At 49.5% G+C, this 69,913-nt stretch overlaps 1 protein-coding gene and 4 long non-coding RNA genes across 16 annotated transcripts in view; 2 read left to right on the top strand and 3 right to left on the bottom strand.

The window, feature by feature from the left end:
* LOC120884875 (uncharacterized) overlaps positions 1–3,821 on the bottom strand; it is a 20,173-nt gene extending 16,352 nt beyond the window's left edge. The window contains exon 1 of the long non-coding RNA XR_005727268.2: positions 1–3,821. This exon is cut by the window's left edge and continues 5,163 nt beyond it. This is a non-coding gene — a long non-coding RNA (uncharacterized LOC120884875).
* A 14,352-nt stretch (positions 3,822–18,173) lies between these two features.
* LOC110598074 (uncharacterized) lies at positions 18,174–26,454 on the bottom strand. 10 transcript variants are annotated; one of them, XR_013429001.1, is made up of 6 exons: positions 25,851–26,454; positions 22,343–22,534; positions 21,855–21,927; positions 20,267–21,571; positions 20,066–20,168; positions 18,174–19,100 (listed from the first exon to the last, which is right to left on the bottom strand). It is a non-coding gene; the product is annotated as an uncharacterized LOC110598074 (long non-coding RNA). The 10 variants fall into 10 exon arrangements; XR_002483866.3 differs by having other exon boundaries at positions 20,066–20,366; positions 20,754–21,571; XR_002483871.3 differs by having other exon boundaries at positions 20,066–20,781; positions 21,315–21,571; positions 25,851–26,449.
* Positions 20,841–33,144, top strand: Six3 (SIX homeobox 3). Of its 3 annotated transcripts, none has more exons than XM_021725892.3 (4): positions 20,841–20,976; positions 29,033–29,852; positions 31,309–31,479; positions 31,650–33,144. In XM_021725892.3, exons 1-4 carry the CDS (start codon positions 20,895–20,897, stop codon positions 31,840–31,842), a joined length of 1,266 nt encoding a protein of 421 aa, XP_021581567.3. In that variant the 5' UTR covers positions 20,841–20,894; the 3' UTR covers positions 31,843–33,144. The 3 variants fall into 3 exon arrangements, with proteins under 3 accessions (XP_021581567.3, XP_077885398.1, XP_077885397.1); XM_078029271.1 differs by lacking the exon at positions 20,841–20,976 and adding an exon at positions 21,099–21,377; XM_078029272.1 differs by lacking the exon at positions 31,309–31,479 and having other exon boundaries at positions 20,850–20,976.
* On the bottom strand, positions 27,163–28,915 carry LOC110598075 (uncharacterized). Its single transcript, XR_002483881.3, has 2 exons — positions 28,645–28,915; positions 27,163–27,791 (listed from the first exon to the last, which is right to left on the bottom strand). It is a non-coding gene; the product is annotated as an uncharacterized LOC110598075 (long non-coding RNA).
* Positions 33,145–45,179: 12,035 nt separating the features above from the next.
* LOC144369386 (uncharacterized) lies at positions 45,180–67,225 on the top strand. The gene is made up of 2 exons (XR_013428996.1): positions 45,180–46,251; positions 64,392–67,225. It is a non-coding gene; the product is annotated as an uncharacterized LOC144369386 (long non-coding RNA).
* Positions 67,226–69,913: the final 2,688 nt, after the last annotated feature.

The raw sequence follows: 69,913 nt of genomic DNA, 5'->3' as shown, positions 1-69,913 counted from the left end.
TTCCTGCCACAGACATGATTTAGTTCTTCTTTATGGCTGAATAATATTCCATTGTATGTATGTACCATAATTTCTTTATTCATTCATCCCTTCCTGGGCTCACTTGGCCATCATGAATAGTGACTTAAAAAACATGGATATACAAGTATCTCTATTTCATGCTAACTTTGATTCCTTGCAGTATACATCTAGAAGTGGCAGCTCAATCTTGATGCAGATTGACTCTGTGATCTTCAAAAAAATTGCAGCACTTCTCTGAGACTTCCAATCTCAATCTGGCTGATGCTGTGACTATATATAGCTCCGTTGGAAATGGGCTTTGGTGGGAAGGGGTTATGAATACAAGATGTCGATTATTACCGAAAGCTAGCCTCCTTTGGGAGCCTGGTAGAAGCCTCTGTTCTTTGCTGGCATCTATGGAAAGTCCCCTCCCATTGGAGTCAATGGTACGACCCAACCATTTAGGTAAAACTTGGGAAATTTTAATTATGTGTGGTCTCAATAATTCACATCTGAGTCTCTGAGTTGTTCTCTCTCTCTCTCTCTCTCTCTCTCTCTCTCTCTCTCTCTCTCTCTCTCTCCCCCTTTCTTCTCTCTCAAAATTAAAGGGTTTGCATAAGAAGAATGATTCTTTATTTTTGGGGGTACTGGGGATTGAACTCAGGGGCACTCCACCACTGAGCCACATTTCCAACCCTATTTTGTATTTTATTTAGAAACAGGATCTCACTGGTTTGCTTAGTGCCTTGCCATTGCTGAGGCTGGCTTTGAACTCACAATCCTCCTGCCTCAGCCTCCCGAGCTGCTGGGATTACAGGCGTGCACCACCGTGCCCCGGCTAAAGAAACAATTCTTAACCTTAGCTTTATGTAGAGTCATCTGGAAGACATTAATATGTATTGTTACCTGGGTCTTTCCAGGACTGGTTGGATGGGAATCCCTGGGAGTAGGATCCCACCTCAGCACTTTGTATAAACTCCTAAGAGGCTCTGGATGCACAGCAAGGGCTTGAACCCCCAGACACGATTGTGGCTTTTGCCCTGTTCAGCTCTCTGATTCTGCAGCCTCCAGATCTTCAGTTCTACAGCTGTGGCCCTTGGGATGGCGCACACATGAGCTGTGTGGCTCATACCATGAATACTCAGAACATAGTACCCTGACCTTGGCCAATGCTCTATGTGGATCATTATCCCAGAGCTCTACAAAATGGATGCCCCAATTCAGAGTCAGAATCTTGGCCTATAGGACCATTCTAATATGTTCAGGCAGAGGAAACTTAGACCTGAACCAATAACTGAGCAACTACTATGCGCCAGGCACATACCTACACAACTGCTAATTCTCACACCTTTCGAGGCAGGATGTATTGTTTCCATTAAAAAAAAAAAAAAGACTAGAGATTAAACCGCTTGACTAAAGTGTAGCTGATAAGCAGGTGGAGCTGAGATTCAAGATCGAATTCTGCATCCAAACCCTACATTCTTCCCATTGCACCTCCTTGGTCCAAGTTAGGGCCAGGCTTCAGCCAGGGGAAGATGGGGTTTCCTAAGGCAGAAACCCAGTGGTTTTGCTGGGTCATTGGCCATCAGAGGGCCTCCATCCAATGGGAGCTGAATCCGAGGGTTTGCCCAGCTCCAGGCCTCCTATGCAGGGAGACAGCACTGCTGACGAACACACATCAGGCTGCCAGCCTCAGTTTGTATTTTTACAGTCCACTAATTAGGCCATTTTAACTAATTTGTTTGCATTTTGTATGAGCAAGTTGGGCTTTTGGATTGACTAATGTAATTGCAGCTGGTTTCTGCCAAATACAAATTACTCAGTCTAGTGTGGGCTAGAGAGAAAAGCAAATATTTAATAGACATCAATACCCTTGTAGCTTTTTAGTGGAGCCTTTTCTCCCCTATGGAAAGTTGAAATAATTTCTCTAACATCTGATTGAACTTTCATGTTAGAGAATTATTTTTTAATCATTTTTTTAAAAAATAATGAGGCAAATGCTTTAGTGGCTCTGCTAGGGTTTATCTCTGATCCATTTACCCCTAAGCTCGGGAAACTCACAGGACTTTTCCATTTCCAGGCCAGCTCCCCACAATCTCTTTCTGCTTGGGTTACTCCTGCCACCACCAAGCAATCTACATCGAATATTATATCATAGTTAGCAGTGGCCTTCGAGACCATCTCGTCCAGTAGTTCTCAAAGTGTACACCTGGACCGTCAGCATCAGTACCACCTGGGACCTTGGAAAGACAAATCCTCAGGACTATTGAATCCTAAACTCCAGAAGTGGGGCCCAGCAAGCTATTTTAATAAGCCTTCCAGGTGATTCGGAAACACGAGACCCAGGAGGAGACTATACTTCAGTCAGGGCAGGGACTGAGCCCGTTTCCCTCCTTGTGCATTCCCCACATGCCTGCCTTGTGATAAGCACCAAAAAAAAAAAAAAAATCTCTGCTGAAGAAGTGAATGATGGAATGAATGAGCCAGAACTAGAGGCAAAGGCTTGTGATTGTACTGCATCCTAGCAGAGCTCTCTCTTGCTATGGAGAAGGATAGAAAAATGTGGGGGACACTGCTTCTTGGTTCCTGTTTGTGAGAGGGAACATAACTGGGACTTGGAGCATTGTGTCCTGTGTCCTGACTCTTAAGGAGGATGGCAGTCCCACCCACTGCTTTGCTTCCAAGCTGTGGCTCATCTGGTGCACTGGCCCTAGTTCAGGAGGTGGACCAGTCCCCAACCTGATAGGAGTTGTTTCTGTTGCTCTCATAGAACCTGACATTTTCTTAAGTCCAGCTAGGCCCCTGTTGGGGTGCTTGATTCCCTGATGAATAACCTCAGTCCAACGAGTGAATGGGGAGAAAGAAGCTGTGCTTTGATGCATTAAAAAAAGAAATGTTTTCTAAAGAGAGGATGCTGGGGTGGGTGGGGGGAGTCTTCTGGATCCTCTGAGTTAGGGGAGCAGGTGTCTGGTCCTCACATCTGGCCATTGCAGACCCGTGTAGCCCTGCTGTCTGCACCTCACTGCAGTCTCCTCCTAGGGAACCAGAAAGGGAAGGCAAATAGCATCATGGGTTTTCAAACAGACAAAAGAATCTCCCAGGATGTGGAGAGCAGGCTTCTAGAGGCTTCTACCCTAAGCAAATAAAGATACCAATCCCTGTGGATTCAGCCTCTTAGGAGCTTCCTGTTCCTCTAACCTCAACTCCATGGCTCTCGTGCCACCCAGCTGCCCAAGTCCCTTCCCTCTGCTTGTCTCTACAGAGCCCACAGAAGCATGTGACACCTTTCCAACGGGCAGCACCTGCTCCCTGGCCTCCCTTGGGTGCTCCCCGCCTTCATGGTGATGATTTCCACACATCCACGAGACCTGTCCTCAAGGAAGAGCCTGACAAACTCACTCAACTACAGATGGTAGCAACCGATGGCTGCCGTTTCCACCCTGCGGACTTCAGGGAAGATTCCTCGCCCTGAATCTAGCTTTTCATTCCTAATTCAGGGCAGGCTGACCCACCATCTTCCCTGAGAATGGGTCTGCATTCAAGGAAGACATCAGTCCTCTGGAGCCTGTCTCTGCCCCCAAAGGCCAAATGGGCTCTTCCTTCAGGGATTTTGCAGTGGGCACATGGGGAGGTGAGTGAGTATCTGCTCATCTCCTGAAGTGGAGAAGTATTAGGGCAGGGCTGAAGGGTCCCCATGCGCACAAAGGAGCAGGGAAAACCAATCAGCAGAGAGGGATGAGCAGAACAAGCGGAGAACACCACCTCTGCTCTGGTCTCACACCTTCCAGAGGCAGCTGCTCTGCCTTCTGGCTCCCTGAGGTATTCTCCTCTTTAGCCTAGAGTTCATTTATTTGGGGGGGGGGTACTGGGGATTGAACTCAGGGGCACTCAACCACTGAGCCACATCCCCAGCTCTATTTTGTATTTTATTTAGAGACAGGGTCTCACTGAGTTGCTTAGTGCCTCATTGTTGCTGAGGCTGGCTTTGAACTTGAGATCCTCCTGCCTCAGCCCCCCGCCCCCACCCCAGCCGCTGGGATCACAGGTGGGCGCCACCATGCCTGACAGAGTCCTACTTTTTTTTTTTTTAACATCTGTTTTTTAGGTGTAGATGGACACAACACAATGCCTTTATTTTTTATGTGGTGCTGAGGATAGAACCCGGGTCCCGCCCGTGCTAGGCGAGCGCTCTACCACTGAGCCACAATCCCAACCCCAGAGTCCTACTTTTAATGATACTTGTTGTCTGAGTTTCTCCTTCTTGTAACCAGGATGTCATTGGAGCCTCTTGCACAGCTGAGTGACACAGATGTGTCCAATGACTTTCTGTGAAACAAACCAGTGCTGCTCAGTCCAGTGGTTCCTGAAGGCCAGGCCTCTCACCCAGGCCTGCTGGCTGCAACACAGAGTCCAGACCTGCCCATCCTGGAGATCCCGTTTCAGTAGGTCTCAGCTCTCTAGGGATTCCTGTGGAGGACCCAAGGGGCGCCGAGTTATCCCCATGGGCAGAGTCTTAACTTACATGTTCATGACTTAAAGAGACTATCATAGAGGCTAGTTCTACTGATATATGATCATCAGGCCCCTGCTCAGTACGTGGTCATATTCTAGATGTAAAGAAGTAAGAGTGAAGAGGGCAGGTGAGACTCCTGCTCCCACGGATTCATACTCCATCCAGGACAAGATGGAAAACTTGCAAGTCAACAGATAACTGAAGAGATCATTTCAGAGGAAGAGAAGTGCTGTGGAGACAGTTGAAGACATCAGTAGGACATAAGGGAGTGGACTTTAGGGAACAAAGTTGACAAACACCTCAGAGAAGGCTCTGGAAGAAGGTGATGCTTGAGCTGGTGTTAGAGTCTGTAAACAAGTCAGGAACTCCTGCTGTATCAATGTCCACAAGTTGTCGGTCACCCTCCGGTTAGTTTGCTGCAGCCGGACTGCGGCAAGCTGACTTGACTGGAAGAAGCCAACTTATGGAGACCGGAGGGCTGGCATGCACGTGTCCTTGAGAAGAGTGATCTTAGTGCGGCAGGGGCAGAGGGTTGTGACAACCTGAGTTCTTTGGACTTGTTTTATGGCAAAGGGAAGCAGGAAAATGGAACAGTAAGTGGAGGGGGACATGGAGGTCAAGGGAGGGATCTGTTGAGGGGGCTTGGGCTGGTCAGTTTTTATGGTGCTTGGGAGGTCCAGGACTGGGTTCTGCCTGTGCACTCCCTGCCCAGCCCTGAGAAAATTCAGGCAATGGACAAGGACCCAAATGACACTTATTGCCCCTGTTGATGTGGACCCTCCCCAGATCCCTGCACCTGTATTTATACTCTGCCTTCCTGCCTGCTACAAAGCACAAAGAGTCCTTACTCTCATTAAAGCTCATTCTTGGGGTTGGGGGTAGATCAGTGGAAGAGCACTTGCCTAACATGCTTGGGCCCTGGGTTCCATCCCCAGTACTGCAAAACAAACAAACAGACAAACACTCCTCTACTCGGGTCCTGGAACCTATTGCCCTTTCTTCTCATGGTCTTTGCTTTCATTGTCCCTGCCTTGACTCCTTTAGCTCTGGTGACATCAGTTTCTCCTCTCCACTGGATGGTTCCACTGGCATGCACACATCCCTAGGATCTAAACAGGGGCAGCAAATTTTTTCGGTAAGGGGCCAGATAATAAATCTTTTAGGCTTTCTGGCCATGTGGTCTCTGTGGAAACCATGGAACCCCGCCCATGGCAGCAGGAAAGCAGTCACAGGCTGCAGCTCAGTGACACCAGGTGGCATGCAAATTTGGCCCCTGAGTCATAGTTTGAATAACCATTGTTTACTGGACTCCTTCGTCAAGAAAATCTTGATGGAACTTCAGCTATGAGTCAGAGGCGTGATGGTAGGCAGGGCACAGAAAAGAGAAAGTAAAAGATGAACCAAGGGATGATGTCAGAGTGAAGAAGAGCATCAAAAATGGAGCTCTGGAAGAGAGCTAAGTGGAAGAGACTATGAGATGCTCTGAGACCAGAAAGCCCTGGGAGGAGCATTGCAGTTCAGGGAAACTGAAGACAAGAAAAATTTCCCAGAGAGCTCAGAAGACAGTCTGGCCAGGAAGGGCCTGGAATTAGGATAAATAGATTCAAATTAAAATCTATGTCCCCTGTACTGACCACACCTAGGATCTGCCTCTCCACTCTGTCCCTGTTATTCCCAAGCAATGGCTCCATGCCCCTATGTGTCCTTTTCCTCAGGACATGTAGCAGATTGGTTCCTCGAAAAGAGGTGACCTAACTGCCTGACCACAGTTAAGATGGGGCCCCAGTCACCCACTTGCCATCTGGTGGCAAAGAGCCTTCAGGACATTGACTAAGTACTTGCTGGAGGGAGACGCCGCAGGACATGGGCGAAAGAAGGGATTTCCCCAGGAGATGATACCTCAGGAGCTGGAAGGACAAAGGTGCAGAAAGAGAAAAAGTCTGGAAGTTTCCACACAGAAGCAAAGGCCCGGATGGGTGCGGATGGCCACAGCACTGGACATACCAGCGGAGGATAGGCACAAACTGGGCTCTATCACTCGGGCCACAGTTTCACTGAGAAGAGAACACACACCCGCAGTGGAACTCTAACTCCTCGGTGCTCTGAAAGGGTTAAATAAAAGGGAAAACACCTAGAATGTATAAGAATGTCTAAAAAGCAACCTGGCATTAATTATCACATGCAGGCTGTAATTATGGACTAAAATGGAGGCTGTTTTATTTGTCAGGTGAGAAGACTAGATGCCAGGCATCCTCACAGTTTCTTAGTTGTGAAAAGGACTTCCCTCACCTCTGTTCCCCACCCTTCCTCCCAGAGTACTTCTGCCTGTGTACTCACATGCGCGCACGCGTGCATACACACACACACACACACACACACACACACACACACACACACACACACACCACAACACATACTAGACTTTATCTCAGAGATTACATCTAGGGCCCCATTCCTAGAACAGGTGTTATGCTCACTGAGTGAGACAATGGAATCTCTGTTGATTCTGGAAAGAACTATTCAAGGGTTGTTTGTTTGTTCAGAAATAATGAAAAAAAAAAAGATGAGCCAATAATGAAAATGGAATGGATCTGTCTCCTATCTTTTGCCCTTTATACCCCACACAGCTTACAGGCAGGCGCTAAACAGCCAGGCAAATAAAGACGTAACCATTTCCTTCAAAAGTCACCCCTGACCTTTGCTTGCTTTCTAATGGGCTCCCAACCATGACACGTTAGCCCCGCCCTCATACCCAGCTACCTGATTTGACTGTCTATCCTGCCTAATCACATGAATAGCCGAATCACCTCTGTTCTGTCTTAGCCTGCAAAGAAGCAATCAGTTCAGACACACGGGGGCCTGAGGCAGTCTGGTGTGCATCCCTTCCCCAGGGAGTCACCCTGGGTCCCCTCTACCCTCTGCCCTTGCTGTAGAAGTATTTAGCCAGTGTTGACACATTTTCTGTCCTACCAGGCCTGGTCACTGGGGATACAACGGATTCCCTTTCTTTCTCCTAAATAGAAGGTGAGAAAAGGTAAAATGTTCAGTCCAGTGCTGGCTAACTAGATTTCAAAAAAGAAATCAAACTGTGGAGCAGGAAATACAAGCAAAGGGTTTGAGCTTTTATTGAGGCTCAACAAAATAGATCTTTACAGATTTTTAGATTGCTTAAACTATTAGATTATTAAGTCTCCATAGGACCAAAGACCTTGTATGCTTGTTAAAGAGTCCCCAAGAGAGCTGAGAGCCAGAGGGGACAGTTACTCAAGGCAAGAAACAGGAGACCAGCTGGGCACAGTGGCACATGCCTGTAATCCCAGCGGCTTGGGAGGCTGGGGCAGGAGGATTGTGAGTTCAAAGACAGCCTCAGAAACTCAGCAAGACCCTGTCTCTAAATAAAATACAAAAAAAGGAAGGGGGGCTGGGGATGTGATGGGGCTCAGTGGTTGAGTGTCCCAGGGTTCCATCCTAGTATCAAAAAAGAAAAGGAAGGAAGGAAGGAAGGAAGGAAGAAAGGAAGGAAGGAAGGAAGAAAGAAAGAAAAGGAAAAGAAAAGAAAAGAAAAGAAAAGAAACAAAACAAAATAGGACACAAACCTAAGGGAGAAGAAAACTCAGGATCATAGTAAGGAGCTGGGGTAGTTCCCCAACCCAAGAGTCCAGAGCAGACATTCACATTAGAGCTTGGGTTGGGCTTGAAGAACCAGAAGGAAAACTAAAACATCCCAATGTTTAGTACCTAGTCAAAGATGACCCTGGAGAGCTCAAATCTGGATAGTATCATTCTTTTTCCTGGTTTCAGGGTATGTCTTTCCACCACCTATAATCTTCAAACAGTGTTAATTGATGGAGGTACTTTGATTGGGACCCATCACAGGTACAGGTAAATCAGCCGACTCTCCCCTGGCTATGGTGGTCTCGTAGTCTATTCTGATCCTCAAGTACCATAACCTGGGTGGCTTGTCAATAACAGAAATTTATTTCCCACAGTTCTAGAAGCTGGGAAGTCCAAGATCAGCATCTGGTGAAGTAACAGACTGGCTCTGGTGAAGGTTCACCTGGTAGATCACGGTCGGTGCCTCGCAGGATGGAACAGGCAAGAGTTCTCGGTGTCCTTTTTTTCTCAGTCTCTACCTGGATGATTGAGTCACCTCCCTGGGCCCCCACCTCCCGATCCCATCACATTGGTGATTAGATTACAACGTGAATTTTGTGGCGATCCAGCCAAACCTTCAGACCACAGCTGGTGTGCCAGGCTGATTCCCCCTTGGGGCATACTCCTGGAAATTGATATCACTGGAAAAAATGGAACCTGAAGGAAAAGTCATGTTCAAGGGTTAAGGAAGGTCTGTAGGCCACTTCCCTGAGGGTGGGGTGATGGTGGTGAACAGGCATGTGCCACAGGGAGGAGGGAAAAGACAGGTTTTTTAGGTGGCCGTGTGACTCTCAGCCTCTTGAAGGATGGCGGCTCATTCTAAAAAGGGGTCACTAGGGAGACAGGAGAAGAGACTCTTCCAGACAGTCATTTCAGGTACCTCTCAACTACCCTACCGCATCCAACCTTTCGTGGCCAGAATTTAGGATTCAGAATAAGATTTTTTTGGAGGGGAGAAGTATTGGTGAGTTTTGATGGAAAAGAGGAAAGCCATTATGCAGAAGTGTATGTGAGTGGATTACAAGCCTGCGTGGAGGGCCGGTGTCACCCACTTCATTAGAGTAACAGATTGCTCGTACCTGTCATATTCACTGAGTAAAAAGGAAGTAGCAAAAAAAAATGGAATGAGAAATGATAATCAAGAATGAGCTGGTATCAGATGTTTTCTCTTGGTTTCTGCTTGCCCAGGTCCGACTGGTGTAGCTTATAATTAGTCTCTGCTTGCAGATGTGTGGTTCCAAAGACTTGTGGATTAAGGAGAAACTCTAGAATCTCTCAGTACCTGACAAGTTGTAACGTGAAAAGCTACACTTAGTCCATTAAAGATTTTTCACAGTGACATTTGAGTGCAGCTTGAGAAATATGCCACCTTGCCATTTATCATTTTCAGGGCACGGGTGTTGGGAAGGAGGTTGCTATGAAGAACAAAACAAAATGGATTGCGTGTGTCGAGGTGAGCTGGAGAATACTGATAAATGTACTTCACTGAATGTCACCAAATGTCACTTGAGAAGCCATTTGCAGCTACCATAACACTCCCAAACCCAACAAAGAGGAGCAAAAACAGGCAAAATGAACTGGGCGTCTTGCTTCCGCATGAATAAGCAATCAGCCCTCTCAGAAGTTACACCAGAAAGTTGTTAAACTTGATAGAAGAAGCTTTTTCAGCCATACTGATGAATACTATAGATGGTTGCAGAGGGATGGAGACCGTCTGAGGATGTTGGCACTGGGACTCAGGAATGAACTGAACAATCCCTTATCCCTTTGTCCCTGGTAGGTACCTTCCTTTTGTATGTGGAGAGACTGGTTGTCTCTAGGGAACATTTTCTGGGTTCTTCCTGACCTGCTGCCACTTTTGCTGATTCGGTGGACACCTGTGCTCCCCCACCTGCTCCTAACCTAGCCTCCCCTTGTGATCCAGGAGTGGCTGAAGAGGTCACCTAGGCACCAGGCCTCCAGACTGCAGCCTCGCACACCTTTATCAGCAGAAGTTCCATGACCCAGGCTTTTAGCGTCTCACTCAAGAAAAGAATCTTCAGCGGTGGCCCAAGTTAATTTGAAAAATCTGAGGATGGGAGTCAACTTTGGTTTCATTCTTGGTGACTTGGCCAAAACTTGACCCTCTCTGTGACTTAGGATTTCTGGAAAACTGGTGCCAAGTTTTCTTCAGAATTCAGTTTGGACCAAGATGTTCCTCTCTCCCTCCTCAGCTAGGTGAGTCTCCAGACTGTGCTGCAGAGAAGTAAATGGGAAAGAAGATCATATTCTCAGAAAAGCTTTCCAGGGAAATGGGAGACTCATTTAAATAAAATTCTGGCCCCTCTTCCTTTCTGAATCTCTGCAGTCTCCTCCCCTCCCTCAACACATATGCACAAAATCACCCAATGCATTTTTCCTCCTTTCCAGAGCCGCCTGCACTCCTTTGGCCTTGTCAATACACACACACCCACACCCACACACATACACACATACACACACACACACACACACACATACACACACGCAGATGCACATTGCCCACACAAATTGAGGTCAGTTCAGCATACATTGGAGCAATGCTGTGGTCTGGGGCTCCCATACAAGAAGCCCTTTGTTGAATGTACATCCCAGGCTCAGTCCCTGAATGTGCTAATGGATAGACTTCCCTCTTCACACTGTTCCGCCGTATGTTTGGCTTGTGTACGTTAGAACTGAACACATTTTACAACCAGGAAGAGATGGGCTCTTGGGAATGCAAGCTTCCCTGGGATGAACAGGAGGGGTTGGAGGTGGGCTCCTCTTCCACTCTCATTTCTCAGTCCTTCATACTCCTTGCTTTTGAATTAGGTACTTCCCGTGGAAGGGCCTTCACTTGGGTCTTGGGAATTCAGAAGGCCTCTGTTTATTATTGAAATTGAATTGCCTCGACTTGCTGACTTTCATGCTTTAGTTTAGAAAGAAACAGTGGTTTGTTGGCAGAGAGGTGAGGAGAAGATGAAAGACGGATCTCTGGATCAGAGGTGAGGGTTAGGGCAAATGGGAGGAGCTCCTACAGGGAGGACTGAGCTATGAAATGTCTATGAAATGTCTGCTAGGGACAGGGTCTCTAGTCCAGCCTGTGACCACATTACTCAGCTGAGGCAATTTCTGAAGAGCCAACATCTGTGTGTCCCATGTAGATTGCCTGTCTCAGACCCAAAGACCCACTATAGCATAAAAATGTGTTGGAAACAAAAAGAGGAGGTATGGATTCTCGCCTTGCCAGTATTCTTTCTTTTTCTGGTTGGGATTTTTAAACTCATATCTGAATGCTTGAACTAATAAGCATCTGTTCCCAGGGGAGAAAAAAAAATTGTTCATAATTGATTAATATCTCCTGAATCCTGCCATTGCTGGAGGCCAGAGCTATGTAAAAACTTTTCTTTCTACTATTTTAGTCTTTAAGGAATAAAAACAAAAGCCTTGTCATATAGACAAGGATAGTTGACATTGTCTGCCTCTCTGATGAAAAAAAAAAAAAGCAAAACTGTTTTGGGGAGCTACTTTTACCCACTAATTCGTGGCAGGGCCAAGTTTCCTTGTTTAATCTGGAGGCCATCTTTCCATGGACTCTTCACTGGTCTGTGCACACAAGTGTGACCAGTCTCTATTAACTATTTTGCATTCTGAGATGTTTTGAACAAAACATTCAGTTGGTAACATAAAAAAAAAAAAAGGTGAAACTCCTAAGAATTGCAGTAAACCCCTCAGTGCAAGTATATAGAAAGTACGTCAATATGGGGAACATTTGCCCACAGAGAAGTCTCCTCTGAGTCAGAACCTTCTGTGTGATAGCAGTGGATATCCGGTTGCCAGCCCCAGACATCATCAGCCACCTCAAACTGACCTCCCTTGTTGGCCTCACCAGAAGGAAGAATATAACTCTAGAGTGGGAGAGAAAAGTGAATTTCAGGCTAACCCAGCAGCAGGCATTCTAAGGGGAAATGTTCAGAGAAGTTTATTATCCAACTTAAAAAAAAAAAAAAACCTTTCATTTTTTTTCACTCATTAAAAAAACAAAACAGAATAAAACAAAAACCACTTTTATTTGCCTACCTTATGTCAAACCTGACACTGCATCTGAGCTTGATGCCAAATTTGCTTATATGTCTTACCCCTTACCATCTAGACTCATAGTCAAATTTTACTGTCCAATTCAATCACCTCTTTCAGGAAGGCTTCTGAGATTTCTCCTACACTTTCCTCTCATTTGCTACTAATGGGACTACTAATGGGACTGCTTTCAACTGTATCCATCCTCTCCCCAGCCAGTATTATCCCCCTGGGGGAGGAAGGGGAATCTCTTATCTGCAACACTGAGATGGTCTTTCCTAATCCTCTGTTTAAAATGGGATTTTTTAGGAGGAAGCCATTGTGGGATTGAACCCAGGGGTACTCTACCACTGAGTCTCTTTTATTTTTTTTATTTTGAGACAGGGTCTTGCTGAGTAGTTGAGGGCCTCCCTAAATTGCTGAGGCCAGCCTCAACCTTGCAATTCTCCTGCCTCAGTCTCCCGTGTGGCTGGGATTACAGTCGTGCAGTCACCATGCCCAGCTAAAATGAGATTTAATGCTACTGAAAGATGGGTTGGCTCTCACTCACACTGGGAAACAGCCTTCTGTCCTCCTTGGCTATTGATAGTGTCTGGATTCAGCAGACAATGAAGGGAAGTGTTGCAGGTAAAAAGCAAGTGGGTGGCCCATCTGGGTTTCTTGGGCACTCCCTGGTAGCGGAGAAGAAATCAGACTGGTTAACTTAGGGTAGGAGGAGCTGAATTTGTCAAATAATTGTGTAGCCTGGCTTTTGCTGGCAAGTACGGGACACTTAGGTGTTTAAAGTCACCTTCCTCCAACCTCTGCATCAAATGTGTTTTAGAGACTCAACCAGATTTAATGTGTTCAAAATGGAAAGAGTTCACATTTTGTTCTAGATCTGCCAGCATCAAAGTACCCAAGCTTCCTTTTTAATACAATGACCCTCACTACTTTCAAGTAGAAAAAGTTTAGGTAGGAATCATTATAGTTTTGCCCCCCCCCTTTTTTTTCTCTCTGCCCAGGTGGTCAAGAGGGGAAGAATCCTTAACCCAGCAAACCCACACCACTGATTGTATCATTGAAAACAGATTTTTGCAGGAGGTTTGCAAATGTTAATGAAGACTTTTGATGAAGAGATTTGCTTTTTAAAATCTGGGATTTAGAAATTCTCTCCCGTCGGATACATCTTATTTTCTTATGGGTCTTTTAGGAAAGCCTTTTTCTCAGAAATTTTCTATCTTGTTAAAAGACTCCCCTAGAAGGCAGAATATATTGTGTCTGAGCCAAGCGATGGTCCAAAAGGATCAGTGCTTCAAGTCTTGTGATAAATGCCCAAAGTTCTAACAAGCTTATAAAACTACTATATTGTTTACTTAAAAAAAAAAAACCTCATCAAACATAATTCAAAGTAACTATTCCTTATCGTTTTTTAAATGTTTCATTCCATTTCTTGTAAAATTTACTAATTTCCCTGCCTAATTAGGAAAGAAAGTGGGGGGAGGAAGCCTACCTCGATTTTAAGAAGAAAAAGATCTTTAAAGTTTCTTAAAGTAAGAGTGGTTGGAAAAAATTTCCCCCTCTCAAATGGCCATTTGGAAAAATATATATTTACATATCCATTTACTTCTGGGGTGAGAGCAGATTTGTTATTTTGGTTCAAAGGAAAATGTTTTTGAAGTGATGGAAATCTCTATGTGTGTGTTTCTAGAATTAATATGCATGTATTCATTTTATCGGTGGGATTTCCTACTAGGGGAATCCTCATTGGGAGAAGTACCTCAGTCCTGGGAGCATTTAAGGAAATTTTAATATCCAAACAAAAGCAGTATTACCATTGCTATCCATTCTCTCACCCAGAGGAGAAACAATTAATAATTTGCATATGCTCATGACACAAATTAAAGACAAAGAGCTCCTCACAGGCTGTGGTTACTTATGCAGACCTCTCAGCTTGCTCCATGGTTTCAGCCCAGTACTGCCCTACCTTCCAAATGAATAGCATCAAGCTATATAACTAAAATTAGGGGTTCTGGGCCCTCCGGCCCATTCTCACTGGAGAATCCTCTTTTCCCAATCAGAAACATCTCCCAATCCCTCCAGGAGCTTCTAGGCAAACAGAACGTATAGTTCCAAGGGGGTAAAAATATGTATATACTTTGCCCTTTTTATTTTAATGGCCAAACATTGTAATGCTAGCTAAATAGAAATTCTTGTCTGTTAATAGGTTCCTTTAGTTTGTAATAAATAGGAATGCTAATGACTAAAATTTGGTATTTGGTATGCATTAGCTTTTGTGAGCTTTTCTTTACAGTCCTCATTGACATGCAATATGGCAAGCTTCCTTTGAAACATATTTATAAAATAACTACAGTATAATTAAACCAACAAAGCCATCTTTTAAGTAAGCTTAATAGCTCAGCTTTTTTTTTCACCTCAGTAAAATTTTATTTTAAAAAGAAAAATAGTTATGCCTCAATCCCACTGTATATTTTATTCTGTGCATCTAATATTTCCTTTGCATCTACAATCTATGCATATCTAATTCTTTTTGACAACTATGATTATTAATAAAGTGCTGGTGAAAGATATGCTTCATAGCTTCTTCAACAAGAATAATGGTTTTTTGTTAATGGAAATTGTAACATATCTTGACAGATACAATATATAAGATGGGCTTTTTTCTTAATTGTTAATATTGCTGTGCTGGATACACAAGGAGCAGATCAACAGATATGGCAGGTAATAATCACAGTGGATGCTATTTTATACAATGTAACTAAAAATATTTTAATGATATAAAAGCAATAGATAAATAAAAGCAATTATGTTTAATTTTGCTTTCCGCGTGCCGGCAATTTTTGGTGGTTGCTGCTGTTGCGGGTGTGTTTATTGGAGATGGAGAAGAAGCCGGGAGCGCAGACGACCCGTGCAGCAGCGGCTCTGCCTTCTTGCTGCCCGAGGGTCCTGTGAATCGCCCTTTGCTCGCCGCGGCATCCGCATCCTGGGCGCAGGACCCGGTTGAATGCTAATTTGGGATGTACAGTTGCTTGAGTTCACCCAGTTTCCTGCAGTTTTGCAAAACTGTTCTCCTCTCCCCAGGCCTCACGGTTTAAGACCATGCGATTTACTGAAAGGAAAACTCAAAAGACACCAGGCGTAGGACTGGAGTCGCTCGAACGGGCTCTGACTGCTCCACCGCCTCCCGGAACCTGGCCACTCTGCTCTGCCCCGGGCGCCCAGCTCCACTACACCGAAACTCCGTCCTCTCCGCCGAAGTGCTGTCGTGCCCCTTACCTACCCCCTGCACAGAGAATAAACACAGTTGACATCGCTGTTATAATCTTTATTTAAAACTGTTTCCAAGGTTACAAATTACCGTGCCTCGTATGCAACAGGTTCCTCCGAAGCGGTATCATTACAGATTAACTGTAATGTGTAGGATTAGAATAAAAGCATAAGGGATTAGGTAAAAGGAGAGACGCTAGAGAAATAACACCCTAGCGCATCTCGACTGCAAGTCAGCCGAGGGAGACCTGGAAGGCGCTGGGCGTTGGGGCGCCGCGGCGCCGGACTCTGTTCCTGGGCTCACCGCCCGGCCTCAGCCCGGTAGCGGTCAGGGGCAACGGCGCTGGAAGGGTCAATCCCTAAGCCCGAGTTTAGGGACGAAGCTTCTTGAGCGCCAGGGACTAGAGATGGGCCGCGGGACTGGTGAAGCCCAGGGTCCAGCAGGCCGCACAGTCGAAGGATGCAGGCAGGCCTGTGGTCCGGCTGGGGGCCGCAGGAAGCGCGGCACCAGGACACAGTTCCCCAGCTCCGCGAAGCCCCCGAGTGCGGCGAAGAGATCAGCACGCCCACACAGGGGTCACTGGGTTTATCCTTGTGGCTGGCATCGCATTCAAGGCCCAGGCCTGATGTGGTCCCTCATAGAGTCCTCCAGGTCCCCTCCGGGATGGGCCCAGCGCAGACCGCCCGAGCCCTTCGGAGCCCAAGAGTTGGGCTTTCGCACCCGGCGGAGGCCATGCGCCCATCCGGCCACCTCCCCTGCCCGGTTGCCGCTTGCCCCTCTCGCTCCCGGAAGGCCCCAGAGCCCCCTCTCCCTTGGTTGTGTTTCCTGAGGGGCCAGAACTCGCCGCGCTGGCCCCAGCTGGACTTCGGCCTGCCCTGGGCCACGGCCTCCAGCCGCTGACGCAGCCCCGAGGGCTGTTTGCGTGTCGGGTGGAGGGAGCGGGGCTGGAAAAACAAACAGGGCCGAGGCGGGGAGGCTTGGGGAGGGGGCTGGAAGGAAGTGCGCAGTGTGGCAAAAGCGCCGAACAAAGCCCTCTCGGGAGCCCCGTCACCCCTCGGTGACCCCGGGCCCGCCCCGCTGAGCCGCGACGCTCCCGGGCCTCGCCTCGGAGCAGGCCGCACCGCTCTAGCGGCGCACGCGGGGTGAGCCGAGGGCTCCGGGCGCCGCTGCCTCCCGGGCGCGGGCCCTCCTGGGTCCCTGCAGGCAGAGCCCACCGCCCTCCCCGAAGGCTCGAGGGACAGCGTGGCGGATGGTTACGCCTCACCCCACCTCCAGAGCCACCAGAGAGAGGCTGAAGGGAGACGCCATGCTGATGTCCTGTGTCAGGAAACTGGTCGACTGGGGCGCGCTGGAGCCACAGCTGTACCGCAGCCGGAGAGAGGGCGAGCGGGCTCCCAAGTGGACGAAAGTGGGCGACCAACTTCGCCCAAACTCCTGCTTGCCAGAGGAGGGCCCTGGCTGAGGCGGCAGCGGGAGGGGACTGTGGCAAACAGCTGTTCCTCATACATATTTCATTACACAATCAGATAATGCGTCCCACCACCTTCTCAATTATTCACAGATAAACATTTTCAAGACGTTTTGACATCTGTCTTAGTGCCTGCTATTAATTTAGTAATCACTGTAGTTAAAAATGTATGGGATTTTTGCCGTCGGAGTACCTCCTCTCGGCGCGCGGGCCCAGTGTTGGGCTGCGGCGGGGAGCCCGGGCCCTCGGGGAGTGAAGACACCTTTGGAGGTGAGATGGCCTCTGTACCTCTGTAGCGCGTCGACACTGTGGTGGAGGGGATTAAAGGAGGATCTAGTTATTTGTAGGAGATGGTGATTCACTCTCCCCCACCCGCATACCCTCGGCCCAGTCGCGCTGCAGCCCTAGACCCACAATGGTGTTCAGCCTTTTGCCCCGGGCAACGGAAATGGTTAGTTTCATCTAGGCAGCGGGTTTCTGCTGAAGAAGCTTCGGGTAACACTGGCCAGTTTATTTTGGGAGGGCTGGATGGGGGGGGGGAGAGAGAGACACACACAATCATTGAGAATTTCTTACAACAACAACAACAACAACAAAACTAACAACAATGCAGCGATCTTCATTCAAGAGGTCACAGAAATGCTCAGTTTTGCCCTGAATGTGTGTCCTCAGCAGAGGTGACTAGAGCATTTGGGAAATAAAAAAAAAAATAAATGCACTCCAGTCACTGTACACGGGGCATCTGAGGATAGGAGAAAACAGAGTTGCTTTTCTGTTTGTGTGATACATGTTGCAACCGGCACAACAATGTACCTGCAAACAGTTTTTACATCAGACAAGCAGAGTTTGAACAATCTTGCAAGACTGGGAAGTAATAGAGAATATTTCCAACTTTTAAATATTGTAATTGTGAGAAAAGTTCTAGATAAACTATCCAAAGAGAGGGAGAGTACCTGAAGGCAGAGGAGTTCGTTCCTTTGTGTTCCAGAGCTCAGCTATGGGGAGTGAAAGTTATACTTTGGGTCTGAGAGTGATGGCCCCTTATTCATTTCTCTGAGTGTCATGTGGTCTCTTCCTAAAATGAGATAGCAGGTGAACTCTCATTTGGGAATGAGGGAAAAACAAACCTGGATGAAGAAAAATGGCCAAAGAAGAACTGCCCTTCCAAGGAAAATTAAGATTACATGACTCTAAAGTGATTTTCACTTTTTATTATTTAAAACATCCATGAGAACAAAACTCTTGCTACAATGGCCAGGAATAAAGTGTAACTTGAAAAAGAAAAGGATGCAATATTTGCCCCCAAAAGAGGAAAAAAAATTCTTCTCTACACACACCCACATCTTCTTGTTTCTAGGGCAACATCTGCTGTGACAGGTCCTCTGGGAGTGTTTTTTGGTGGTTCATTTCTTCTTCACAAAAGACGTTCGTTCCTTTGCCCCTTGAAGGATGGTCATCCGACTTGCTGGCCCAGAAACTCCTTTCTATCCGCCCCCACCCCACTTCCTCTATCTGAGCAAATATTTTCAGACTTACCCTCTTCCTTCAGAGAGAGGCTTAGAAAATGAGCTCAAAAGAGAAAGTTGGGAAGAAGGGGGGGGGGGGTACCATTGCTCCCAGCATTCCTACCTCTTTTTGAAGAAAACCAGGCAAAAGCCACTGTCCAGAACTATTCCTTCAGATTCTACAGGCAAATGGAGCTGACATTGAAAACAAGCCTGTACAGTTATTCTGGTCTTACCAGAGACTGAGAGCCCCTCTTGGCAGCCCCTCAGCTGATTCTGGACATTGAACTCTATCTGGGATTGGGGAGCAGGGGTAAGAATTTCCCAATATCTCACAAAGAAAATTAGTTTTTAAAACTATTCAGCTCACTTTGGAGTGTACTTTTACAGATTCATTTGATATACAAGGATTGGGATGTAAGTGGGGATAAGGGGTGGAGTTAAGCTAACAATTCTTTTTAAGACTAACTTCAAGAGAAGTGAAAGGGGAAAACAAGGGCCCTCTCATTTCAGGAACTGCAGTTTGACTTGAACTTTCCCATTTGGAATTAGGAATTCTGATCAGTAGGTGAAGATGTCCATGGGCTCCATTCAAGTCCTTCTCCAGAACGCAATTGCCTAAGCCAAAAATAATTGCAAACAAATAAAATAAATAAGCCCTGTCAAAATGAGTCTTTCCTGTATTGCCCTCTTCTGGTGTCTCCAACAGAGTAGGAAGGAAGGTGAAAAGCCTGGCTTAGAGGTGGTTGAGCTATTGGTTTTCTAGACTCCAGGACTTGACCTGAAAACTTTCACCCAGGTGACTCAATAAAGTCCCCACCCCATGTCCCTCTAGCAGGAAGTCTTGAGGCCTGTATCCTGGTTGGACCTACTCTCTGTGTGCAGCTTCCTATACATCTACCTCTGTGTGTCTGGGGTCACTCCACATGGCCGCTTCTGTCTGCACCTGAGCAAATGGGTGTGCACCCATGCATTCGAATAATTATGCCTATAGACAAATCTTTATTTCTCAAATTCTGCATGAAAGTTCTGTGCAATCAGGTGACTCATGAAACTCAGCTGGCATGACCCATGGGGTCTGTATTCGAAAGAGAGTATGAAGTACAAACTCTAAAGTTTGGGTGGGATACAATGTTGATAAGGCTTCCTGTCTCTAGGGTTCCTAGGTCTCTTTCATACCTCCATCTGTTCTATTAACCTTTCAGAAGGAGGAGACCCTCAGATTATCCTGACCCCTCGAAGAACCTCCTCAACCCTTCAGGAAGGGTGGGACCATTCCCTGGGACCTCTCCTGGTGGACTGTGGCTGGATTGGGCTGAATGCCAGGAAGTCGGGTGGAGTGAAAAATCTCCTTCGGACTCAAGAATGCAGCCCTCATCCTGGCCACCTCTCGGGCCAAGTGCGCCCTAGGTCTCTGGGAAGGGTGAAGACCCAGTAATACAAGTCGTGGAACCTTGGAACCAGCAATATGAGCGTTCGAGGTGGGGTGACAAAACTCTCTTCCTAGGCTTCCTGGGAGCAACAGTATTTGTAACTGGGACCTAGCCCGAGCCCGCCCCTTCGGCCCCTCCTCCAGACCTCACCTTGGCGCGCGGTACCCAGCAGGTTGCTAGAGCGCGTGTCACCACCACCGCCAAACACTTTGGGGCCACGCCATTTTTCATGGTCCCTACAGGGCCCAGGAGCCTGGATCAGGAAGGAAGGAGATCCAAACGAATGACCATGGTTCCCCCAAAGTTATCATGCGTATTTCTCAGCCGGAGTCACCTTGTGGGCCTGCACACCTTCTTTTCTCAGAGGCTCTTAGGAGTGCTGGGCCTCTGCGTCCGGGTTGAGGGGGGTGTGTGGGCACGTGTTCATGTGCCTCTGGCTTCTTGTGCATTCCTGAAATCCTCCAGAAATGTTTTCTCTTGGTTGAGAAAAATTCGGACATGCGACTAACTTCAGATAGCTTATTACTAAAGGACGAATGTGGGTCGGACGGGCAGTCGGTGTGTTTTTCTTGCGCATTCTCACAAAGTGAAGCCACCTCTCCCCGTCCTTCAGGCAATCTCCCTGGTCTGGTCAAAGGGCCAAGGCCCAGGAGTCCTGAGGCTTGGAGCTTGAGGCTCTTAATGTATATCTCGGTGTTATGATTCTAAGGCCCAAGCTGCCCCAGTGCCCATTCAGGTTCAGAATGGAAAACCTAGGTTTTCCAAACAAGGGAGACCTGGATAACCACCCTCATTTCCGTTGCAGGGTGAAATCCCAATCTCGATGCATTGGACCTACCGACCAGACGTGTCACAGCCGACTCAGTCTGGGATCCGGATTGGCGGCGGCGTGGTGGGAGGGTTGGTGAGGGAGTTGGGTTGGTACAGGATGGAGGTGGAGATGGAAAGAGGGAAGAAAAAGAAACAGAACTGAGCAAGAATGTGGAGATGGGGGAGGATGGGGTGGAGATGGAGTTGGGACTGCCTCGGAGAGCGCCGACTTCTCACCCTGTTATGGAGAGGTGCGTCTGGCTGCTCCGTTGCACTCCCCCCACCCCCGAAAATAAAGCTAATGATGTAGTAATTTAGGAGGAGGTGAGGGGCTGGGCGAGAGAAGGGAGGGGAAAGGATGGGGGAACGCACGCCCCAAGAGCGAAAGCAAACAGCTAGCTGTGGAGGCGCCGCCCGCAGTTCAGGCTTCCCAACAGGATAGCTGGACTGGGATCCACCCGGTATTTCGCAGGAAAGGGGGGGTGGGACGAAGCAAGAGGAGGAGAGTGCATTACTAGAGGACAGAAGGAGGGAGGGAAGGAGAGACAGGAGAAAGAGCGCACCGCGCGGTTTAAAAGGAGAGACTTACACTTCCTAATGAATATTTATCCACCGCTGTTCCATGCTCCCGGCTTCCCTTACCTCTCCGCAGGTAAGATTCTCCCCTAGAGCCTCAACCCGGGGGGCTTTCCAACCAACCCAGTCGGGTCGCGGGTGGCCGGAAGGGAGCTCTCTTGGCCGGCGGGGGGCGGGGGGTGGGTAGGGGAAAGGGCGGCTGTGCTCCAAGCTCCGCTTGGGCACCTGGTCGTGCGACCCCTCACAGTCATGAACCGCGTGGTGGGCTACCTGAGTGGAATGGGTGTGAGTGCGCGTGTAAGAGAGGTGGGGGAGGGAGAGAGATGGGGGGGGAGAGTGAGAGAGAGAGAGAGAGAGAGAGAGAGGAGAGAGAGAGAGAGATGGGAGGGGGAGAGATAGGCTGTGCGCCCGCGAGCGCGCGCGTCTGTTTGTGGCGCGCTCTGGGGACATTTTCAGACTTTTCACTCGAACACCCAGGGTTTTTCGTCTTGGCCTTTCTTTGCGTCCCCTCCCCCTCTTTTGCGCTCCTCCCTCTCCCCTAACCCATTCCTACCCCAGGCTGCCGAGACGCTCTTCTGCGGGCCTTTGTATGGCTGGCGCGGGCTCCCCAGGGTCGGATCCCTCATCTCTCATAAAAGAAGATGAATAGTTTTCACAGTAAACCCTCACACAAAGGTCTCCAGCCAAGGGGTCCTCTGTCTCCCTTCCTGTTAGCTGGCTCTTGAGGTGCTGTGACGCGCTCTCCCTCTTTCCCCCTCTTGGGGCGCCAGGGCCCACCCCAAGGAGCTGTGGGTGGTGATCAGGACCCGGAGATGCCGGGTGGAACTTCTCGGGGGCCTCCTGCCAGCCTTCTTGGGCAGAAATCCTGAACCCGAAGACCTCCAGGGGGAGGACGCAGGTTCTCCACCGCCCCACATCCCCACCTCGTCAGCGGGAGGAGGCCCGAGAACTCTGGCCCGCCTAAGGGGAAAGAGGGAGGGGTAAAGGAAGAGAGTCGGGGAGGGGTTGATAATATAACCGGAATTCTTTAAACAGACTTACCTGGCCACCTGTTGAGAATGCATTTGGGTTGGCTTGCTCCGGAGTTATGCGAAGTAGAAACACAAAGCAAACCCCAAGTTGGGAGAAAAAATCTTTCTGACTATTCCAGTTTCGGCCTGTCAGACTCGCAGCTTTGCGCTAAGGTCGCAGCTCTGCGCTTGGGTCGCAGCTCTCTGCGCTAGAATCGCGAGGCTGTAGAGCCAAGAGCGACTTTGTCAGGTGCCCCGCCACTTCAGCACTCCCTCATCCCAGGACTGGCCCTCGGACTAGGCGCTCAGGGTTCAGCACGGGCAGCTCGACTTAAGCCGGGGCAGGCTTTCTAAACCCTGCTCAGAAGTCAAGAGCAGCAGCGCCGCCGCTCTTCGCGGCCTTTCATGCCGCAGCCACTCCTTATTCTTGTGCCTCGGCCTCTCTGGGCGCCCCCGGACAAAGCCCCCCGGAGCCCGGCCGCTCCCTTCCCGCTAAATCCCCTTCGGGGTCAGCGCGCTACCAGCACCGGGCCGTGCGCCTCTCCTGCCAGTCCTTGTGGCTCTTAAAGAGCGGCACCCCCCCTCCGCCCCGCGCGCTCCTCCGACCCCCGTCTCCCCGCCCCTCTCCTCTGGATCTAGCCCCCAACTCCGAGGTCCCTGCTGCCCTGACCATTGCCCGCGGACTCCCAACCCCCTCCTTTCTCCTCCCCCGAGCAGCTGGTGGGTCCTACCCTCCGCCTCAGGTTCCCCTTCTCTCCAACAGCTCCCACCGCCCCCCATCCCCCTCCCCGGCTTCTCCGCCCCTACTTTTGCCCTTTAGATTGATTGTGGCCCGGAACACTGGCTTTGACCAGCTGGGATGCTACCTAAAGATTGTTCGTTTGGGCTTGATTTTGGAGATGGAGGAATGGGAATGGGGCAGGGCATGCCCTTGTAGCTGGAGAGAGTGAGGGAGGGAAAGGGTAAAGGGGGAACTCAGATGGACTGAGGGCTCTGCTATCCCAAGGCCTACCTGGCCTTTTGGCAGAGGGTGAGGACTGGCCCTGGGCCACTCCTTCCTAGAGTTGGGCACCCTGGAATGGGGACTTGAGGCTATAAACTTGAGCATGCCTTCTGTGTGGAGGTTATCTAGGCACATTGGGGGTGGGGGATCAAGGATACCGGGAATTTAGTCTGTGAGGACTCTGATTCCCAAACCTTATGTATTCATCCCTCTAAAAGTAACTTTCAAGGGTCCAAGGACTGGGCAGGGAGGGAGTAAGAGGTGACCTTGAATTTCAGTGGTCCAAGGAAAAGGGTCATGTTGGAGAGAGGAGAGTGTGAGGGAATCTATTCTTACTGAGGACTGAGGAACAATATCTAATAAAGTTTCTTTATCACTTGCCCCAAGAAAAGGAAGAGGGCAAATAAATGGTTGCCCACGTTGCCCTTTCTTCCAGAGCTTTCTCCCTCTTCTTCTCCCCTAGGCCGGAATTAGGCCCAGTCTTCCAAGAATGATGGCTCTACCTAGGGTACTTTCTTCAGGAATAAAATATGATGAAAGAGAGACCAGAGAAGGCACTTGGGAGAGGGGAGGAGGGAATGTGGGCAGTTAGCATAGGCTGTAGTGCCCTGTTTTCCCTGCTGCCAACTGTCACAACATTTGACTGTTGGGTCTGTGTGGATGGTGGGGGCAGTGGTAGATTGGGGGAATTGGGTCTGCTCACCCTTTCTCAAATACCGACCCTAGTTCTAGTTGTCAGGAGAGGATTTGGTGGGAAAGGAACTTGGGGAGGGAGGAGGATGAAAAGCTGACCCTCCCCTGGGCATCTGCCCTCTGCCATTCCAACATTAGTCCAGATGCAGCTTTAAGGAGTTGGGGTGACTAATTGATTTGTAGTTGGCCCTCTTGGGAGAGGGTGGCAGTGCATTCCCTAGGCTAGATTCCTAAGGCTGCAAAATCTGCCCCCCCCCATTTCATAGGCACAACCGGTATGGCTCCTATCCCCCAAGTCTTCTAGTCATTTCTCTTGGGACTAGATCAACCAGAGAGGCTGGGTTTGTGCCCACCCTCCTAGGCCTGGCAGTGGGAGGTGCTGCAGCCCAAGACAGAGCCAAACTTCTCTTGTTTGAGGATGTGGGGGGTGGAAGGGTCTTTAGCGGGTGGTGGGGCTCATTAGGCAGAGCGGGGTGCCGAGAGGTGCGCGCTGCCGGCCTCTGAAGCCGCCTTTGAGCCGTCGGGGCTGGTTCATTAAGCGGCGCTAACAAGGCGTACAAATGCCTGGCCCAGCAGCTTTCTTGCAATGCCGGGGCCTTAGCAGGGCGCCAGGCTAATGAGGGTCACTCAAAGGGGCTGATCAAATATTCAAATTTCCCCGCACGCCAGGAACTTTTATGCACCGAGAAAGTTGAGGCAACTGAGCTGTGTTTATGGTCCTGGGCGACAATTGCTTGGAGCGCGGGTCCCCGGAGGCTAAGGAGGGGGTGGCGGGGGCGCGGGGAGGGAGCAGTTGTTGTTGTTGTTGTTTTTCAAAGGAAAGTAATCGGGGTCCTTGAAGGGCTTCGCGGGCCTCCCCGCCAGCGCGCTGCGCTCCCCTGCGCCCTCCCTGGCGGTATTCGCCAAGAGCCTCAGTTTGCAGCTTGAGGTGAGGCCCAGACCGCAGGCCACACTGCCAGCCCCCACTTCTGGATGTCCAGGGAGCCAGAAGGGGCGTTGCCCCCAGCAGGAATTCCTCCTGGCCACCTGGGTCTGCTGTTTAGAGCAAACTAAGGCCGAATAGGGTGCAGTAACCCCAGCCCGCCGGATCCTCCTCTCCTGGAGGCCTTCAAACTCCTTGGCTTTCCCTGTAACGGGGAGCAAGAGAGTGGGGAACCCTAGGGTACGCTTTCTGGTGGGGCTGGGACTTTCCCAGTGTTGGGGTGGAGTTGACAGTTGTAAATAAATGCCCAGGAGGCCAAGAGAGAACTCGCTGCAGTCCAAACGTCCCCTTTCCCCCTTGCACCAACTGAACACTGTCCGTCCGCTGGCCGCCCTGATCGCCATTGAGGAGGGGATGGTGGCGACAATTCAGCACAGGTGACTTTGGCCTGTATCAGTGACAGTCCCAGATTCACCAAGTCTCAGATCTTGGAGTTTGAACGATGAGAGAGCAAGGGAGAGACCTAGAGACCACGACTGTCCGCGCCTATCCAGCCGGCCTTGCCGCTCTGAGCGACTAGGGGTGCAGTCACTCTCCGCACCTCACCCCCTCCAGGAGTTCCCCATGCTCACTTGCCGGCCTTCGCGCTGCTCAATGAGGTCCCCAGACCTGCGAGAAAGGCGGCGTGGGCCCTGAAACCCGAAGTCCCTCTGCTCCCATTTCCCCAGTGCCCAACTCCTAGGGATGTGGGAGGGGACGTTCCGGTGCTTCACTGTAACACCCAAACACACACATTCAACCACCCTAGACCGAGACCTTGCGGAGCCTGCGCTCCCAGTCCCGCCCGAAGCCTCTCCCGCCATCCGCGCGAAGGACCCACCGCCCCGCCTCCCCGCCCAGCTCTCAGGACTCTCAACTTACTGGCTTCAGGCGGCGGGCGTGGTGCTTCCGGCCAGTGCCTAGAGGCGCTGGAGGCAGCAGGGCCGCGAGGAGGGCTCGCTGGGCCGCGCCGAGCTGGGCTCTGTGGGAAGGCGCGGACAGTCGGGGTCTGCTGCCCGCCCCGCGGCGCCCGGCTGGGTCCTGGCGCACAAAGATGCGTGCCTTGCCGCCGCCCTCCTCCCGGCTTTGCGCTCCGGAGCTGCGACAGCCACCCGAACAAGCAGGGTGCAACGGGTTGGCAGATGCCCGGGCAGAGGCTGGGGGGCAGGGGTGACGCTGAGTGGAATCTCGACCCCGCTTTCCTCCACTCTTCCTGAGTGGCGAGGGTTTTTCGATGTCAGCGTTTCGGCCGAGCCCGCGGCCCCTGCCCAGCTTTCCTCTGGGGGCTGGCACCGCAGCAGCAGGGAGAGGCCAGGTCGCTCCCACCCGGAGGCGGGGGGTTGCGGAGATGGGGTGGGACTGGTCGGGTTCACCCGCCCGCCCGGCGCCTGGGTCCCCGGCTCCAGGAGATGTAGTTTCGGGGTCACGAGCTGCTTTCAAAAAGTTGAACACAATATTCGGAAACCCACCCGTAGGAATTCTCCCCCCACACGCGGCACAATACCCACTCCCCTCCCTTTTTTCATTCCTTCCTCCCCCGCTTCCTCCTCCTGCCCCTTCCCCCTCCCACCTTTCAGTCTATAATCCTTCCCCAACAAGAGAAAGGGATCGGGAAGAAAAGATGAAGTGTCTGTTTTTGTGTCCCAACCTTTGGGCTCTTTCTGGGCCCACAGTGAACGACCGCCCAGAGCTTCGAAGCTGAGCAGAAAAGCACTCACAGCTAGGCGGAAGACAGAAAGAGAGGAAAAGACCCCCGAAGTGGGGCTTGTCGGGTCTTCCTCTTTGGAGGAGTATTTCACTGTCCCTGTAGGGAGGCTTAGGACTGGCTACCCCCAGCTGCCTTTGACTGACTGAACCGGTAAGGGCCCTTTGCCCAACCCAGAACCTCCTTGGTGTCCTAGAACCTTCAATGAGACTCTCACTTCTGGGCTCTCCTAGGCCTGGTGATGCAGGAGTCACGGCCCAAGCAGGGCCTGAGCTTGGGGTTTAGGGCCTGGGGCAATTGTGGCCCCAGTGACGTTAGGTTTCCCATTTAAATTTTCTCGATCTCTTTTTCTCTCCTCCCTCATTGAAATCTCCAAAGTGGTGTAAACCCGGTGCCGCGCCCCCAGATCTGCATCGGAATGCAGAAAAGATCTGTTTAAAAAAAAAAAAGTTTTGAATTCCTCAATGATTTTTCTTCTGGAAAGACAGCTTAGGATAATTATTTCAGCTTTATTGAGGGCAGATTAGTTGAAGTCTGGGCGCTGCGTTTCAATACGCGTTGTACACGGGCCGACAATGTGGGCATTGTTGGCTACTGTGTGTGAATCCATTCAACATATACACTTTTTAACACCAAACCGAGTCCTGTCTAAATATACACAGTGCACGGGGGAAAGACGTCTGTGACCCCGACAAATCTTCCATAGTTACAGAAACCTCACAAAGGGAGGCCGACTCAAGATGCTGATTACATCTTCTTAAAAGCAACATACCTAGGAATTAACACCCTCGCCTGGCCTGGGGGCTGTGATGGCCTCAGGGAGGGAGGGCCCTCTACATCCTATGGACATTTTAGGGTCTGTTTTAGGCTTGCAATATTACTTTCCCCATAGAGATTTAGTTTTATTATTATCATTATTAATTCATGGACAAATAAACAATTTCCAGGCCTTGTCTGCTTTTTCAGGGTGGCCTCCAAAGTCTCAGTGGCCTTCTGGGGCTTATGGGCAGGCCCAGAGCAGTCTAATATGTGGTGGCAGAGAGATGGTTCTGTACTCCCTAGGGTCCAGAGGGCTCCCAGGCTTCAGCTCCTCCACGACTCCAAGAGTCAGATGAAGTCTAGAGGAAAATAAAAAGTCAGATTGTTTTTTAAGATGGAAAGAAGTGTACTGTTATTTCCACTATTTTAAAATTCAAGGCAATTGGAGAAATCAAGGCTTCTTGTCTGGAAGCAGAGTAAAGTCCGGCTGAAGCTGAAGGAGTTAGGATGGATATAACCAAAGGGCACAATCAGGGAGGCCAGAACCGTCTTCAGCACCCTGGGTCCTGTGCTCAGGCTCCCAGGTGCTACATGCCCTCTATTCCAATCTGGGATCTGGTGACTGCTTAGCCAGGATCGGCGTGTGGTTGGCCCCATGATCTCATCTCTCCTTTCTTCCTTTCCACTATTAGTGCTCACATAGGCAGAAAGAGGCAGCCCGACGTGCACACCATGTGCAAACCTTGCCGGCCGGCTCTGCTGGCCCTGGGCCTCTCTTTGCAGGCAAGCCGCCTGGTGTTCCTGAGGCATGGGGAAACTCCTGCTTTCCAACAAAATCTCCCCTGTAATTGGTCATCTCTTTCAACTACTCAAGGTCCATAGCTTTTCGAATTTCTGAATCAACTTCTTTGGGGAAGAGGCAAGAGGAGGCTCAGAGACAGCCAGAGAAAAAAGGAAGGGGAGGGGGGAGGAGGGGAAGTGGCGAGATTAAGAGTTGCAAAGATTTAAAAAAAAAAAATCTTTCTCCCTGGTCTCCCTCATTCCCTCCTCTCCCCTCCCCCCTCCTCTGGCTAAGTGGTAAAACCGTCCTTACGTTCTCGGTATTGATTGGCAGGGCTGACAGTGATTGGCAGTGGTTGCCGTGGCAACGCCACAACGACACGCAGCAGACCAATAGAAAAGCGAAACAAAATGTTTCAATGCTGCACTCACTGTGGATTTAGGGGAGATATTATGAGGCTGTTGTCATTAGGGCGATTGCTGTGGAATCGCTGAATCTTGACTCGGCAGTGGTTGGCTCTCGCTCTCCTCTCTCTCCCTCTCCCTCTCTCTGTCTCGGGTTCTCTCTCTGCGCGCGCGCACCGGGCCGCTCTCCTTCCTCCCTCTCTATGTGGCTGCGCGGGTGTGTGTGTGTGTGGATGTGTGTGGGGTGTGGGTGTCCCTTACGTCCTTCCTCCTCCCCCTCCTCCTCCTTCTGCTCCCCCCTCCTTTCCCTCACCTCCTCCCCCCTCTCCTCTCCCTCCTCCTGGTCCTCATCGCCCCTCTCCTCCTCTTCCTCCCCTCTCTCTTCCTCTCCCTGAATTTTCTCCTCTCCTCTCAGGTCAGTCCATGGTATTCCGCTCCCCCCTAGACCTCTATTCCTCCCACTTCTTGTTGCCAAACTTCGCGGATTCTCACCACTGCTCCCTACTTCTGGCGAGTAGCGGCGGCGGGAACGGTGCGGGAGGCGGCGGCGGCGAGGGAGGCGGCGGCGGCGGCGGCGGGAACCGTGCGGGAGGCGGCGGTGCTGGCGGAGCAGGCGGCAGCGGCGGCGGCGGCGGCTCCAGGGCCCCCCCGGAAGAGTTGTCCATGTTCCAGCTGCCCACCCTCAACTTCTCGCCGGAGCAGGTGGCCAGCGTCTGCGAGACGCTGGAGGAGACGGGCGACATTGAGCGGCTGGGCCGCTTCCTCTGGTCGCTGCCTGTGGCCCCCGGGGCGTGCGAGGCCATCAACAAACACGAGTCGATCCTGCGCGCGCGCGCCGTGGTCGCCTTCCACACGGGCAACTTCCGCGACCTGTACCACATCCTGGAGAACCACAAGTTCACCAAGGAGTCTCACGGCAAGCTGCAGGCCATGTGGCTCGAGGCTCACTACCAGGAGGCCGAGAAGCTGCGCGGCCGCCCACTCGGCCCGGTGGACAAGTACCGCGTGCGCAAGAAGTTCCCGCTGCCGCGCACCATCTGGGACGGCGAGCAGAAGACGCATTGCTTCAAGGAGCGGACTCGGAGCCTGCTGCGGGAGTGGTACCTGCAGGACCCCTACCCCAACCCCAGCAAGAAACGCGAACTGGCGCAGGCCACCGGCCTCACTCCCACACAAGTAGGCAACTGGTTTAAGAACCGGCGGCAGCGCGACCGCGCCGCAGCGGCCAAGAACAGGTCAGTGGCGGGGTCCGCGGCCTGGCTATAGCCTCCGGAGCCAGGGAAGGAGTCAGGGGTTGAAATGCCGGCAAGGGGGGCATGGTAGGGGAGGCCGCCGAGCTCCGGAGAAGCCGCGTCTCTCTGGCCAGTTGGAGAAAGTTTCCGCTTGCCCCGGGCGCGCGGAAGAGGGGCGGGCTGTGGGTTTATTGACTGCTTTGCCGGAGAAGGGCTTTGGTCAGCGCGGAGAGCGAGTGCGTGCGACCCCGAGTGCCCACAGCCCTGGTCCCTGCCCCTGGGACCATTAGCGGAGCTTTGCACCGGCCCATCTCCTCCGCCCGACCCCAGCTAGGCGCTCCTCTGGGCCGAGACAGAGAAAGAAGGAAAACACTCCATGTTATCTGGTCCTTAATTCCATGCATTGCAAAAAATCCAAGAGAAATCCACGAATGTCAGGGAAAGGAGAATGAACCTAGGTCCCTGCCACAAAGGGGAAAGGCCACCGTGCTGAGGGCCGTCTTCTGGCAACACTACAGTTTGCGGGTCCGGAGCAGGAGAGTCGGGCTGGGGGACTGCAGAGGCCTAGTGAGTGTGTTCGCGCTCGCGCGTGCGCGTGCATATCCTTGCTTTCATTCCCCAGCCCAGGAGCATCCCTTTGGTCTTTTAACTTGGGAAGCCGACAGGAACAGCCAAGCTGCTGGCAAGTTGGTCACTAAGTCACAAAGTTATATACTGGGTTTGATGGTCAGCGGAGCCAGTTTAGGAGGAAGTAAAGGAGAAAAAGAACTAGAGGAAGGGGGGTGTGGAGATGGGAAAGAAGGGAGACAGAAAGGAGGAAGTGGGTGAAAGCCCTGATGTCGAGCTTGCCTCCCTACTTAGCCTGAAAGTCGCAGGGCCTACTATAATACAAGGAGCAGGACCATCAGCTACTGGCAGCTGCTGGTGACTGCAGGCTGAGAGTGAGTTCCTGGAGTGTGTTGTGATTCAGCTAGCCCATGCCTGAGCCCAAGGTCCTCTCAGCCCTGCCTACGCAGCCCACTTTTCGCCCGATGGGGGAAGCGCCCAGGGCCAGGCAAGGCCTCCTTATGGGGAGAACACAGAGACTCTAGGTTCAGGCAGCCGGTTCCTAGCTCGGGAAAGAGGCAGCCAGATCCTGCTCTGTGCTTCTCTCCTGCCTTCTTCTTCCTCCTTTCTCTCTCTCCCTCCTTTTTCCCCACTTTTAGCTCCCAGCTTCCCCATTTTTGTCTTCCCCGGATCCTGCGCTCTGTGCAGGGATCCAGAAAGCAAAGCCGGCGGGTCCTAACCCGGGAGAGGCGGCGGGTGAGAAACCCGCGGCTCTGGGTGTGTGTGTTTGGGGGAGCCGGAGCAGGAGGCACTCTGAGGACCCCACGCTCTCCAGGCAGCTGGTTCAGTCTGAAGAGGCCCTGGGGCTGGGGAGGAAGAAGCTCTCTGTTCCTCCTGACTTCTGCTCCTTCAGGGATCGTCGTCCTTTGCTGCGTGCCCAGGCCACCCCAGGCGGCCGGCCTCTGGTTCTACCTCTCCTGAGTCCGGTCCCTATCTGGGAAGCTTTGGGAAGCTTCCCTGGGGAAGGGAGCCAAGAGCCAAGACTCGGGCTGGGGAGTCTCTTCAGCGCCCAAGGAGTAGCTGGGTGCGTTGAAGGGATGAGCGCAGAGAGCGCAGTCGGGGGAGGCGGCTAGGGTCACTGGATGGGGGAAGGCCCGGGAGCGCGGGCGGCTGCAGGCCCGGCTCCCTGCAGCGCCGGGCAACCGGCTGGCGGGCCGTTGTGTTAGCGCGAGCACGGCTTTCTCTCTCCCGCAGGCTCCAGCACCAGGCCATCGGACCCAGCGGCATGCGCTCGCTGGCCGAACCCGGCTGCCCCACGCACGGCTCGGCAGAGTCGCCGTCCACGGCGGCCAGCCCCACCACCAGTGTGTCCAGCCTGACGGAGCGCGCGGACACCGGCACCTCCATCCTCTCGGTAACCTCCAGCGACTCGGAATGTGATGTATGATAGCCAAGGCTGCCCTCCTCCTCCCACCCCCTCCTTCCCCTCCTCTTTCCCCTCCTCCTCCTAGCCCTCCTCCTCTTCCTCCTCTTCCTCCTCCATCCCCAGAACAAACCGAAATCAGGATACACAACCATACACACACATAAGTCCACACACACTCCCGCCCCAGCCAAAAATATATAAAAATCAAGAAAAATAGCAAATTAACCGCAAACCATCAACAATCCCAAACCACCATCTACCACCACGGCCAACCCAAAGGACCTCGACGCCAACAGACAGTCACAAACGCTGATGTTGCGGGCAGAAAACATAAAAGAGGTGACAATTGTATACTTTCTAGGACAAGCACGGCTTCTCCTTTTGGTTCCCACGGACCCGGCACCCCACCTGCATGACGATTTATTTGTATCTGGGAAAATATTCTCTCTAGTTTAAAATGATTTAAAGAGTCGACTATACAAAAACCACCACCACCACCACGACGACAAGACGACAAAAGCAAAACAGACAAAAAAAGGAAAAAAAAAATCTACCATCTCTGCTCCGAATTTGTTTAAAAAAAGAAAGAAAGAAAAAGAAAAAAAAAAAAAGAACTCCTGGAGAGAGAAATAGCAAATGTTTCTCGCCTTTTGTTGCTCTCTCTCTCTTTTTCCTCTCTTGCTCTCTTTCTTTCTCTTTCTTCTCTCTGTTTTTAAGTCCAAGTATTGGTCAAACAAGATGCAATCTTCTGTTTTTTGTTCAGCAGACAATCATTTTCGTAAGCACCTTTTTTCTCTCTACTCTGTCACTGCCTGTGTGGGTACTGGTTATAAATGTGGAAAAAGAATAGTTATGACTGTAACAGATTTTTATTTTTATTTCAAAATTTTATATGAATTATGTATATCTTAATGATCGGTCATTTTCCCAGTTTGTAATATATGTGTAGAAATTGCCTGTATATGATATTGCTTTTTCTCCTCTCCCTTTCTTTCTCTCTTTCTCCCTCCTTTCTTCCTCCCACCCCGCTCACCTGTCTCTTTCCTTTTGGGGGTGTCCCCCTCCCACTCAGTGTTCCTGGCGTCGACTTGGTACTCCAGGCGTGGCGTGGTGGCCTGGGTTAGGAAGAGGGACCCCGGCGCTAGCGAAAGCGGAGAGTGAGACCGTAGTATTCTTATGCAAAAGCTATTTCAAGTATTTCTTAGCTGCTTTGGAGGTATCTCTCACTCCCCGTAGGGCGCTTTTACTGTTATCTTAACTGCGTGTTTATCTATATGTAAAAACTTTCTATAAGCAAATACAGTATTCTCCATTTTCTTATCACTCCCAGAGACTGGTGTTTTTATCCGCCCCTGGCCCGCAGCTCCAGGGTGCAGCGGCCCAGCCTTGGCTCTCCTCGAGTTCGGTGGACCACCAGAGCTGGGGCAGGATTTCGAAGCTTGGTCTGAGCTTGGCTGGGAGTTGGGTGGAAAGGCTGGATCGGGGCCTTCCGACAAGGGGCTCAAAGGAACCTTGAGCGAAAAGGCTGAGAGGACACGGGGTGGAGGAGGCTACCACAGCCAGTTTCTTCCGCGAGATGCCAGGCTCAGGTCCGCCCAGGAGCGTTTCTATCTGGGAATTTTAACATGCCGAGGCCCTTGGGGTGCTTTGGGCATCTTTTGGTTGTTGTCGCTTTGCTTTTTAAAAGGAAAAACGCCTAAGGTTGCCAAACCTAAGCATGCATCCTCAGCGATCTTGGAGGTGACAGGTTTGGTCTTCCTTTTTAAAAACAAAAAACAAAAAAAAAAAAACCAAAACTTTTTTTTTGTGGTGGGGGTGGGGGTGGTATTGGGTGGGTTGGTACTGCGGTCCCGGTGAGAAATATATGGGAGCTAGGGAGCTGGGAATTTTCCCGAGTTTAGGACCTAGAATCAGGATTGGCCCCTGAACACTGTGTGTGTGTGTGTGTGTGTGTGTGTGTGTGTGTGTGTGTGTGTGTGACCGTGTGACTTGCCTTATGGCTCTTGATCTTTCTTCCTGAAATCTCTTCCCATCTTTTGGGATCAGTTCCTCCAGCCCCTAAGACATTTCAGAATTGGTTTACACTTTAAAACAAAAGCCAGGGAGTGGGGGAAACCACGGACTCTTGTTCCTGCTGGTCCCAGGCCTCCCTGCCTGGTGCAGGGGCCCCACAGATCCCAGGGATAGTGTGGCTGACTGTGGCTCTGCCGCTGCAGGGCAGGGCAGACTGGGCCCAAGGAGGAGCTGAAGAGGTAATTTCAGAAAAGTTGTCTTCACTTTGAAAGTCCAATTTCCAAACCAAGGAGAATTAGAGTGAGACGTGCTTGGAATTTGGCCTGCAGTTTCCAAACTAATTTTGACTTCCCATTTCCTTTTGTCTTCATCCTGGGCAGTGCCAAGGGAGTTTATGTGGACCAGGCTGGGCAGAGTGGCTGCCTTGTCTGAAGGTACGATGGGTAGCAAGAGGCCTGCTCGTCAATGGCAATCAGGGTTCCTGTGGGGGTCCCTTCTTAGAACCAGGGGATCCAGTGGACATCCAGAGCCTCCAACTTCTGTGGCCTGGCTCACAGCGTCAGAATCTTCTTGTGTTCATTGCCTAAGAAAATGTTCCCCCTGCACCTATGTTTCAGGAAATATTGACCCAGATAATAGGAGTTTGGGAAAGGAATCCCCTGGATTCTACCTGCCTTGATCCTTAGCTCATGGACAAGGGGTTCTGTTACTTATTTTTCTTTTTAAATAGGTAGTCACATTCTTGACCCCAAACTTGGGCCTGGAACCCCAGAGAAGTGGCTGCCTCAGTATGGAGGGTCTGAGCAGCCAACTAACCAGAAATGATGGAAAGGGGTAGGGCATTGAGGGAGGGTAGATTTGAAGGCCCCAGCCTGGTGATACCAGGGGCAGGTGCATTTTTGTTGGGCCAGGGGACAAACTTAGGAGTTATGTATGCTTCTTTCTGTCAACATAACCTGACAGAAAAAGCTGACTTGGGACATCAGTGCCCACTCCTTCTCCACTGAAGAAAGCAGGTTATCAGATTCCATAGCAACCTTCAGCTTGGAAGGCCTGGTCGCTGTTGGATGTCACCAGCCTCTTGCCTATCTGTCTGGCTTGCTATCATGTATTGCTTCTCTCATTCCCTATATCTCTACCCAGGTCTGCACAAATACCAATATTCTACTCTCTGCACTTTCTGACCTTACCTACAAGTCCCCTGCAGGAAGAACAGGAGTGCTTGTCGAGAGTAGTATATAAGTGTGCAATTCTGAATGTGGGGCTTTCAACACATAATCAAGGTTTGTATACAAAAGAAGGTGTGTATGATGTTTGGTAAAAGTGCACGTATAGAGAGAGCATTGGTATGTGTCTAGTTTTCATGTAAATTGCATGGAATATACAATACTTGTTTATGGTTTGAGCGGTTTATATATGCCTACTTCTGCAAGGAGTATTAGGGTGACCCCAATACACCTAGAGGATGCTGCATGTTCAAGGGCTTTCTGTGCAGTGTCCTTGTGGGTCTTGGTTTTCTTGCAGACATGTGTGAGTTTCCTTGTTCTTAGTCAATCTGCAGATAAGACCACCAAGCTGCCCATCCCTAACAGGTCTTTCTTTCCCTTTAAGAAATGGGGTGTCACAATGGGTATTCATTGTCTGGAGGGAAAGGGGGGTGGGTTTTCTTAGTTTATCCTTTACATTGATAGACTGCAAATATTACTGTGGATTTGGCCTCTGCCTCTTTAAACATAGGAGTGAGGAGAAAGAGACCCTTTTCTGGCCAGATCTCTCTTTTTGCCAGCTGCCTGCCCATTTTCTTTTCGGGTTGTCCAAAGCCATGGCCAAAGCAGTCCAAGCCTCAGAGGCTGCGGAGGCAGAACTCCAGGGCAAGACCTGGCTGAAGTACTGCTTGGAAGAAGCCACTCCGCCTTGTGCGCAGCCACCTCACCCCACTACCTCTTAGGAACGTTGCAGATTGTATCTGGGCCAGTGGAGTGTGTGCATTGGTGTGTGTGAGGGCTGGCATGGGCCTCATGGGCCTGGATCAGGCCAGATAAGGTGGCCTAAAGCGTTAACCATCAGTCCCCTCTTTCTGGGCCGCATAGCAGACTTCGAACTGGCTCCTCTCCTGGTATCCAAGTTTCGGACTTAACACTGTGCACTGAGCACTGTGCACTTCCGCCCGGTGCCCCACCCCACAATATTTCCAACCTTCCAACCTTCTGCAGTGTGTTTAGGCCTCTGTGTACCTGGGCCACTTACTTTAGGGTGCAAGAGTTTTAAGAATATCAAACCACTTGGAGACTTAGGGATGTTTTCTTCCCGGGCTCCCTCAGAGAAAAACAATGGCAGTCCAGGATTTGCATCTGAAATCCAAAGGGCTCTTGGGGTGTGAAACTGAAAACAAAAACAAAACAAAACAAAACAAAAAAATCTGTATCAAAGACTTGACCTCTAGAAGCTTCCTGAGGAAAGATGGGCCAATCTACTCCCTGTCTGCTCCCCTCTCCCCCTACCTTGCCCTTCCCGACCCTAGCCCCAGCCCAGAGCCTCCACCAGGCTCCTCTTTTTGCCCTTCTCAAATCCTGCGGAATCGACTGCCCAGTGCCAACACAGTTGATTATCCCCAGAGAGACGGGGCAACTGATTAAAATGAAATGACCCGGAAGCTGCCATGGCGCAGGGCTGGGATGCCGATCGATAGTGTGGCTAGAGGCCCTTGAGCCTGGCAGGTCGGGGTGGGATTGGTGTTAGAGGCGGTGGCACTAAGCAGGGGTGGCCAGACTTTGGACAGGCGCCTAGCACTGGCGAGGCACTGAGTAGACCAGACTCAGGCCTAGGCACACCTAGGATGGTGGTGAACCCTAGTGTGGGCTGTGGAGGCGGGCTGAGAGGAGGGAGAATGGAACACCCTGGCACATTCTGGAAACAGCACATCACCAGGATCGTGGCAGCTTGCAGCCTAGCTTCAGTCCTGTGGCACCTTGGACGCGTGAACGTCCCAATCACTCTTCCCAGTCTTCTGCCTCCGGGGCCCTTTCATCCTGCCTAGGCCTTTGTGTGGCTGTCACCTGGAACACCGGCAGCCACCTCAAGGTTTTCATGGGCCCTCCCCTTGTCTCTTCCACCCCGAAGCACTAAAGCGGAGACTCCTGGCGTACTAGGACCCTGGGCCACAGATCCTCACTTTCAGACCCCCTCAGCTTCCACTGTCGAAGCCTTTTCCGGTCCCAGCTGAGCTGAGCCTCCAGGCCCCAGTGTGCTGGCTGGGGTGGCCGTCTGGCCCCAGGGAGGGAGGGGGATGGTGGGAGGGAGCCAGGGAGGAGGGGAGCAGTACTAGCCCGGCTCCAATTTCTCCGGTCAGCTGAGCACAACTTTCCATTCGAGTGTATTCATGCAGTGGCTGATTGAGCTCCGCTGGGCGGGCGGGGCTTGGAGGGAGGGGGCAGGCACAGCCTGGGGACACAGAGGCAACGCCACACACACGCACACACTCACACCTCACCCCCAAGCCATTTCAGCACAAACGCAGTCTTTTCCTTACATTCACCTGCCCCTGGAGCAATTTCCTAACACTCATAGATCTCCTTTCCTACACAGCACAAGGACTGTCTTTCTGCTTTACCCTTTGCATATTTTACATTAGTCCTCAGACACAAACACAAGAGTCCTTCATTCTCTTTCTTCTTTCCAGGTCTCTTCTCCAGGGTGTATACACTCCAAAGAGGCATGGATGCACACACAAACCTGTCCAATCTCACAATCATGCCCTGCTACAGAGCTATCCAAATGCACACTGCAATAGAAACCTACATCTGTGTAAAACAACACTAGCACCCACAGATCTGAAGTGCACAGCCTGTCATACACAGAGGGGTGAGGCTCACTAAAAGTTTGCACATGAGAAAGGGAACAGAAGAGCAATAAACTCAGAAGACACAGCCACTACTATACCTTCACCAAGACAAACACACAGAGGATACTCAGAAGACCTCAAACACAAGTGAACCTGGTACCCAATCTAAAGACATAGTAGAAATACTACCCAGAGGCATTCAACCCCAAACCACATAGCCTAACTCTGCACTCAGCACAGGAGGTCAACATTTGCTCAACCTCATCTATTCCCAGACTGTGCGTGCGTGTGTGTGTGTGTGCGCGCGCGCGTGCACACACACACACACACACACACACACACACACACACACCTCCAAAGAAGACAGAAAACTAGATAAGCACTTTCAGAGAAACATGCTCACTCTTGGGAATGAGCAGGTAAACTTCCATTTTATAATCCACCCCCAAATGCCCAGGGTATGCTGTTTTGCAGAGCAAAAAGGGAAGGCAGAATAAAGGGGAAGAGCCATCAGAGAATAGAGGGAAGAGCAAGATGAAGAAGAGAGGAAAGAAAGGTAATCGAAGCAAAGTTGGTGGCGGGGAGGACAGGAGCAGGAAGGACTGAAGAGAAAATAAGGAGCATCTGCTTCCCAGGGCAGGCTAGGGAGGCCAGATTTGGTTGGGGAAAGGTACCATTGTAGTGTGGGGACAAATCAGTCTTATGAAAGCACTTAGGGGAGAATGCTGACTTGGGGCCAGCTTGATCTGGAAAATGAACCAAGTACTGCACATGTGAGTGGCAGTCTGGGACCTGGAAGTGCCCATTCTCCTTAGAGACCCAGGGTGTCCAGGCAGCTTCCTCTGCCCAGAAGAGTCCCCCCAAGATAGCATCCACCTTCCCACACCACATCAACTTCTTCCCTCCCATCCCACACTATCACACACACACTTCCTTTTATGGAGCCAAGCTCCTGACACACCCAGCCACTCCTGTGCACATGCACACATACTCCTTATGCCTGCTACAGTGGACACCTGCACACTGCTCCCTTCTCCTCAACTGCTCAGGACAGAAAAACATGTTCGTTTTAGCAAAAACTTCCCACTTTTTGCTTTTTGGGAAAAAATGTAGGGCTGAACCTAAAAAGAGTCTAACCTTTCCGACACTGAGGACTTTACAGAATGTGCTGGCAAGCAGGGAAAACACCGGCAAGGCATATGCACATGTATGTGTTTCCTCTGGCTGCACCTACAGGAGCTCTGCCAGGCTCAGGGCGCAGACCCTCTGTGCCGTGAATGGAAATGCCTGAGTGGCTGGAGGGGCGCAGGCCAAGCTAGCACCTGTGGAGGAGATCATACACGTGCCTATGACTTGCCGGTGCTTTTCTTTATCGCCAGCACATTCTATAAAGAGTTCCGTGTCTGAAGGAAAAGATAGGGTTTGGGACCAGCGGGTAGTGCCCTGAGGGGTAATCAGATTCCTGGAGGTGTGTGTGGTGCAGGAACCTACATAGGTCTCAGGCAAGGTGAGGGTGAGCACGGCGAGGGGTGTAGGAAGCAGTCGTCTGGGGCCGGGGTCCGTGAGGACGCAGCGCGACTCCGTGGGTGCCCTCTCCCCTGGGTGCGCTCCCCACCTCCCCGCCTGGGAGGCGTCCTCTCGGGTTGGGCCTTTGTCCCCCCTTCCCAGGCTCGGACTCGGTCTTTCTTCATTCGGGCCGCTGGGAGGCGCTGTGACCTCAGCCCGCCCTCTCCCGGCCTCTTCCTGCTAACACTGCGGTCCCTGCGCCGCGCCGCCTTTCCCGGCGCCGGGTCCCCGCAGTGCTGGGCCGCTCCGGGCGACGGCCCCGGCCTGTGGCTGGGGGCGGCCTGGAACGCTTCCAGGCCGGCACTGGCTTTAGTTTGTTGGATTTTGAGATGAGTATTTACCATCATAATTAATTTGCGACTATTATTCAACAGAAATTCTTAGCAAGGCCCCTAATGACTGAGCGCGCTGCTAATTAGCGGCGTGGACGCCTTTGGCTCTGCAGCCCTGGATGCACGCCGCTGCCTCCTGCCTGCCCGCACCTCGTGCGTCCGCCATGAACGGGCGCTCTCCCGCCAGGCCCAACTTCGAGGAAGAACTGAGGACCGACAGACACACGTGCATGTGCGGGCGTTTGGAACCCAAGCTACAGCCACCACTGCCTTCCCCCCATATATCTGACCTGAAGAGTCAGATTTACAGGGAATGGGGAAAGTTAATTTCAGAGAGGACCACGACTTGGTCACTGTCACACAGCAAGCCTCTACCGTCATCCCTCCTACGCCTATTCTGCTACCTACTTTTTCTGAGATCTTTCGCGGGGGCACTCAGGGTGAGGTGTAAGTGAGAGCAGGGAGTGGGGTAGGGCAGGGAGTGGCACCCCCAGGATTTGCGAGTCTGGGCGGCCACTTATCACGCAACCTGCTCTAAGACCTTGCAGTGTGTCCCACCATGTTTCCTACAAGCCTCCTACTGGGGCCAGGTGGGAGAGCAGTGTCTGCCAGAGGCTAGGCACAAGACTTCCAACAAAGCCCAGGGGATGAACAGGGATTTTAGCTTGCTCCCCTCCCAGAATGAATGGGCCTCTAGGAGCCGCCAGGGCTTCTCAGTGGACTGGGACTCTGAATGTGAAGTGTATGGAGATGTGTGAACTTTGTTGAGTGTGCAGTGAGGCTATTTTGCAGAGTCCTTTGAGGTGCAAGAAAAATGTTTACCTCGATCAGGTGACACATCTACATACAGATGTGCCTGGAAGCCTGTTGAGAGACCCATGTGCACTGGGGGTATGATGTGTCTTGGTCCCAAAATATCACATAGGTTCTCTAAGATGGGAGAGGAGAGAACAAGCATGATTTAGGCCTGCCCTCCAGTTGCTCACAGTCTTGTGCAAGGGATAATTGAGGTCATCAGTTGAAAACAGACCCCTTGTTAGGCACACGTGGAATATCTCCAGGAGTGGCAAATTTGTGATTAATTACAAATTTGGGAAGAGATGGCATTGACAGAGAGGTGGACTGGATTGAGTGGAAGGGATTCCAGGAAGGTAGGGCTGGAGCACAGCAGGAGCAGGAGCAGGGCAGTGGGGCTGGTGCAGGGGCTGGTGTGATGTGGATGGCGCCCATGAGTGTTGACAAGGTGGAAATTCAGTCTGAGGAAGGGTGAGTTGCAAAGTCACACAAATTGTGTGGCCTTGATCCTATGGGCTCTGGGAAGACAATAAAGTTTTGTAAAAGCATTCAGGGGCCACATCTAGAACTCAAGGACTTCAGTTGGAGGGAGGGAGAGAGACTGAAGACAGGAGGGCCCTTAGGATACTTTCCTATTGGCAGGCAAGAAGCTAAGGCTTGAGCTAGGGCCACATTATTGGTGAAAGGTATTTCCAAGGAGGATTTGATGACCAGTTGGAGATCTATGGGCTCCTTAACGTCCCAACCTCAGTGTTTGTCCCCCTTTTTATGAATCTGTGACTGGGCCCTAAATCCTGTCCTCCTCACCCCAGTTCCTCCAGAAGCATGGTGAGAAGTTTGTCAGTGGACTCCCAACAATCAAATTCTTTGCACCTTGTTCTGGAAGCCATCCCTTACCTAGAATGGGAGTCCTGTATGTCTAGATCGCCCATGCCCACCCATCTGCCTTAGTTCCACTCTGCCCTAACAGGCTCTGAGGGGGTGCCTAGGTGGGCAGGAAACCAGCATGCTAGCCCAATGGGAGGAGGATCCATATGAAGGTAGCCCCATAGTCCAAGGTGGAGCAGGGGACCCAGACCACCACTTCTTCACTCTGCTGGAGATTGTCCTCGCTGTCTTTCAGAAAGGAGCTGTCTGCTTGGGACAGCTATGCATCTGGTAATTGGGTAAACGATGATTTAGAGTCAGAGATGTGGAGTGAGTTGGAATCAAACTGGTTTCTCAGTCTGTAGTCCAGCGATGATTCCATTGCACCTCTCCTAAGAGCCTGGAGGGTACATGTGACCTGGACACGTCACACCAGTGGATGCCTAGCTGCGTGGCCTTGGCTACAAATACCTACTGAGTGTGTAGGGGTGTGACAGGTATGAGGGAGCAGGACAGGGCAACTTCAGCTTCCTGAGGCTCTCAGGGGTCCTAGTCTGAGCAGTGAGTGGGAGCGCAAGGAGGTGCGTGGGGAAGGATGGAGGCAGGCCCTCTGTCCTGGTTCTGCCAGAGTCCAGGGGAGAAGTGCCCTATGAAAGCTATTCCAACCCGCAGGCAAGTGAAGAGGACCTGACCTAAGGCGACAGAACTGACTAAAGGCATCTCCGAGGAGGAATGCTGAGGGTTAGGAGAGAGTGCGGAGGCAGAAGAAAGAACCCGCTTCTTGGTGGTGGGAGGAAGGGAGGTTCCAAGATTCCCTCGAGAAGTGTCCAGATACCAGTTGAACTTTATGAGCTGGAGACCCGGGGAAGCTACTCTTCCGTCTCTAGAAGCCCCGAAAGCCCTCCAGGGCGCTCTGCGTCCTTCTGCGGCCAGATGCCCCTTTGCTCTAGCTGTGCGCACCCAGGCGACAAGCAAAACCAGGTCCTGGGCGGAAAGCAGAGCGCGCTCTAGAGACATCGGCGGGTTTTTGCTGCCACCTCGCGGCGATGGCTCGCAGCATCCCAGCTCTGCGCGGTGGGGCCCGGGCGGTGCGCACTGGTTGTCTGCGGCCCTGGTCTCACTGCGGGGTCCACGTGGGCCAGGCTTTTCGAGGCATTTCTTTACCCGGGACAGGCTCCTTCTACGCTTAAAGAAGTCTGTGATGGACCGTGTCCCGTCTTATACCAAATTCCAGTTTTGCCGTTACAGGACACTCTGCCCTGGCCTGTGTGATCTGGGTTCCCCTTTCCACCTCTTTCCTCTTGCTTTACGGATTGATTCCATGACTGTCTAAAGGTCCAGCGAAGGGCTTCTTCTCTCCTGCACTACTATCTTTCTCTTCTGCCGACACCTCTGGGGCTCGCCTGGATGAATCATGCGGCTCTCTTCCACAGTCTGCTGAAAAGCCACACCGCTTTGTTGAGCACCTGTCATGAGCCAGTTGCTACGGTACACATAGGGGACAGCGAATGGCAACCCAGATCCTGACCCTGCCATTATAGTTTAGGGGAAGCAGAGAAATGCAACACACAAATTATAATTTAAATGGCCACATCGAAGTGGGAATAAAGAGGAATTTGAAGCAGACACCCCCACCCCCTCCCCCTTTTTTTACTTACCCTTGGGTGATGGAGATGAGATCCAGGACCTCAGCATGCTGGGTTATTTCTTTACCACTGAGCTACACCCTCAGTCCTGAAGCAGATCTGTCCCACAAGTATTAGTTTTGGGGGAGAAGGGAAGGACAATTCAGGGGCTGGAGAGAGGATGTCCAGAGACACTCAGGTGCAAAGAACTTTGGGTACTGAGAGGGGCTGCTGTTTTCCTGGGGTCTTCCCTGGTCTCAAGATGAAGTCATTGCCCCACTCTGGACGGTACAGCCCCCTTTGGCTAATGTATTGAGTAAGCTCATACAATGGCAGAGGTAATGCCCCTTCTCCCACTTCTAAATAAAGGAAACTGAGATTCCAAATCTCTTAAGACTCTTAAATCTCTGTCCTTAAGTACACAGCTAGTTAGGTGGCTCTAAACTAGTTAGAGTCCAAAACAGTGCCCAAGTAAGACTGGCTTCCAGTGCCAGGTGGCCTGAGAGGGGAGGTGGGGGAAGGCAAAAGGAGCCACAGCAGGCTCTCAATTCTCAAATACTGTTTTTTTTTTTTTTTTTTTGGCCTGGTCCTTTCTCATGCAGCATACATACTGACCCTCAATCTCTTCTACACATCCAAAATTCAAAGGCTTTGGTTTTTGTTTGTTTGTTGAGTATGTGCGCTGCCAAAATGAGTTGGCAGCAAAACCTGACCTAAACTGTATGAAGCTATTTAAAGTCTATTTATCCACTTGGCATGGATATTAGATGTTTCACTGCAGATATATTAATGCATCTGATTAGGTACTGTTCCAGACCCACCAGGGTGATATTAGGTAATATATAATAGATACACTAATATACCATTATATGTACCTTTTCTTTTTCTTTATGTTTCTACTCCTCCTTCTCCTTCTGCTTCTCTTTCTCCTCTTCCTACTACTTCTCCTCCTCCTCCCTGTCCCCCCACCTGCTAGTGCTGAGGATGAAACCTATGGCCTTGTGCATACGAGGTAAGGACTCCACCACTGAGCTACATTCCCCACTCAGTGTACTGTTCTGAAGTATCCAAAATTGTGTGAATTCCCAAAGGTTTTGGGAAAGGGATTGTGTTCTATTGGAATGAGCCTGTATTGCCTGAGGATAGAGTTCATGGTGGGAGAGGAAATTGGAAGAGTTGGAAATGAAATCATGCAAATGGATAAACCACAAAGGATAAAGGTCATAGGAAGGGTAGGTCAAATTGGCTGTGGGACAGTGTCACAGAGCCTGGCAGCTCACCAGGACTTCATATGGGCTGTGCCCCTCCCTGCTGATCAGGGGAGCAGTGCTGTGGCTGGAGATAGGCATGGATAACATGGAAGGCCTGGGCAACTTCCCCTGGACTGCAACCCCACAATGGAGAAAACCTGGAATGTCACCTGGGATGCCACTCAGCTGGTGAACTAAACTTTCCTGGGAATGTCAGTGCAGTCCAGCAGCTGAATCTCCAAACAGTTCTCAGACCCTGTGAACATGGGCTCTGCCCTACCTGCCTTTCTGTAACCAGGAGCCATAGTATCTGGAGAAATGGGTAGGGACATGATACTCCTCTTCTGGAAGGCCAGCTGGGAAGGTCAGTGCTAGGAGATACATAGAGCTGAGAGGGAGGCCAGTTGGGATGAAGACCTGGAACAAGTCTGGGTCTTTATGTTTCTCACTCTTCATCCAGGGACTTTAGGTCTCAGGGGGACACTACTGCCTCAGTCAAGGCCCTTTGGAACTGTCCTTACTGAGCTTGGGCCAATGGACACTATCTCTCCAAAAACAACCACAGCAAAAATTGAAAATTTCCTTTTATACTTGAAAGAGTTCTAGAACTCTTCCTCCCAACCAGGGGAGTGGTTGAAAGAATGAAAACGGAAGAAGAAATTCTCAAGGCCATAAAAGGTTTTATTTATTTTTGTTTTTTATTTTTTAAATTGTGGTACTATATGATGAAATTCACCTTTGTCATCATTTTGAAGTGTAAAACTCAGTGGTATTTAGTAGATTCACAATGTTGGGGAAACTATCATCACTATCTAGTTCCAGAACATTTTCATCATGCTAAAAGGAAATCCCATACGTATTAAACACTCACCATGGCTCCCTCCCTCATTCCCCCAGCCCCCTGGCAACCACTAATTTACTTTCTGTCTCTATGGTGGATAATTTATCTAAATGGACTCATTTTATGTGTGTGTGTGTGTGTGTGTGTGTGTGTGATTGAGTGTGTGTGTGTGATTGAGTGTGTGTGTGTGTGTATCTCATCCTTTTTGTCTGTCTTCTTTCACTTAGTATAATGTTTTCAAGGTTTATCCATTGTACCATGTGTTATGCCATCCTATTTTATGGCTAAATAATATTTCTTTATATGAATGTATAAGTCTGTTTCACATCACTACAATGAAATACTCAACACAGGCTACTTATGAAGACAAGAGATGTTTATCTTGGCTCATAGTCCTGGAGGTTCCAGTTCAAGATTGGTCCCATTGAGAGAGCACATGTCAGAGCAAGCATTCATATATCAAGCCAGGAATCAAAGAAAGACAGACAGGAGATGACAGGAGTCCCAAAACCCCTTTCAAGGGCTTGCCTCCAATCACCTAAGGACTTCCCATGTGGCCCCTTCTCCTAAAGGTCCACAGGACCCCCCAGGAGAGGCACATTGGGAACCTGCCTTTAATTTATGGACACTATGTTCAAATCATAACAATGGACAGACCACATTTTTGCTTATACATTTATTCATTGACAAAAGTGGGGTTTTGCTCCTGTTTAGGGAAAGCAAGAGATAAAGGTGAAGACATGCAGGACCATGTGCATTGGGTCATCTATCCAAAAATGGCTACATTTTGGCTGTAGAAGGAAAAGTCATTTGGGTTGAAGACCTTTAGCCATTGTCGTCAGGTACCTTCCCCAGACACACAGCCCTATACACTCTGCTGGTTTCTCAGCACATTCATTTAAGACAATTTTACCGTGTTCCTGGGTAAAAAAGAAGCCATGGGCCTAGCAGCCACCTAGGACAGGAATGCAAACTTGACCTTCAGTGGAAAAAAAAAAAAAAGGACTTGGTACAGGAAGCTTTAAAGTTGAAAATAAAATGGTCAATTTCAAGAAAGCCTATAATGCATTAGAATTTTGGATAAACTGCTAAGTTGACATCTTGGCCAGGGCCAGCTCTACTGTCCTGGCTGTTCTCTTCCAGACTGGGACTCACCCTGGGTGGCAGAATTCACACTTTCTCCAGACCCAGGGAAGCACCAGACTCACCTCTCCAGGTCAGTCAGGTGAGGACAGTCAGTCCCCCTGATCATGTCGCTGGACATCTGGAGGAAAAATCCACCTCTACAATAAAGCCACAGGTAAGTGCCTAAAAACGTAAGCCTTTACATGACAGAGAAAGTCTCAGAGGAAGGGAGAAGGCAAACTTAACCTGGATGCATCCTAGGTACCAGGCAGGATCTCAGTTCTTTTGCCCATCTTATTTCTTGTCATGCTCACAACATCCTGTGAGATCAGTATTTTTATCCCCAACTCACAGTTGAGAAAGCTGAGGCCCTGGGAAGATTACTGGATGCTTGCTAGTCCTCTTCCTCATCCTAAGGTTACCCTGCAGTAGGGTAAAGATTTCCATCACAAGTTCTCCTCTCTTCCTTCTTCCAGGAACCTGGTGACACCGGAGCCCTGATAGTGTGTGGGAGGTGTGTGTGTCCTTCTAAAGGAGTGGCTGGGGGCCTGAGCCCTGGATGAAAGATCTGGCTTGAGGACAATCCTGTGGAGCTCCTTTCCCTGAGGCTCCATCATAGACATAGAAAGATGACACATCCTCTGGTCTCTGGTTAAACTACTCCCTCCCCAGCAGGGCTCACCTCCTTCTGTGGCTGTTCAGCTTTTCCATCTGGGCCAGAATTTCTCCTCATCCCTCTGCAAGAACTTGAGCTGTGTCATTTTGGATGTCTATTTAAAGTATTATTACACTAAACACCTGTGGCTATGGGAGTCTGGAAGGACACTCCCCTGGGACATAGGGGGCTCCTGAGTCACTGCAGAAGGGCTTGGAGACAGGGTGGGTATGGTAACCTGAGCTGGGAAGGGTGACTCAGAGATACCTGAGTCATCCTGACTATCCAAAAACAGAAAAAGAACCCTGTGGGTGGTTGAAGGGGAGATGGGATTTAAAGTAGCAGGAGGAAGGACTCTCCTCAGGTAGGGATAGAAATTGCTAGACTAACTAGGTGCCCCCACTGAGATGCCCTGGCCACCAGGAAGCCCAAGCCCACAGTCTGCCCGACCTTATAGAGATTTGGCATATGGCTCACCTCTTCTGCTACAACGGAGTAGAACTGCATCAAATGCACTTTCGTTCCACCCACAGCACCTACCATAAAACCTGGCACCCCTTGCTGAATTATGAATGAGCAAATGAACAGGCATCTGCTTAGAGCTGTAGATAAAGGGGCCAGGCAATACTGACCTACTGCAGGATATTCTGAGGGAAATCAACAGGTGACCCAGAGGGGACATACAGAACCTTGAACCTTAGAGAAGGATTAAAAGGAAGGGTCGGGAGGAGTGCCTGGGTAGAGCAGGGCCAACAGGAGAATTCTCCAGAGTCAGATGTAAGAGAAGCAGCCAGGGAGCATGAAAGAAAGGAAGCAGAACTAGGCAAGGACAGGAGAAAAAGATGGTGTGCTCGTGGCTTCCTGTCACTATAACAAATAACCGAGATGATCAATTTATAAAGAGAAAAGGTTTATTTTGGCTCCCAGTTTAGAAGGGGGTTTCAGTCCATGATTGTTTGGTCCCATTGCTTTTAGGCCTGTGGTGAGGCAGCACATCAGGGTGGGAGTGTGTGGTAGAACCAAGTCATCCACTTTGTGGCTGAGAAGCAGAAAAAGAAAGGAAAGAAGGGCCAGGGTCCCACAATCCCCTTGGAGGGCACGCCTCCCAAAGATTTAACTTCCTCCCTCTAGGCTCCACCTCTTGAAAGTTCTAATACCTTTTACCAGCTTCTCCCTAGGGACCAAACCTTTACCATGTGGACATTTGGGGACACCCAAGATCAAACTGTAGTCGGCAGGCTTCTCTGGAAGCACAGCTAAAGGAGGCTGTGGGTGTGGTGGGAAGCCAGGGGCCGGTGAGGTCTTAGAGACAATGTCACACTGAAGCTCACTCTTGTTTGGGGCCAGGTTGGTCACTAGCACTGAAAGTTCTTTTCTGGGGCTATCTACACTCATCTTATTCGGGCAAGGCCATGGATTTCAATGGGGGAAAAAACAAAAGAACTTACTATATCTTGGATACATGGATAAACCACCATTTATCCATATACTTCAGTGGTGGGAAAGTCCAATTCCAAAAATTGGGAATTTGAACCAATGATTTTTGTAGGTTAACATCTCTCTGTAAAAGGTCCTATCCAGGTATCACAGGGCCAAATCACCACCCTCATCTACGTTTATTTTGATTTTAAGAAAAGACTAAGGATATTCCAGGTTCATTTGGGTTCGTACCCCAGGTGTGAACACCCTTTTCAAAGAAGGGCCGATCCACAGTAGTCTGAGGAAGAGACCTGGGTTCGGCTGACTCCAGTTCTTCCATGTAGGCACTCTGCCATCTTGCACTTTTGGAATGTGGCTTCTTCATCTGTAAAATAGGTACAGTAGCACATATCTTGCCAAGGAATATGGAACATTAACAAGAAAATGTAAGTGTCCAGCCCCTGTTATAGAGGGGGTGCATAACAACTGTCTGAAAAGAGGCCCTGGGTATGGTGGTAGCAGCTCTGTTAGTGGCTGGGACAAGAGCAGAGCAGCTAAATGGGAAGCTGGGAGGGTCTCTCTCCAGCCCATGGTTCCTCCTGCTCAGTTATGTGGTACCTCTGGGCTCAGCTAAGCCCTGATTCTGGGTCAGTTCTCCCTTCCTTTCCTCTATGCCATTCTGGCTGCTGGCTTAGGGCCAAGCCTCCCAAGCCCCAGATCGCTGCTCTTCTGTCATCTGGAAGACCTGTAGACATGTGGACACAGTTTAGGCCTCTGCTTCAGAATCCCCTCTCATCCCTGCTCCTTCTAGTCTCTTCCTTAGCTGATTGATTGCATTTTCTAATGCCAAGGTAAGGGCAGAGGATGGTGCCTGCCCCCCCATGGCCACTGTTCCCCCTTTGCTCTTTTCTTTTCTTTAGTGCCCGGGTTCAGCTCTGGATTTCTTTCACACACACACATCTCACTGCCCCATTGCATTTCCTTTTTTTGTTGTTGTTGTGGCTCTAGGGATGGAACCCGGGGGTGCTCCAGTACTGAGCTACATCTCCAGCTCTGCTTTCCAGTCCCCACTTTCTCTTTCCTTCTTCTTAAAATTATTTATTTATTTATTTTGAGGCACGGTCTCCCGAAATGGCAGAGGCTGGCCTCAAACTTGTAATCTTCCTGCCTCTGCTTCCTGAGTTGCTGAGATTATGGGCATGTGCCACTGCACTGGCCATCTTTCCTTTGTGACATTCTTTCTCTTATTTGCGGGGTGGCTACACCTTGATCCTGATGGCCCCAGTGCCCCTTTCCTAGATGCCCCTTCTGAGTTTGTGGTACAACCTGGCCTTTGGCTTTTGGTTCCTATGTGAGAGATGAGAGTGTGCAGACAGAGAGATGGAAGGAAGCCTGTCCCAAGTTGAACAAGAAACCAACATCAGGGTCAAATAAGGCCTTCTCCTGCTGGAGGAAAGGGCACATGGTAAACCTAGGAGGCCAGGAAGAAGGGTTCATCTCCAGGACCCTGCTAACCCTGCCAAGCTGTGGCCACATTCTCCTCACACTTCTAGGATAGCAGTTCCCAGACTTGTTGGCTACAAGAACACCTGAGGCTCTTGTCAATCATACTCCTGAGTCCTTAATGAATTAGAGCCTCCAGGTGCTCCAGGTAATTCTTATGAACAGGCAGAACCTTGCCACTCACTATGGAGTATGTGTGGGGGTGTCCCAGCAGCATTGGCTTCACCTGGGAACTTCGTAGACATGAAGTCTTAGGTCCCACTCCAACGTGCATTTAAACAAGACCTCTAGATGATTCGTATGCATGGGAATGTCTTAGAATTTGAAGTTCTTCAAGCTGACATTATATAGAGAAAACTCATACCTGGATTATGTCTTTTCATCTGGGCTCTTGCCTTTCTCCCATGTAAATTAGTGGCATACTAAGTAGTGGCTGTGGGGACTCAATGAAATTTGGACTTGAAGACAGTTCACAAGCTTAGAAAACTAGTCCTGGTATCCATCCCTTGCCCTTGGCTATTGACCTTTCACTCTGGCCTCCCCAGGACTCCCCATCCTGTCTGTCTTCTCACAGATACTGGCCTTCCCACTCTGCCAAGGTGCACAGGCTGATGGCCTGAAGGCTGAAGATAAATTCCCAAGGAATCGGTCAGCATTAGATGGGTCTCCATTTGGCCACACCCACAGCTTCTCTTTCCATCCCCACCTCTCACCATGGAAATCAAATGACATCATCACTCAGTGGACAGATACTGCAGGAAAACAGGGAGAACAATCAGAGGAACAGACCTATTGCTGGACGGTCAGCCCAGAGTGACTCAGCACTTCCCAGAAACAGCCCTTGTAGAAATTGGTTTGGGTGATGGGCAGGCCTGTTGAAGATGACTGGACAGGGGCCAGCAGCTGGAATATTGTAGGGTTGAGGAAAGGTGGCCAGAGCAGATGTGTATAAATGGGAGTATTGTGCCACCATGCAAGGTATCCCCCAATCAGTCAGCTGGCCTGGCTGTGGATGCAGAATAACATGGGGCTGCTGCCAACCTTCCCAAAGCTAGCTGCATCTCTCAGTTCCAGACACTTCCTCCTTTATTAAGATCAGTCCAAGCCAGGTGCAGTGGTGCACAACTATAATCCCAATGACTGAGGCAAGAGAATTGCAAGTTCAAAGCCAGCCTTGGCAATTTAGCAAGATCCTGTCTCAACATAAAAAATAAAAGAGAGGGTTAGGGTGTAGCTCAGTGGTAGAGCACCCCTGGGATTTAATCCCCAGTATTGGGAGGAAAAAAAAAAAGATTTTCCCGTGCTGCCCAGGTGGGCCTTCAGAGCCCCTTAGTCTGCCTCAGTCACTCTGTGTTCATGATAGTGGCATGTCTTGGATTTTCCTAGCCTGTCCCCTTCAGTTTTATACTCCCTCCAGTTTGTTTCTTTAAGTATCCTCCTGTGTATCAGATCACATGTCCCTTCCCCCCACTTTTAATCTCAGAAAATATGATCATTTTATTTGCACGACTTTGTTGAGTTTTATTTTGTGGAAGCCAAAAGTAGAGCCTAATTGATGTTTGTGAGCCCCTGCTTTCCAACTTATTGTAGTTTTCCTTTGTTTCCTCAGTTGCAAATAGTAATCAACCTATCATCTACGATGACAATACACACATTTTCAGTCAGTGGCTCTGAGTTATACTGATCTAAGTCCCATACACACAGCCCAGAATTCCATCTGGTAAGGATACCCCACAGCTTTCTGGGGTACAGCACTGCTTTTTTTTTTCCCAGGTGAGCGCTGTAGTGGGGTGGTTCTGAAAAAGGCAGATTTCCTCTCCCTGTGATCCAAGGCCAATAGGCCTCAGGAAACATTTTTTCCAAACTGCCCCACCAAGATCCATGAAGAGTTCTCAAAATTCCTGAATCTAAAACCAGACCCTTAAATTTTTATGTCCCAGCGTTTACCAGGATGCAGCAGTAGCATATTTGTATATACCATAAGTGGCATATTTGTTGCTCCATTGATGCTTTTATAAGTGTCCTATGTAGGTGAGACACCAGGACTTAATGGAGTGAGTGAGAAATTAATCAAGGCAGACTCTCTGCAATTAGTTCACCTCATCTCCATGTGGGAATACTGAGCTCCTGGGAGATGCTCACCTGGGTTATCTACATTTTTTTTTTTTTTTTAAAGAGAGAGTGAGAGACAGAGGGGGGGACAGAGAGAGAGAGAGAGAGAGAGAGAGAGAGAGAGAGAGAGAGAGAGAGAGAGAGAGAGAATTTTAACATTTATTCATTTTTTCTTAGTTCTTGGCGGACACAACATCTTTGTTGGCATGTGGTGCTGCTGAGGATCGAACCCGGGCCGCACACATGCTAGGCGAGCGCGCTACCGCTTGAGCCACATCCCCAGCCCCCGGTTATCTACATTTTGGAAGTGACATCTCAGGTCCTATATTTGGAAACCTTTGTCATGGCTGCAGAGAGGTGTCTTTGGAGTGGAACGCCACTGCTTAGGATTTGGGGTCCTCTGCTTCCAAGTGAGGGTCCTTTTCCTCTTCCAGAGGCCTAGTAAACTCTTCCCAGGGGACTTGCTGGTCTGGCTCCTTCCTTTCTTCGTCCCTTTCCTCTTCTTCTATGTCCTCACCCTCTTCAATCACCTTTGTTTCTCGCACCTTCCTTTGAGAGCCTGCCCGGTGCTCCCGCTGGTAAGGGTCTGAGCGCAGAGTGACAGCCCCTGCCGGCCGACGAGCCAGCACCCTGTGCCTTCTGGCCCCCGACTGCAGCTGACTCCCTGCCGGGGTCCCCCTCCGCCCGGGCAGACGCGGGCACCTCCCGCATTGTTCCGGTCCTGAAGACGAGCAGCTGCCGTCGCTAATTGCCACCAGCAGGGGGGCCGGGCGCTCACACTCCTCCTCCCGCCGATTAGGAGGCGGCCCAGGGGGGAGGGACTCGGGAGCCGAGGAGCTGAGCCAGGGCGGCGCATCATTCCAGGAATTTTAAATCCTCGTTAAAGGCTTTACCGTGTCTCACTTCAGTACACATCATGCTCCAGTTACTGCTCGGAACCGCGGGGGCATCCGCCTGGGCAGCACTTATCAATATTTTAGCACGAGAAAGGCAAATGATGTTGAAACATTGAACTATATTTCCATCTGTTCAAACTGATGGGACACGCAGGGCTCAGGAAATGGAATATCTCCTCCCCAGCTGCTTGGGAAGCCTTGATACCCACTGGCCTGTCCTCCGCGCTGGGGGGTTGCCTTCTTTTCTCTTCTCAGTTGGTGTCCAGTGTTCATACCTGCTAGGCCAAGTCTAAGGAGCTAGTGTCACCTAGGTGTGGGGTTTGCCAGTAGAGCAGGGGGTGGTGGCACCTAAGAATCTGAAAGCGAGTCCCTTCTTGCTAAAATGTGCCTTTTCCATCTATTGACAGAGAAAAGGGGAATCATATGTGATCTGTCCCCTTTGATGCTGGGGAACGGTATCCCCATCCTATTCACTGGTCTTGATCAGTGCCTGCAGATTGTCCCTCCTGTAGGAAGATTCAGGATGGACCTAAAGACCTGAGAAGAAACCCACTGACCACATTCAGGAGTAAAACTACAAAACTAAAGCATAAATTCTGTAAACAAAGCAATTTTTATTGCACTCTTTGTTTTCCTAAAATAAAACAGAGTTTATTAGGAAAGAACTTGGAGAATATAGGTGTTCAATTGTCTCAGAGGTGTGGAAAGCAGGATGGCTGTTGTAGGTTCAGAAACCAGTCATCTGATTTCACCTATTTCTCTGCTTGCAGACAAAGTCACCCACATCCCAACCAGCGGAAGAAGGAGGGTCTTTCAAAGTCTTAATTTCCTCACCCAGCTCTTGTAGTCAGGACAGGAGATAGAGGAGAAAAAATACTTTTAACACTTGAACCAAATACTCAAAGGTTAAGTGACATCACACATAAATTATCTAAAACAAGAAATCTGATATGAGTAGGTCAATTGTCCTTGCTGACGCTCCTGAAAAAGAAAGTTCTTTGCAGACATTTGTGCCTGGATGAGGATGGTGGGGAGGAAGCAAGATACCCAGCCTTGCAGGAAATCGGGAGCTGCCTGAGAGACCCATTATGTCAATGCAATAATCTGCTTATTTCAGTCAAAGAGAAGTGCGTTGTAACCTGTCTCTAGTAAATTCAGAATTAATGTCAAACTATGAGATAGACTCAGCATTTCACCACCTTCCTCTGTTGACCCTAGAGAGAGGACACTTTGTAAGGAAAATTTGTGAAGCAAGCCCAGCCAGGGTCTGTTATGGTTTGGATCGGGAATGTTCCACAAAGGCTCTTGTGTTGAGGATTTAGTCCCCAGTGCATCAGAGTTCAGAGGTGGGCCCTTGGGAAATGATTGGATCATGAGGGTCTGACCTCATCAGTGGAATAATCCATTGATGGATTCATATTTGATGGCATTATTGGGAGGTGGTGGGACCTATAGAGGAGGGACCTAGGGTTGGGCTTGTGGCTCAATGGCAGAGTGCTTGCCTGGCACATGTGAGGCACTGGGTTTGATCCTCAGCACCACATGAAAATGAATAAACAAAATAAAAATATTAAAAAAGAAGAAGGTGGGATCTAGTTGAAGGAAGTAGGTTACAGGGAAGAATATATATTGTCCCCAGCTTCCCCTTCCTCTCCCTCTGCTTCCTGGGTACCTAGAGTGGCTTTCATCTGAGCAGCACCCCTCCTCTGCCCTCTGCCGTGACGCTCTGCCCTGCCTCAAGCTCAAAGCACAGAGCCAGCCGAAACCTGAGGGGCTGAAACCTCTGAGCTATGAGCCAACAGAAATCTCTTTTCTAAGTTGTTTTCTTAGATATTTTGTCCCAGTGATGAAAATATTTGACGAAAACACAGGGTGACAGTGATCCCTGGCCTTGGAACATCACTCTATATATTGTCCCTCTAGGAACTGGGCAGAACACTAAGAGTCCTCAGAAAGCTAGAAGACACAGGGAACCAGCACACTAGCGGTAGCCAGCATAGATGACATGAACGCAGACTGAAGCCAAGAACCCTACTTCCAAAGCAATTTACATGTATTGAATAGGGCAGAAAGGAGAGGCGAGGGGAGGAGGACTGGTAAGACAGCACTTAAGTGCCTAGCGCTGTCCAAGGTACTTCATGTGCATTATTTCATACAGAGCTTCTGAGATACAGATTTGATTCACAAGAAAACTGAAGGTCCGAGAAGTTAAATGACTTGCCAAGTGACATGCTCAAAATGTCACTGAGGTAGAAAGTGGCGCATTCAGAAACCAAACCTAAATTTGTATACCTCCGAGGCTCATGTTTCTTTTCTACTTTGACCCACATGTTGCATGTAGCCCCAATGTCAAGGGCTGGGGAAAAGGAGCTGGCAGAGGGTAGGACAGGACTTTCTGGAGGCCAGAGGGAGGAGTACTGTGCCTTCAAGGTACTGAGATGTGGCTGGTCCAGCCAGGTAATCTGGAAGTGCAGAAGATATGGCCATTTCAAACAGGAGCTAGCAATCAGAGAGATCCCCAGGAGGAGAGCAAAGACAGCTAGAGTGAGTGCAGATTATGCTGAAATTGAAGTTGCAAGCTCAGAACCCAAACCAAAGACCATAACATAGGCGGGGGACTGATGGGCCACCAGCATTCCTGAGCCTCAGTGAGTGCACGCAGAATGGATAAGGGGCAAACACTAGGTGAGGGAAGCATTGTCCTTACTTGTGAGACAGGCTGGTACAATTAGTATACCCAGAAATTCAGTCAGTGATGAACAAATGCAAATATTCTTTAAACTGTTACTCCAAAGAACCTTATACCAGGCATAGCAGAAATCGTGTGTGTGTGTGTGTGTGTGTGTGTGTGTGTGTGTGTGCTCTGCCCACTCTATACATATTCATGACAGCAAGGGTCCCAGATTGGAAGGCAATAAGGACACCAGTACCTGCTTGGAAATCCATCTGCAGAGATGACACAGCAAACAGGGCCTGGAGTGGGAAGGCAGGGGAATAGGGTTCTTTTGACTTCTTGGAGCACAGAGCCATTTGATTTTCTCAGAAAGCAGGGTTCACAATATGTGGAAATTAACACAAGAAGGGTCTCAGTCCTGAGACTGGCTTCTGAGAACTTGAGCTGGTCCTCATGTAGACCAGGGTGTGAGCTGTTGGAAATCAAAAGGTCTTTAGGATGGAAGCCATCTCCAAGGTTATATGGATGTTTCCTTAGCAGGTGTCCCCTTTCACTCCACCACTATTTTTTTAAACTACTTGTTCATCAGACTATGAACCTCAGAATCAAGAGGTTTAGGACCTATATATTTCAGTTACAAAATGAAAAGAAAACTGCAAAAATCACAATAAATACATATTTTATTATAATACCCAAAGTTTATTAAATTGATATTTATGAAATATTTGAAATCAGATTGAAAGCTAGGGTCTCATATTTCCCAAGTATGTTCAATGATTGAGACATCAAAAAAAAAAAATAAAAAAAAAAAAAAAAAAAAAGAGACATCAACATAATGAAATTTGTCAAGATTCTATAGACAAATTGAAGTAGGCACGTCCATGTGGTAACACATTAGTCTGTTTGACATGCAGCCTTCAAAGCTCTTAAAATTGACCTGAAGGAGACTTTGCTTATGTCAGGCAGTTCCACATGTTTATGGAGTACCTACTTTGTATCAAGTTCCTAGGACAATTTCTAGGAATTTGGAATGCATTAGTGGACACAATAGTTAAGGATCTGTGTCTTAATGTCAAGGGACAGGGACAAGGAAAAGAACAATATATAAGTAAAACATAATATTTGGAGATAACAATAAAAAGTAGGACAGTAAAAGGGGACTTGGGGTAAGAAAGTGAGACATGAGCAGACTTTAAGGAGGAACTGAGTTTCAGGAAGACAGAAGAGCTATAGTCAAAGCTCCAAACCATGCCTGCTGTGTTTGAGGGACATCAAGGAGGCCAGAGTGACTTGAGGGGGAGGTGGTCACAGAGGTGATGATGCAGAGCCAGAGTGTGGATCCTCAAGGCCACACAGGAGCACTTACAAGTAATTGGCTCCTACTGGAGGGAAATGGGTGCCCAAAAGGTTCTCAGCAGCTGCAAGATTGAAGTGGCCTTTCTCAGAGGCTGGGAAGTCTTAGGGTGAAGGATGTCTGGGATGTGGGGTATGATCAGGAGTTCAGTTTGGACATGTGGAGTCCAGATAGAGAGGCTGAGTGGGGGGTTGGACATACAAAGATGACCTTGGGAGAGGTGTAGGCAGGCTGGACTTGTTGGCACGTCATGTAGAGATGGCATTTCAAGCCATGGAGTGGGATGAACTCCGTAAGGGAGCATGGAGAAAAGGAAAGGAACAAGGCAGAACCCTGAGCATGGTAACTTACAGGTCAGGGAGAAGAGAGAATCAGGGCAAGAAGCTGAAGGGTGACCTGGAACACAGGAGGACAACCAGACAGGTGCCAAAGAAGTACCTCAAGGGGAAGGCCAGGATGATGATGTAACAGCACATGTGCAGAGGGTAACAGAGTTTGGCAGACACGAGAACTCAGCAAATGACAGATACTGAGATATTATAGGAGTGGTGACGGTTTGTGAGCACTGGAGGAGAGAAGGGAGGAAGGAGAGAGGCCAGTAGAGAAATGAGCTCTTCAGTCATTGGATCGTCATTCCTAAGAATCTATGTTCAGTTACTATCTAAAGGAGGGGACCCTTGCTTCACCATCAGAGTTAAGCAAGCCACCCCCCTTCATCAGCTCTGAGAACAGGGCTCCAGGTTTAGGGACAGAGCCCTTCTACTCTGCTCCAGCCCTCTGTCACTCTTCACAGGAGACTTTGCAGCTAGAAACAATCCTATGGATGTCAAAGTTTGCCCCCGCCCCAGTTGGGTTCCTCAATGACTCCTTGGATCCCTTTGGGCCCCCTGGCTTCGAGCTGGGAATCAGGTTTCTGCAAGCCTGCCAGCCATATGCACAGACACAGGCTTGTGGATCCTCTAAAGTGACAGCTCTCTTGAGTTCCCTGCTTGTCTCTACCTGTCACCAGGAAAAAAAACAGCCCCTGCTGGGATCTCTAAACACTCATCAGTTTGGGTAGTGACCCAGTCACAGATGCCCAGCCTGACTCAGAGCTGAGGATTGGATGAAGCAAGGCAGGGTGAAGGTTTAGCAAAGGCTGCAGAAGGGCCCCTGGGGAGTCCCTGACTCCCCACAGAGGCCATTGCTGGAATTGACTGCATGTGGTTATCTGCTGGGCCCTGCAGTGGGAATTCAAGGGACCATTTTTGGTCTCAGATTATTGGATAAATCATCAGACTGTTTGCTATGCTGTCTCTCTCCCATCCTCAGGGTATCCGCAGCAGCTCCAACATGCTCAATAAATGCTCCTTGCAGGATGCACATGAATGCTGGTATGCTCATCCACTCACTGCCACCTGATCCTTGACCCTGCAAAGTGAAAATTCCAGCAGGGACAGAGATTTCCCTACCTAGCTCTTGTTCCTGGGTCTATACATTTGTCATAGAATCCTATGATTTTACCTGAGATAATTCTCAGAGGCAAGGGATCTTGACAGGTGGGAGGCTGTATTTTCAACACACCTTGGAGATGATTCTGATGGGCATAGACTTGGGGCCCTAGAGTCTGCACAGAGTCCCTGCACCAGGGAAGTGCTTTCCAGTAGCTTTAGAGATTGATCTGCAAGTCAAATGGGATCCCAGGTGGGACAGGCAGAGGGTACGGCGAAAAAGTGACAGAAAAATTCCCTTTGCCCCAAAAGATGCCCTCACCTAACCTGCCAGTTCACCTTAAAGAATCACTTAAGGCTTCGGGCTATGTATTATTCTATCCAAAACTCTTAGAAATACTGCTTTTCTGGACAGTCCATTCCAAGGTGGGGGCTGCTGAGGGCACCAACTGCTCATCTCCGGTGGCTCTGGAGTCATCTTGCATCCATCCTGGGCTGCACCTCTGCACCTGCCAAATCTGGAGGTCCCATGGTCCTCACTCTGCAGCCCAAGGCCACCTGTTCTTAGGTTCTGCTGTGGTCTTCTGAAAGTGTGAGAGTGACGTGTCCTTTCTCTGTGCCCATCCTCCTCACTGTAGCACTCAGGGTAAAGATACAGGGAGTTGGACTGCCCTGTCCTGTCACTGTTGCCAAGAAGCATCAGGGCAGCATCCTCTGCTGCCCTGTCCATGTGCCAGGGACCAGGAAGAAAGGGAGCAGTTTGAGATTATCTAGTGCCCAATGCCAGGCAGGCTTGCAAGAATTAGTGGCTTCTTCTGAAAAAGCCACAGCCACTCCTTTAGATGACTCTTCCTCTCCTGGAGATCTCTGACCACAGAGATCTTGTGCAGCTCAGCACACAAGGGACTCCAACATGTGCAAGACAGCTTATCTTAGAATATCTCTGAGATGGGGAACTCGACGTCTCCAAACTTTGCCCCATCTAGTTGTGCTAGAAGGTTCTTCCTTGTACTGACTCAGAAGCAGCCTTCTTGCTATTTCCTCCTTGGCTGTGAAGCAAAACCTGCTGCTCCATCCCGGGGCAGTGGGGGCACATATGTGCCAAGAGGCTGCTTTCTCTAAGCTCCTCCTCTGTAGAAATTCTGGAGCTGCCACTATCCAAGGGAATCCCCTTTGGACACACTGAAAACCCCTTCCTAATGGAAGGGTACTTTTAGGATTGCTGTCCCTAGTGAGCTTCCTCTGCTCCTCTTTTGGCCACCCCTGTCATGACCTTAGGCCCTTGTCAACTGCATGCTCCACTCAGCCATCACTCCAGTCAGGTTGGCATAGTTGTGGTGCCACTGTGCCCAGTGCTAGGCCAGGATACTGGGGGCTTGCTCTGGACCCTCTCACCCCAGCAAGTGCTTATCCTGGAGTCCTTCCCACTCCTCAAGAACTCAAGGATGGTGGCAGCCACCACTCCAGTCACTCGCAGGCCATGCCCAGGTAACCATGGAAAATGGCTACTAGGCCGTGATTTTGGGAACTGAACTTTGCTGAACCCCAAACTCCAGCATTTCCACAATATATTTCACCGTGGTGAAATACACATATCATGACATTGCCCATCCTAATCATTTTTAGGCATGCGGTTCAGAGGCTGTGAGTACATTCACTCTGTTACACAGTCATCACCACCATCCATCTCCACGGCTTTTCCATCTTCCCAAACTGAAACTCTGTACCTATTAAACACTAAGGTCCCACTTCCCCTCCTCCCAGCCCCTTCCTGTCTCTATGAATTCGACTGCTCTAGGTCCCTCATACCGATGTATTAGGTCACACAGCATCTGTCCTTCTGCATTTGGCTTACTTCACTAAGCATCCTGTCCTCAAAGCTCATTCACTCTCTAGCAGATGTCAGGATTTCATTACTCCAGAAGGCTCAGGAATATTCTCTTGTATGTATAGACCACACATTTTATCTCTCCATCCACTGATCGACCTTTGGTGTCTATTGGGCTTCTATTAAAAAATATCTTAGTCTGGGTGCAATGGAAATTTATTATGGTTCTGGAGAATAAAACGTCCAAGACCAGGGTGTCGGCAGATGTGGTGTCTTGTGAGGGCCTATTTGTGTCCTCACATGGTGGAGGGGTCACGGGAGCCTAACAAGTTCTCTCATGCCTCTTTTATGAGGAATTAGTTCCATGATAGGAGTTTCATCCTTGTGACCCAGTCACATCTCAGAGGCCCCTCCTTTTCCTACCTATCACATGGGTGGTTATGTTTAACCTACAAAAATTTTTTTTGTGGGGGATACATACATTCAGACCATAGCACTTGGGTTGTTTCTACCTTTTGGTTATTGCATTTAAAGCTTCTATGAATATTAATACCCAAGTGTCAAGCCCAGAGTATGTATTCCAAGTTTCCCACAGATCTTTTCCCTCTTCCCCTAAAACATACACTATGTTTCAGTCCAATAGGAAACTCTCCCAGGGAAGGTGGGATCCTGGATCTAGGTCTACTTTGTACCCTCAACTCTTCCCCCGCTACATGGGGTATCAGAAAGCATCTTAGGTGGTATGGCTGGGTGATGTGAGAGCTGGTACTAATGTGACTGCCTCCCAGAGCATCCACACTAGGACATAATAATATGGGCTTGGCACACCGAGTCACCTGTGTTCAAATATAGGCTCTGCCATATGTAAAATTAAGCCAATATCTGTTTCAAAATGGTCATGATTCTTGGAGATAACACTGACAGTCAGTAAACAGTGGTAATTTCTGTTGTTATTGCCAGTTCTCCTTCTCATGCTGTTGGCCCAGCATATGTGTGTGGTTATATGTGGTAGGGTAGAGGATATCTGCCCTATCCCCTCCTCAATCTCTCAGGGACCAGACCCCAGATTTTTCCATTTGCTCTGCAAGGATGCAGCTGAGTCTCACTGGGAAGCGGATTTTACAGCTTGAATTCTCCCAAGGCTCCTGGGAAGTGTGGTCAAGTCTGGGAGTTTCTTGTACTAAGGCCTTTTCCTGCTCTTTTGGTCTCTGAGTGTCTGGAATCTGCGTGCAAGGCGAGGAGCTGGATCTCCCACCCCAGCAACATGCAAGACTGACTCTATCACTTATTTTCTACCTTTCTTTTGGGTGCCTTTTTACCTAAGGTGGCCCTCCTCTTCATTCTCCCTACATTCCCCCAAACCTTCACAATGGCCCCGAAGAACCAGTGTGACACCAAGTGGGGGTCTGGCATTTTGCAGGACACTGCTGTAAGCCAATACACTGAGTCTATGGTAGAGGAATCTCCAGCACTAGTGAAGTACATGCAAAAGATTTCCGGTGGAGAGTGCTCAGACCATTCCTCTTAGCGGTCACCTCTTTTGACAGTCCCAGGAGACTCAGGTTAAAGAAAGTATAAGGCCACTGGCTCCATTTCTTCTTCCAGTCCCACATTCTCTTGACTTTTCCCAGGTTCTGCCTGAACACCTTCAATCACTGAGAACCCTCCACCCTCTGAACCAGTCCTACCACCTCTGGACCACCCCTGAAGAGTTCTTTCTCCCTGACTCAAGTTCTCTGTGGGTCCACTGTCTAACCCTTGAGGTTCTAGGACCAACCAGCTCCCATTCCTACAAGTGCAACTTCCTTTAAATATAGGAAGCCATTATTTGATCACTCACAGGCATTCCCAATTCCAGGGTAGGACATCCTAGCTTCTGAAACTCTTTATCTTAGAACCCCATTTTGGTCTGGGGGAAGGAAGTTTCTTATCTAGACCTGACCATAGACTCTCAGACTAGCAACAGTCACATAGATCCCATTTGTCTGGGGCCACTTGGTCCTGCTCTTCTTTGTCCCAGGGATGAACCCAGGGCTGACAGCAGGGTGTGGGGAGGGAGGGAAAGACACCAGCTTCCGTTGATGCTGATGGTTGTCCAGCCAGGTTTGGTGCTAGGCTTTTGCTGTGGTCTAAATGTCTGTGTCCTCCCCCAATTCAAAACCTCATCACAGCCCGGGGGTACTGAGAGGTGGGGCCTTCAGGAGGAGATTAGGCTGTGAAGGCAGAGTTCCCATGAATAAGATTAGTGCTCTGAGAGAGGAGACCCCAGAGACTTCCCTTGCCCTTTCCACCATGTGAGGACACAGGAAGAAGACACCATCCATGAATCACCTGTGAACAGAAAACGAGCCCTCATCTGACACTGAAAATGCCAGTTCCTTGATTTTGACCTCATCGGCCTCTAGAACCATGAGAAATAAATTTCTGTTGTTTATAAGCTTTCCAGTCTATGGTGCTTTGTCCTAGTTGCCCAAATAGGCAAAGACAGCTTTTTACATGTATTAACTAGGCAAAGACAGCTTTTTACATTTACATGTCAGTCCGACAGATAAGGAAACTGAGGCTGAGAGAAGCTAAAGTTCCAGGATCTATGACAAAAAATGTGGATAGGCATTTTTCTAATAGCACCACCACCACCACCAGCAGCTTCCCTGTTCCTCCAAATTGGGTGGCGAAGGTAGCGGGAGAAAGTGGTCTTAATAGCCTCAGAGTTGCTCTGCAGGCCTTTCTGAAATGAAAGGAGGGCAAAGGAAAATCCACTCCCCGAGAGGCGGGGCTGTGGGCAGGCCCCCACTATGTGTGTGTAAGTAGCCCCGTCCCTGGTCTAGCCAGACCCCCTGGCCCCAAAGCACGAAGCTCCACCCCCTCAGGGATTCTGGATCCAGCTATCCAGGCTGCTGCCTGGCTTTCAGCTGTTTCCAGCTTATCTGGGGTTTGCCTGTCTAACCTAGCCGAGTTTCCTGACCAGGGAAACTCAGGGAAGGTCAAAGGTAAGGTATGGTGACAACTAGCTTCCAAACCCTACACACACACACACACACACACACACACACACACACACACACATACACACATGTGAGCATACTGCATGATTTGTCTTCCTGGGATGGTATTCAGGAGATGTCAGCCTCTGGGGCTTGGCTACTGGAGTAGCTAATAGGAGAAAGAGCAGGAGAAGAGGGAAGTGGAGGCTCTTCTCTGTTCTACCCCTTTACTTCTTCCCCATCCCCTCTCAGTAAGGTATTGGGATCCTGGGTGAAGAGGTTCTAAATAAATTAAATGGGGGTCAGAGGACACAGATGGTGCTGGTATGGAAAGCTCTGTCTTGTGCTCTGTCTCCTTAGCCTCCCACTAGTTGATGACTCAGACATCTGTGGCCAGGTGAGGTGGGCCTGTAGGCTACATCTGCTCAGCTTTAGACCTTGATCCTTTCTCATTAGATGGTTTATTTCTCCCCATTTAAGTCTCTGACGATCAGAGCCCATTTGGGAGAAGACCGGCAAAGGGGCCATTCAGTTCATGGTGGCTCTTGGCTTTATGGTCCTTAGCTGGAGTTTAGGGGGTCTTCTGTAGAGTCCCCTCTGGCTCACCAGATCACCACAGAAAAGTTTAAGCCCACAGTGGTGTGTTATGAGTGTGTGACACATCCCTTTGGAGCTTCAGTTTTCTTATCTGTAATGATGAGGACAATGATACCCACTTTGTGAGTTTGCTTTGAGGATTAAACAGCAATAGCAAAACACTGACCAAGATCCTGACACCTAGCACCTGCTCAATAAAGGCAGATCACCAAGGGGGTTATTATTATAATGAGTTATTATTATCATGAATATGACTGTTTTGCCTTGTCCTCTGGGCTTCCCTCAGCTGCCTTGGAAGACCCTAGGTTTCAGATGCTCTTGGTTATGGCCTTTTCATTCTATTTCCCATTTTCAGAACCTGGAATGTCTACCTCCACATGGCTTTTTTGTAGTGCTGACAATCAAGTTGGAGCCTTACACATACTAGGCAAGTGCTCTACCAAGGAGCCACACCCCCAACCTATATAGGTTCTTCTTGTCCTTATCTTTTGTGGCAAGGCTGGGTCTCCCCCCGAATGCCCTGGGTTCGTCACCGGGCCACTTGTTATTATCACTGACTACGTGGAGTCGTCTCTGTATCCCTCTCTCCCTCAGGCCAGTGTGCAGTCCAGGTCTGAGCCAGCTGTGCTCCTCACTCCCCTGAACCTCTGGAGTTTTTACCTAAAACAGTGCAGACACACCTGCTGTCATCCTATAGGTCTGTCTCTCCTGTAGTGGGGCCTAAGTTCCTGTCTTCTGTTTCTCTTATGTGTTTTTAGGCATCAGGATGGGTGGCTAGGAAAGGGATGTGGGGAAGCCCTGTGGATCTTGGGACTAGTACCATAGCCGTGGTTCTCGTTAACCATTTACCATCCTCCTTTTAGGTGAAACTGAATCCTCAATCACACCTCCTAGACATTCAAGAAAATGGAGCAGCCATCTCTTCCTTTACCTGGGCATGCTGATCCTAAACCCAGAAGGTGTAGGTGACTTGTCCAAGGTCACAGAGTAAATAAAAGCCTCTGGATGCAGGACGGAAGTGTCGACACTGTCAGTTCCTCCCAAGTTTTTTGGGTTTGGTTTTGTTTTGCAGGACTGGGGATGGAACCCAGGGGACACTACCACTGAACTACATCCAGCCTTCTCCATTTTATTTTGAGGCACGAGCTTGCTAAGTTGCCGAGTCGTCCTCAAACTTGAGATCCTCCTGCTTCAGCCTTGGGAGTAGCTGAGATTACAAGCATGTGCCACCGCTCCTGGGCCTCCAGTCCTTAAAGTTTCTTTGTGCTTCTCTGGTCCCATCCTGAAAGAGAGGGTAGGTTGAGAAGGGGGCTGATGTGAGGCGCGGGACTTGCTGTCACATCCTTAGGTTTGAGAAACTAAACTCAACCCACCTGGGAGAAGGGATAAAGAAAGCTGAGCAAGCCTCAGTTTCTGCCGAGGAAATGGGCCAGAAAGTTTGAACAATTCCACGGAAGTCTCGCTGTGTGAAACCCTCTCTCCTCTCCCTGCCAACCAGTACGGGCAGTGGTGGCAATCTTTAAGGAAGATATCAGCAGGCTGCCATCTGCACAGCGGCAGACCCAGGGCGAGCTGTCCCAGCTGCTCAGTTCTCATGGATTCTGGAGCAAGTTTGGGATAAGTTAGAAGAGGGAGAGGTGTGGCCATGCAGAACTGCCGGGATTGATAGGGGAACTGGGAAGAGGTGCTGGCGGTAGAAGGGTAGGTGTGACAGTGATGACTGCTAGTATTTACTAAGCCTCCAGACTGCCTCCACCATGGCAGGAAGACATTCTGCTCATCATATAGATGCAAAGAAGCAGGTGCCAAGGTTCGGTGAGCCGCCTAGACTCACTGTGGAAGGATCAGCCCTGGAACCCTAAACCTCGAACCCCAGATTCCATGTTCTTTCCTTAATGTTACATGGTGATAACTTTGGATTTGGATCTGGGGACCACTGCGACAGGACTTGTTTATCTAGAGAAGGGACACAAAGGACTTCAGGACAGGAGGCATAAGTCCCAACCCCCACATCTGGACATACATATCAGGTGCGTTCCTTCAATGAGATGGAAAGTCCAGGATTTGAAATCCAAACATCAGGTTCATGCCCCTCCAATGATTGAGAGAATGGCCTCTTCACCTCTGTGCTTTATAAAATTCTTACCACTGTCAGATTTTGCAAAGAAAGTGTGCTATGTACCCAAGTCCTTCATAAGCCATTGGCTTCTAAATGAAAGCTAATGATAATTTAAATATTAATGGGTTCATTGTTATTGACCGTCCTCGTCTCCAACTGAGCCAGTGGTTTTAAGGGACCTCTCTTAGAGAAGCATGAACGGCACAGGGGGCAACAGACTTCCAGAACTCCTTTCAGCATTAGGGTGCTAACAGCTGGCCGTCTTTTCCATCCGTGTCTCCAGGGCACCCCGTGCACTGCCTCCTTAACATCCAAGCACAACCATTTCTTTCAAACTTTCTCTTGAAGGAATTTCTGAATGTCTCTTGAAGATTCATTTCACCTTCTTTTTGTACTGGGACTTGAACCCAGGGGTGCTTTACCACAGAGCCACACCCACAGCCCTTTCTGCTTTTTGTTTTGAGACAGGGTCTTGCTATGTCTCTTAGGGCTTTACTAAATTGCTGAGGCTGGCTTTGAACTTGTGATCATCCTGCCTCAGCCTCCAGAGTCATTGGGATTACAAGTATGGGCCACCATGCCCTGGTTTTCATTTCACACCTTTAGAGCAAGGATTTCACAATCTCTCTCTCTCTCTCTCTCTCTCTCTCTCTCTCTCTCTCTCTCTCTCTCTCTCTCTTTCTCCCCCCACACATAGGCCCAGCCTCCCTTATCCACTCCTCACTGGAAGTCTAAAAAACCATTTTCAAAGCATAAAAGAAAATACATAGGCTCTCAAAGGAAACCAATCATTTTGAAATGCAGTGATCACAATATTTTTAAAAAGTAGTGATATAGTAATATGTGCTTCTCCATTAATGGATTAAAGAATAAAATCTAATGGCAGGACTAATAACCACTGGAAACATTTTTGAAACAGTGATGAGCATAGATAATATTTGCAGATACCTGCCACAACTGTTGTGGGATTTGAAATATCTGTTATCACTGCTAATACTGCTATGGTCTGTTGCCAGCATTGTGATGTAAGAAAAAGCTGAATTTTAGTTAAAAGTTAGTGAAGATAAAGATATCAGGGTTTTTTCCCCAACCAAAGTCATAGATTCCTTTGAATTCCTTCCATAACCCTCTTGGGGAGGAAAGGTTATCTGTGCACTCCATGTTCAACATATCTGTTTTAAAGCAATGATTCTAAGTGTACTCTGAGAATCAGCAGTGTTAGCATCACTGTTGGAGATGGGACCCCTTGCCCACTCTTGCCCTGCATTTACTGAATCAGAAACTCCAGGGTGGGGCCCAGCCATCTGCCCTTGAACAGCCTGTAGGGGATTCTGCTCTCTGCTCAAGCTTGAGAACCCTGTCTCAATAAACTTCTGAAGAAGTCACAGTCCTTCTCCCCACAAGTCCTAGAGAATAATCTATAGACTAGTTTTCCTTTCTGCTTCCTAAAGACTAACCCTCAATTTGAGGTAGACTGTGGTTTGGAGTTTAAAGGCTGGAGATCCTTGTTAATGCATAACAAAGTGCTACCATGTAGCTTCTGTCATAAGAGTGGAATAAAATACAGCTGCAAAGAGAGTGGTTAAGGTTTTACTCCTTCATGTACATAAAAAATAATTGGGGGGGCTGCTGGGTTGTGGCTCAGCGGTAGAGTGCTCGCCTAGCACATGTGAGGTGCTGAGTTGAATCCTCAGCACCACATAAAAATAAATAAATAAATAAAATAAAGGTATTGTGTCCAACTACAACTAGAAAATAAACATTTAAAAAAATAATTGGGCTTCTAATTATCTCCATAAAAGTGAGGAAACTTCCCTGGCTTACTGACACCTTTATTAGCACTAGGAAATAATTAGAGCCTCTTAAATAGCATTCTAATGATCCCTAGAGGAGGGAGTCATTTGCAAGGCATCTGCCTGCCATTATTAGGTCATTATGGAGCCTTTCAGATCCAGTCTACGCAGAGTGGCGGCATTTACAGACTCATCAGTGTTAGTAAAACTGTTCCCTTATCCCTAGACATGCCCTGCAGCTTCAGCAGCATCTGTCTCCACAGCTCTTGGAATAGGACCCTCATGATGGTGGCAGACAGGGCCTATCCACAGATAGAGGAAGCTTGGGGAACCCCATCTCTCCTCTGTTCCTGTCTTTTAAGGGACATGGATCTGTCCTGTCTCCTTTGGGAAAGACTGCAAGGTTTGTAACACTGCAATTCTGAGACCCCAGAGCACAAGCTTTGAAGATCTGGAGGCCTATGGGTAAGCAGGACAGCGGTTTCCCACCTGGTTGGGAGATAGCCTCTCTGCAGATTTTGGCTCTTCAGGGTTGAGCATTAGGGTGGAATTTTAGGAAGAAACAGGACCTGCAAGTGTAGGGAAGTCAAGCCTACATTTCTCCAGCAGGTGGCGCCATAACTTTACCTTCTGGCGATGGCAGCTCTGAGTTTGCAAAACAGGAATGTGAAGAGACTACCTGGAACTCCTCTTCTCAGCATCATAGCTTTAATAACCCATAGAGGTCTTTTCCCAACTGACCTTCTCCATATCACTCTGATCCCAAGATCCTCAATATTTCTGTTTATTTATCTGAGCATCATGAACAGTTTCTTACAAACTTGTCCGAAATACTAAGGTTATTCTTCTTCAACTGAGGATGCAGCTCAGTGGTAGAGTGCTTGCCTAGCATGTATGAGGTTCTGTGTTCAAGCCTCAGCACTGCCAAAAAGAAAAAAAGAAAAATATTGATTATCCTTCCAGACCTGAAATGGTGACAAAGAATTTGTGCAAGGCATAGATAATTAATATGATCACTCTCAAATCCTTGGACTGTCCCCAGATCCCTCACCCTCCTCTCAGAGAGTTGCACCCAGATCTAGAGCTTCTAAAATTTACCTGTGTGTTCAACCTAATCATGAAATTTCTTGTCTCACTGACCCTTTCATCTCATCTCTCAGAAGCTAGGGGGCACACTTCCAGCTCTAAGCAGTCTTTAGAAGGATGAAATTCTGACCCATAGGGTAGGGAACACACATTTTAGCATGTTTATGAGGTAGGATGGTCCTTTTCCCCCCCTAGAATCTCAGTTTAGTTCACCTAATTCAAGTGCTCCCCCAATGCAGGGGTCCTTCCTGCAATGTGACAACCTTCAGAGTCCCTTCCAGTTTGACAGATGATGTTCATATCCCGTTTAATGCTCACTGATATACACAGGTGATGTGACTCACCCCTGGAGTCCAGCTCCAAAGTGCAGGATCTCATAGTGTTGCCTGACGTCAAGACGCTCAGCACTTTCTTCTTCTTCCATGCTTCATCCTTTTGGTGCTGGGGATCAAACTCAGGTACCTCATGTATGCTGGGCACCCACTTTACACTGAATTGCACCCCCAGCCCCCCAGAACCTTTCCCTTGGCTTTTATCAAGTACTCTCACGGAGGCTGCCATCCCTCCCTCTCGAGAATGTCTGTCCCACTGTGAGACCTCTGATTTTGAGAAATACTTTCCTTATGTCTGAATGTCCTGTGCTGCAGAATAAATGGTGATTTAAAGCAATACCATGTCCTTGTACCCCAACTTAGTAATTTAAGACAATAGCTATATTTTTATATCTCATAATTCTGGGCATCAGGGATTCAGGGAGCATTTGCCTGGCTGATTTTCCTGTCCCATGTAGCCCTGACAGATGTCATGCGGTGGCAATTAGTTGGCCAGTGAGCTGGGGGAGGGTCCAAAACAGCTTCTTTTGCCTGTCTGGTGCCTTGACAGGGAGGGCTGGAAGTGGATTGGCTGGAATACCCACTAGGTCACCTCTGGTGGCCTCAGGGTAGATAGGCTTTTGGTGAGGAGGCTCAGAGCATCCAGAGTGAGTGTGCTGATAACTAGAAACTGCAAGGCCTTTCAGGATCTAGCTTGGAAGTCACAGGGCACCATGGCCACCACATCCTGATTGTCAAGTAGTCAGAGAGTTTCCCAGATTGGAGAAGAAAGGAGATTAAATTCTATTTCTTGATAGGGCAGGTATGTTTAAAAAAATTGCCACTATGACTTGAAAGCTTGTTATTAAATTGAAATTCTTTTTTTTTTCTGTATCTGCCTCTAGTTTTTCCTGTATCTGTATCTTTACTAAATCTAGCCTTTCTTCTCTATTCAAAACCTCTCTGTCTTGTTGGGGATATAAGCTCAATAGTAGAAAACAAGGCTGGGGTTCTAATTAGAATGAGATATATTGTATGTTTGTACACATATGTCAAAATAGACTCTGCTGTCATGT

This window comes from Ictidomys tridecemlineatus, chromosome 12 (assembly GCF_052094955.1).
Source record: "Ictidomys tridecemlineatus isolate mIctTri1 chromosome 12, mIctTri1.hap1, whole genome shotgun sequence".
Taxonomy (NCBI): Eukaryota; Metazoa; Chordata; class Mammalia; order Rodentia; family Sciuridae; genus Ictidomys; species Ictidomys tridecemlineatus.
This window is presented reverse-complemented; position numbering and strand designations above follow the sequence as displayed.

What these genes read in the sequence shown, in the direction of transcription:
- Six3 (XM_021725892.3), top strand. Translation starts at nt 20,895, where the DNA reads ATGTGGAGATGGGGGAGGATGGGGTGGAGATGGAGTTGGGACTGCCTC. An exon ending in TCTCACCCTGTTATGGAGAG is followed by an intron (nt 20,977 to 29,032) that starts GTGCGTCTGGCT and finishes CTCTCCTCTCAG; the next exon opens with GTCAGTCCATGGTATTCCGC. An exon ending in AGCGCCCAAGGAGTAGCTGG is followed by an intron (nt 31,480 to 31,649) that starts GTGCGTTGAAGG and finishes TCTCTCCCGCAG; the next exon opens with GCTCCAGCACCAGGCCATCG.